This window comes from Octopus bimaculoides, chromosome 2 (assembly GCF_046866305.1).
Source record: "Octopus bimaculoides isolate indiv1 chromosome 2, ASM4686630v1, whole genome shotgun sequence".
In the NCBI taxonomy this organism is placed as follows: Eukaryota; Metazoa; Mollusca; class Cephalopoda; order Octopoda; family Octopodidae; genus Octopus; species Octopus bimaculoides.
Window position 1 is genome coordinate 194,059,680 of NC_142929.1, and position 72,089 is coordinate 194,131,768.

General features: G+C 40.0%; 1 protein-coding gene and 1 long non-coding RNA gene across 3 annotated transcripts; both read right to left on the minus strand.

Moving 5' to 3' along the window:
• Positions 1-11,568: 11,568 nt before the first annotated feature.
• On the minus strand, positions 11,569-18,425 carry LOC106881462 (dynein light chain Tctex-type protein 2B). The gene is made up of 2 exons (XM_014931856.3): positions 18,044-18,425; positions 11,569-14,019 (listed from the first exon to the last, which is right to left on the minus strand). Exons 1-2 carry the CDS (start codon positions 18,083-18,085, stop codon positions 13,453-13,455), a joined length of 609 nt encoding a protein of 202 aa, XP_014787342.1. The 5' UTR covers positions 18,086-18,425; the 3' UTR covers positions 11,569-13,452.
• Positions 18,426-18,563: 138 nt separating this feature from the next.
• Positions 18,564-45,599, minus strand: LOC149137334 (uncharacterized). Of its 2 annotated transcripts, none has more exons than XR_016240869.1 (2): positions 42,286-45,599; positions 18,564-18,972 (listed from the first exon to the last, which is right to left on the minus strand). It is a non-coding gene; the product is annotated as an uncharacterized LOC149137334 (long non-coding RNA). Both variants share the same exon structure in this region.
• Between the last annotated feature and the right edge of the window lie 26,490 nt (positions 45,600-72,089).

A 72,089-nucleotide genomic window follows, 5' to 3' on the forward strand; every position in this document is an offset into this window, starting at 1 on the left:
GAAGAAAATGGACACCAAGACCAGAAAAATGTTGGCAGTGCACGGAGCCTTCCACTCTAAGAGTGACACCAAAGAAGAAAGGGTGGGATGGGCTTAATCAGCTTTCAGGGTTGTATCGAGGCAGAGGAAAACAGCTTAGGGTGGTATGTAAAGAAATACTGTGGAACCATTGTTGAAATATGTGAAGGAGGCCGGCGTTATTAAAACTGATAATTGTATAAAGAAAGAAAAGCTTAAAGAGGAAAAGAAGACACACACACACACACACACACACACAAAGAAGCAGCATGGAAGGAGAAAAAATGTACGGTCAGTTTGCAAGAGATACCAACGCCATGACAGGTACAGAAGACCGATGGCTATGGACCGAGTGACCTGAAGATAGAGATGGAAGCACTTATATGCGCAAATCAAGAACAAGCGTTCACTAAGTGAAGTGCAGAATCGACAACACCACCAATAGCAACAAGTGCAGAATGTGTGGTGAGAGGGGTGAAACGGTGTGGCACATCGTTAGCGAATGCCCGAAATTGGCGCAACGCGAATACAAAAGACGCCATGACAATGTGGCAAGAATGATCCATTGGGAGCTCTGTGGAAATCACAGCCTACAAAGAGCAAAGACGTGGTATGAACAAACCCCAGAAGGAGTCACCGACAATGAGAATTGCAAAATCCTGTGGGATATAATGATTCAGTGTGATCAGACACCATAAACCGGACATTGTTGTGATTGGAAAAAAAAGAAAGAACATGCATGATAATCGAGATAGGATGTCCCGGTGACAACAAAATAAAAGAAAAAGAAGAAAAACTGAACAACTTGACGATTTGAAGTTGGAAATACGAGGGTTGTGGTCAATGAGGAGAGTAGACTTAGTACCAATAGTAATTGGTGCACTTGGAAGTAGCAGAACCCAACTAGCATCATGGCTCAAAAAGATTGGTACAAATGCAAAGGTAGAACACCTTAGAACTGCAAGAATTCTTCGCAGGGTCCTTGAAGCATGACCAGTAACCAAGTGTCATCTTAGTCTGTTGGCTGTGGAGAAGCTGACACTTTCCATCGTGTCCAGCAAAATAAGCTATGAGTTTGCATCAAATACTAATGATAATAGTTCGATATAGTGCTGGAATCCACAAGTGGACAGAGGATGAGCTAAAGGAGATAGACAGGAAGACAAGAAAGCTCCTAACGATGAGTAGAGCCCATCATCCACGTGTAGACACTGATTGCCAATACATGAAGAAAGCAAATGAAGGAAGGGAACTGAAATGTGTGTATGTATGGAAATTATTCAGCTTTATTTCAAGAGATTTCTCGCCAAAACAGAAAGAGCCATTTTCTTACCTAGATCCAAGGCCCCTTCATTGGAATTTCAACATCAACAACAGGGTAATTTTGTATGTATGTATGTATGTATGTATGTCATTGTTCAGTTTTATTTCAAGATTTCTTGCCAATAAAGAAAGAGCCGGTTTCTAACCTAGATCCAAGTCTCCTTCATTGCAATTTCAGCATCAACAACAGGATATTTTTGTTTGTTTGTATGTAAGTATGGGTACAGAGTTGTATGTTTTGCTTTATGTATGTATTCTCATGTATATAGCTACATATCTAGACATGCTCATATATATCTAAATGATAAACTTCTGGAAAGTTTCACAGATTTTTACATTTCCAGTGGTAGAATGTATCTGTAGTCTTCGAATTAGCTTTCTCCTTTCTGCTTTTGAGAAGCCTAATTGCTCAAGATTGGTATTTAGGGCCACGATAATTACAGGTATAAACCTGAACTTGTAATCTGGATAGAGTAACTGCAGATTTCTCAATAGTTCCGCGTATGTATTCTCTTTTTCATTGATCTTCAGCTTTATGTTAACATCCGCTGGGCAGATAATTTCCACAACCGTGCACAGTTTCTCATCTCTATCCCAAATCATTATTTCAGATCTTTTGAGCTTACATTCTATTAGGTCTTCACTGGGACATTCCACCAGTACTCCTTTTCATTATGACTGGCTATGGTTTCTACCATACTGTGGGTTGTTATGCCTTTGTCCTCGTGGTTATCCTTCCAACAGATTTCATTATAGGGTGTCCTAGCTACCCTCATCGGTAGATAATACCGTGATGACATTTTCGGACAACTGCTTATGATGTGGGTGATATCTTCGGTGTTAACTCTACAAAGCCTGCATCGGTTGAAACATTTTACGGCTTTTCCTGCATCTCTATCTCCTTTGTGCATCAGGTATTTGACTGATATTTCCTGTTCCAGGATTGCAAACGCATACCCTTCAAAGTGGGAGGTAGTAATCCAGCAACTGGTTCATGATAGACTGCTTTGATGATCAATGTTGCTATCATCTCGAAGCGTTCTACTAACATGTCCATGCATAGTCTTCTGCTCATATATATAGGCTTATCCTTTCATCTGACGATACGTTGCGGTAGAGTCGTGCGACTTCTTTAGGCATGTATTTAAGGTTATCAGACAAGGAATGCTGCTCAAGGAGTTGCCTTCCAAGTCTTATGATGCTATTAGCCTCATGTATGCAAACTTGATCAAGGGATGCACTTCGACCCTTGGTGATTAAAAGATGTTGCTGAAGGGATATGATACGACGTTCAAAGGCATTTTGGATCGATGTTAAAGCCTCTGCTGCCTCGTTTTCGTTTTAGGTAGAGGTGGTCTACGTCACCGTTTATGGGAAAATTATGTGTGCTTGTTAATATTTTTCAGGTTTTCACATCAATGGCTCAGATCTCATCAAACGTCCAATCCAGCAGCCCAAATGTTGGTATGAGCACTGATACTGTATACACATTGTGGGCCACTGTTTTATTGAATGCAGTGAGTTCTGAGGTCCAAATTTTCTTTATTCGGCTGTAATATCCTTTTGTTACAGGTGCCATTGTAGGATGTGTTTTCATCTACCCCTAGATACCTTTAACATTCCTCGTCAGATATAGGGGGAAAAGTCAAATCATTGATGAAGATGTTACTAGTCTGGTTTATAGTCTTCCCCCTTTTCACAACCATATAACAACATATATCCTAACGAAACTCCAACCCTACACCCTTTGAGAATGTTGTAACCAGGTCAGGGCTCTTTTCATCTCAAGCATATTCTTTGCATATAAAGTGTTAAGTCATCCACAAAGAAACAGTGAGATATTCTTCAGACTTCCTTAACATGAATGACAAGGGGTTTACAGAAAGTATAAATAACATCACAGAGAGGCTACCTCCTTGGAATATGCCTTTGCGATATTGTATTCTATCGGTAATAATACAGTCACTCTTGGTGTGTAATTTCAAGATGGTGGTCCACGATGAAGTCATGTTAGCTATGGCTTTGATTATGCTCACTGGAACTTTAGCAAGTTGAAGAGCTTTTAGCATCCATGAGTGGGTAACAGAGTCAAAGGCTTTCTTGTAATCTAGCCTTATTGAAACTAGGTTCCTCCTATGTCTCGCACCTCTTACATCACAGTTTTGTTGATTAATAATTGCTTGGTACATTCCCAGACTCCGTTCTTCCCAGCTGCTTGTTCTGCTGTGCTTATGTTATTGTTTTCACAATTGTCTTTGGAGGAAGAGGTTTAAGCATCCTGCATATATCTTATACATTAAGTTCTGGCATGCAATTGGCCGTTTTTTTTTGTTTTTTGTTTTTTTCTATGTGGGTGGTTCTGCATTTGGGGATCAATTTTGTCTCTGCCAGAGCTAACCAGTTTGGTATGCTACTGTTCCCATTGAGGGGCTGCTGGTACAGGTAGATAAGATATGGTCGGTAGAATGTTAGCTTCTTATACCAATACCTAACAATCAAGTCTCTTCCAGGTGCTTTTCCATCCTGGAGTTTCTGGATCCCAGTTGCAAGAGTTTCACCATCAATGTTTGTATGTCTTGGATGTATCGCAGGAACAATGATTTTGGCGGATTTCTTTCAGCCACAGAGCATCTTGGTTAAATTCCTTCTCTTCACTACAGATTTTCTTCCAGAAGGATTCTATGTCTTCTCTCATGTCTCTGAATACTGCTGCCTGGTTGCAGTTAATTTTTTTGTTTATTGTTCTTCTCTCGGTTATTCTTTTCTGATGTCGGAGTTTCTCACCGACAGCTTTTAGCTCCTGCTTTAAGGTAATCAGTTTGCAAGTGAGTGTCCTCTTTTTGCTGTCTCCAAACACCATTTCTATCTCCTTCTTTACTTCCTGATGGTGGGACATATAGTGATTTACTTGTCTGCATGCAATAAGCATCATTACATGGCTGATTGTCTTCCGTAAACCAGTTGTCTTTTTCTCTGTCTTCAAAACCCATCAGGGTACATTCTTTGTTATTCCGGTTTTGTTTACTTTTTTTAATATCATTCATCTACTGTTTTCCAGTTGTAGCCAGAGCATACAGACAGACATTAATCTGCCAGAACGTGGGTTCATCACACTGTTGTAAATACTCATCACCAATTTCGTTATGTATGTATGTATGTATGAAAACACATGGCTCAGTGGTTGGTGCGTCAGGCCAACCACAATCATGAGGCAGTGAATTCGATTCCCAGACCAGAGTGTGTGTTGTGTTCTTGAGCAAGACACTTTATTTCACGTTACTTTAGTTCACTCATCTGTAGGAATGAGTTGCAACGTCACTTGTGCCAAGTTGTGTCGGCCCCTTTGCCTTTCTCTTGGATAATATTGGCGGTGTGGGGAGGAGAGGGGAGGGACCGGAAGCTGGTATGCATGGGCAACTGTTGGTCTTCCATAAACAACCTTGCCCGGACTTGTGCCTCGGAGGGGAACTTTCTAGGTGCAAGCCCATGGCCATTCATGACCGAATAAGGTCTTCACCCTTTTTATGTATACAAATCACTTTTGCGTTTGCTGTGTCTTGTTTCAATGTTATTCTCACCACAGAGACAGGATGTATAGAGTTTTAGCCAATTCTGTTTGGAATGGACAGATGTAGACATAACGTTTTTATGGATAATATCTTTGTGGATAGAAAAAAAGAGAGGAATCAACAAGACTAGTTTCAGTCCTGTATTGGGATTTCATCAGAAACTAAGTAGCCTCTTTAACTGTCAATGGAGACACCACTAATAGACTGGGGGGGGGGGATTAAATAAATCGGATATAGCGATTTGTAGTATAAATTCATGTTAGTGTGTATGTGTGTTCCGGTGTGAATCAGTGAAAATATTTTGTTGTTTTTAAGTCTGTGGGAGGTACATAACTCAAATATTAGTTAAGTTATCGAAATTTCGATAAAATGAATGTCTTGAAGTTGTAGCTGCAGTAAGGCCGTAATCCAGTGACTGAAACCATGCAAAAGAGTAAATATTGAAAGGAAGCAATTTATGCAAAAATATTAATTTCATGTTTTGGCACAAGGCCAGCAATTTCGAGGTAGAGGGTAAATTGATCCCATTGCTCCTCAGTGTATAACTGGTACTTATTTTATCGACCCTGAAAGAATTAAAGGCAAAGTCGTCCTGGGAAGAATTTGAACTCAGAACGTAAAGACGGACAAAATGCCGCTAAGCATTTTCGTCCGGCGTGCCAATGACTCTGCCGGTCCGCCGCTTTACAGGTTATATTAAAAGATTAGCTTTATGATAGTCTAAGTGTACCTGAGTGAACGGTGTGAAGATGAGGGAGACAAGGTAGAGAACGAGGGAGGAACAATGATTAGAATGGGTTTAGATAGGCTTTGGATATCTTTGTCGTTCATGTTAGAGACGGGGGGGAGAGGGGGAGGAGAAATGGGGGGGGGAGACAAATTGAACGGTTTGGTGGCGGTGAAGGCGAAGGTCAGCTATGTCTTATAATTGGTTAATTCTTTGAAAAGATCATTTCCGACAGTGCCAACTTAATCTTCATGACCATTGTCTAAGGATATCTTGGCAGACAACTATTGTAGCAGACATTACTGACAGCTGCTGTAGGTTTTCATTAACAAAGCAGAAAAATAATTAAGTAAATAAGCAGAAAGATGATCAAGACGATAACAAATTTGTTATTTAGTTTTTTTTTATGTTTTCGTTTTGTTTTATTTTTTACATTCATTGACGCCATCTTTTATGTATTTTATCGAATCTTTTGTGTGTTTCTGTTGATTTTTCTTAATTTCCTTGATCGTTCATTAATTTCTCGATTCTTTATTAAAGCTTCTCTCTCTTCCACAAGCCTGACTTCTTACCTCTCGACCTTCTTCACTCGTAAAACTTCTTGTTTTGTATCCGCAGAGCCTTCGTCGTTGTTATTGTCCCGTCTGTTTGCTTGGCTCCGTTCCTTTGGCTGGACGCCATTGTCAACACCTGGACACACATTAAACTGCCGTCGTGTAGAGACATGCGCCTTTCACCGGCCCAGCCACCGCAATGATTGATACACACACACACACACACACACACATTCACACTTACACACACACACACACACACACACACATTCACACTTACACACACACACACACACACGCACGCACACGCACACGCACACACACGCACACACACGCACACACACGCACACACACGCACTCATACTTTCAGAAACATACACGCGCACTCACACTTACAGAAATATACACGCTCTCAGAATTACACACACACACACACATACACTCTCTCTCTCTCACGCGCGCGCGCGCGCTTAAATAGCTTCTTGCTGCTTTTCTTTAACATTTTTCAAGTGAAGGCTGTGAGCTGGCAGAATCGTTAGCGTGCCGGGCGAAATGCTTAGCGGTATTTCGTCTGCCGTTACGTCCTGAGTTCAAATTCCGCCGAGGTCGACTTTGCCTTTCATCCTTTCGGGGTCGATTAAATAAGTACCAGTTACGCACTGAGGTCGATATAATCGACTTAATCCCTTTGTCTGTCCTTGTTTGTCCCTTCTATGTTTAGCCCCTTGAGGGCAGTAAAGAAATAAGAATCGTAAGCATGCCGAACAAAACAGATAGCGGTATTTCGTCTTCTTTTACGTGCTGTCCAGGGGTCGATGATGTGTAGGATTTTGACAATACTAGAAATATATAGAACTGATTATACGTATTGAACACAAGGAGTCGCTTCGGTCGCCTATTATCCTTCATTATAAATTGATAACTTCATGTCATACAAAAGAAATCATTTTTATCATTAAAAAACACTTTGAAACAACACGGATTTAGGATCACAATTCCGTTGTAGAGATTGTTTAGTTTTTCTCCTTTTTGTGCTTTTAAAAAATAGTCAAATTCCTGAGGTGGTTGAAAATATAACTGAATAAACCTCTCCTTCCCCATAATCCGTAGAATTGTCTTTAATTTAGAATTAATTAAAGTAATTAGGACATGAAATGATAGAATTGGTTGATTACCCGGAAAAACGACTTCCAGGCCGGATTCCAAAAGTAGCAGGAACGCTGGGACCGGTGCATTGCTGCGTAAAGTGACTATTTCGAAGGAGATTATATTAAAACTTGGATAAATAATTTATTTTTTATTAAACATAACAAGTCCAGGCACCTTTTGATACCACCTCGTACATCAAAGAAACAGGATCAAAACTAAGCAGGTTTGTGGAAGTGCACAAACAGCAAATTAAAGATTCTTCTCTTAACAATGTCCTATGTAGTAAAAATATTGACATTTGTGCAAATGGAAAATTCAAAATATTCCCTCTTTGCAAAATAAAGGAAGAAAATGATCAACTACGAAATGCAAAATAAGAATACTTTATAAGAATTCGAAATTCGAAACTAAACCAGAAATAGACTACACCATGACTAAAAATAACTTCCTCTATACGGATTTGAAAAGCTGAACAACGAAAACGCTTTTCACATAAAATACACACTAACGAAAACATCTTTCCCAAAGATTCGTGGCAATCTGTTTTGCGAAAATGAAGAAGAAAAAAAATTAAATGGTTAATAACTTTTAAGGGAATATTTCTTTATATGACAATATCAAGTGTTTCACAAAAGCTTTTAAATATGGTGGTGCCTAATCGCTAGATATTCGGTTAGGCACCTCGAGCGAACCACCAGAGTTTCATAGGATTGATATATAAACTGACCAACCAGCTGTGGCATGATATGGCTAGCTCAGATGTTCTAAAACTTAACACCTTTTCACCTTATAAAAACCAGTTGTCGCCCAACGCATCGCAGTGTTGAGAGCGACTGACTGATTCACACACCTCACCTCTTACCAAACAGACGACCTCCGGCATTCAGGCAGATGACTTTGCACATTGCGCAGGCGATTTCGGATTCTCGATTCTGAACATTCACATGATGTCTTATAAGTAGATTTTACGGACGCTGCGGGGTTTTTTTCTCTCCTCCCATTCAGCAATAATATTGTTAATATTTTTCATTGTAAATAGCCAACACCAAATATCTTGTCCGGCAATAAATATGAAAGTTGCAGGTTCGTGAGTTTGTGTCATCTATTATTCACGCAGCCAACGACATTTCACACGTTCTAGTGAGTGTGGAGGCACGTGGCTTAGCGGTTAGGGGATTCGGTTCAAGAACATAAGGTCGTGAGGTCATTTCCTGGGGGCGCGTTGCGTCATTGAGCAAGACTACTACTCAACTGGCAAATATGAGTTGTACATTTATTTCAAAGGGCCAGCCTTGTAACATTCTGTGTCTTACCGAATCTCCCTCAGAACTACGTTAAGGGCACGTGTGTCCGTGGAGTGCTCAGCCACTTGCACGTTAATTTCACGTTAATTTCACGAGCAAGCTGTTCCGTTAATCGGATCGCTTGCAACATTCATTGACGTAACCGATGGAGAACCAGTTTAAATGAGTGTGTTTTTAGTGAATTCTGGAAAAAACTTTCTGTAGTTATTAGTGGTGGTCATGGTGGAGCTATGATTGAGGCGCACAGCTGCTAGTTGTTGTTGTTAGGGTGGTGTTAGGGGCAGAGGGTTAGGGTTGTAAGATTTGTGCAAGGATTAATGTGGTTAATAGCCTGGTGGTATTTACAGTAGAGGGTAACGGAGACATGGTGATAAAGGAACGGTGGTGTAACAATGCCTTTTCAATGGGAAGAGTAAAAGTCTGTCAGGTGTTCGATATTAGCTGAAGGTTTAGTTTTCATTAAACAATCAATAATGACATCCGTTCGATCCGTTCAATAACAAAGAGAGATAAATCAAAGCGAAAACAATAATCATTCCGTTCACCTGAATCTGTTGGGGTGGGGGGATCAGCACGTGCATACGAGGGGTGGGGGTGCCTACAATTTGTATATGTCTTTGTGTTACGTACGTGGTGCGCATGTCTTGTATGTGTATACGTTGTATACAAAAGCGTGTTGTATGTGTCACGTGCGTATATTGTACATACGCTATTATGTCTATGTCTATCGCATTTGCATTTGTGTTGTGTATGCCTGTTTGCAGGAATGTGTAAGTTTAAACGGACTATCGTGTATGCACGTATGTGTACGTACGTGTTTGTATGTACTGTGTGTATGTGTGTGTCATGATATGTGTGAATATTGTGTGTATATATCTATGTGTCTTATTTGCCTATGTTGCATGTGTGTGTATGTGTGCATGTGTGTGTATGTGTGCATGTGTTTGTTGTATTATATATGTGAGTGATAACGAATGTTTCCTAAGAAACATCTCCTACACCCCAACCCCATCACATCACAAGATTTCTCCATATCCCCAATTAATGAATTTTCAATAATTATTTTTTCCTCAAACAATGATATCCAAGAGGTTTTCTTTTGCAACCCATTAAAATTTGCTTCACTATTCAAATATTTTCAAAAATGTCTTCTTTTATATCGTGCGACGATCGGAAGCGAGAAACTCGGAATAAACATTTATAAGGTTTCAGCTTTATGTATGTATGTTTGTGTGTTTGTGTGTTTGTGTGTATGTATTATGTATGCTTATACACACACATACAGTAATGCCTCGATATGCGATTTAATTTGTTCCTGGAGACTTCTGGTAAAGTGAAAACTTGTAAAGCAGAGCAATAATTTCCCGTAGTAGCAATGTTATAAATCGTAATTCATTCCCAGAAAAATATTTTACCTATAAAATCTATAATACTTGTAAATAAATGGCAATAAAACAAAAGTAGAATATAAAGAATATTTTATGTTAAGTAAAAAGAATGTCAAAATCATTTATAATGAAAAATGTTATTATTATTATTATCGTTTTTTGAATCACTTTCACTCGGATTAGACTTGTGCACACCCTCACTTGTAGATGTGATCGCCAATTCACCAGCACTCGTAGACGGACTTGTAGATTTCTTTAAAAACAAAAGTCTAGAGTTATTTGCTTAGAAGCTTTTTTTTTTGCCTCTATAAATGTTTCGGTAACACTCACAGGCATTTGTTATGGTAGTGTCGCCACATGTTGCGACATTGCCATACACACACAAAATGGCTGTTTAACTTTTTTATATTTATTATAAAATAACCTCGTAAACCTGGGGTTTTGTAAAGCGAGTCCTCGTAAAGTGAGGTATTACCAAATTTGCGTTGGGGCTTCTGCAGTGTGTGAATGGATAATTGAATGAACTTGCCGTGAGGAGTGGAATATCCAACGTTTCAGATGTAATCCTTCGTTGGGGGGTACAAATACACACATACAACGAAATGATAGCATCATAATAGAGGAATCTGATATGATATCGGCTATTGATGAAATGAGCTCAAACCATGATCGATTCCCATCAATCCTCCGAAAGAAATGTAAAAGAGCTCTAGCAAGGTCACTTCAGAATGGCTTTCGCTCAGGCAGAAGCTGCTTTACACAGCTTTTGCAACACTATGACTGAATATTGAAACAACTAATGAATTGCTCAAACGTGGATGTGATATATTTTGACTTTGCAAAGGCCTTTGATAAGGTCGATCATGGGATGATATGTCACAAGCTACCGAGACTTGGCATAACTGGGAAACTCAGAGTGGTTGCATGACTTCTTAAAAGGCAGAAGCCAGGCTGTAGCAGTCAACGGAGCCCACTCCAAGGAGACAGTAATAGAGAGTAGACTGCCTCAGGGAACTGTATTGGGGCCATTGCTGTTCATGGTTGCTCTTTCAGACATGCCATCAGTCACACAGATAGTCACACTTACTATCTATGCCAATGACACAAAAGTACTACATGCAGCCCAAAAACCTTCTGATGCTAATCTTCTACAGAAAGAACTAGATGCCGTATATAAATTGGAGCAGGACCGCAAATTACCAATCCCCAACGTTTACCAATCACCAACGACTGTTTTACGCGTGTATATATATATATATATATCTTTGCAAATTAATTTTTCGTGAATTATTTGGCCCTGTATGGAGATTATATATGTGTGTGTGTGTGTGTGTGTGTGTGTGTGTGTGTGTAGTAGTAGTAGTAGTAGTAGTAGTAGTAGTAGTAGTAGTAGTAGAGTACAGTATAATGCTCGTCCAACTTTAAATTTCACCCTGTGCTATCCAGTAGGAGTGTTATACGCATTTCCAGGTTTGCGTTTTGGCAGCTGTTGAGTGTGAAGAGACAATTGAAAAAAATGAAGTCAACAAGAAGGAAGACGGTTGGACATTTATTTTTTAATCCCCACAATTGTTTCCACGCAACGTGGTTCTCCAGTGGTGTAGGTACTTGATTATGCAACTGCATTATGAGATCTAGTTGTGTTTCCTCGGGCAATATGTAAATATTGTCCCCGTAAGTTCACATTCTTAATTATATACATAAATTTCCAGACTATGGACATGGGTTAGAATAAGAACAGTAATAAACGAGTGAAGAACGAATATATAGTGCGTGTGTTTATTTGGCAAAAAAAAAAATATATATATGAAGGGCACAAGCCCTTATATACACACATAAGCACGCATGCGAAACACACACGTGTACGCACATGCACGCACACACGCACACACACACACGCACACGCACACGCACATACACACACGCACACACACACACACAAAGGCATATAAGGATATACACATATATATATATATATATATATATATATATATATATGGGTACAGGACATCAAAAAAACGTGAACAAAATAAAAAAACGAGAACATAAAAAAAACAAAAATATGGAAAAAGACCTTTTTTTCGAACAACGAAATAAATAAATAGAGAAATGAGACAGGCAACATAAAGAACAATCCCTTCATCAGTTGTCCCCTGTTTTATCTACTCTGCATTTCGAACGTAGGAATGGCCATTTTTCTTTTCTTTTTTTTTTTGCCAAATAAACACACGCAATATATATTGGTTCTTCACTCGCTCCTTATTGATGTCCATTGTCCGCAAGTCTTTCGTTACACATCTTCAGCGACCGTCCTTGGGTCCTGCTCTGCTTAGTCTATTCTGTTCTTCCATGCTGTGTATCCTTATATGCCTTTGTGTGTGTGTGTGTGCGTGTGTGTATGTGCGTGTGCGTGTGTGTGCGTGTTCGTGTGTGTGTGTGCGTGCGTGCGTGCATGTGCGTACACGTGTGTGTTTCGCATGCGTGCTTATGTGTGTATATAAGGGCTTGTGCCCTTCATAGTGTTGCTATCGTTATCATCGTTGTTCTTACTGGTACTTCGACCTTCCCCTCAACTACGTCTTCTCTTCTGTCGTTGCTGCTCTTCACCTTTACTTTTGATTTTGTTCTTCTATCTTTCTGTGTTTGTGTGTTCGTTCCTGTTGTTGTTATCGTGGTTGTTGTTGTTGTTGTTGGTATATATATATATATATATATATATATATATATATATATGATCTGGACGTTGTTGGTATTAGTTAAATTGTTAAATATTGAGACACGTAACTGTATATAGTTTATTGTGTATTTGTTTATCTTAATTTATAAAGTCTTTTAGAAGATGGTCGATATTTTAGAGAAGAATTTTACGCAAAAAGTCACTTTCGCCTGTAAAACGCGACGTCTTTACATAAGTCAGATTTTTTAATAAGAAATTTTTAATTCCAGCCAAAAACAGTTGTCTTTTTCTGTGGCTGTTTCCGAGCAGGTTCGGGAATAATATTCTCGAAAATCACTTTCTATAAGTGTATATATATACACATACAGATGCATTCATATACACACACACACACACACACACACACGTCCCAAGCACCGTATACCGCATCTGATGAACTTTTTTTTTTTTCAAAATATTTTTAAAAATTCATCTCGGGTCCTGTATGCGAAGTTGAGCCTTCTACGAGCGCACAAAATGTTTCTTTTTAGAAAATACTATTTCTATTATTTCAAATTTTTCCTTTCTTATCTCTCCTGCTCCCCCCCACATCTCCCCTCTCTCTCTCTCTCTCTCTCTCTCTCTCTCTCTCTATATATATATATATATATATATATATATATATATATATATATATCCGCTTGCCTTGATAATCATTTCATGTAAAGTTACCCGTTTCTAATGCACACCATGAGAATAATGTGTCAATCGTAATAAATGGCATAGACACAAACCACAGCTGACAGCGAATCATTGGAGAAGACAACGGTAACAGATCGATCCCGATCCGGATCACTGAGACACCGGCTGCCAAAGATCAAATCATTGTTAGCCCCTTTAGGATTGATCAATATTTCAACAATGATTTTATATCGAAGAAAACCGAGAGATTTAATTTGGTTCCGTAGTTGGTCCCCAATATCTCTTGTCTTTAGTTTCCAATCTTTGTCGTCGTATTCAACATTGGTCAGTTCTTCACACAGATATTCATAAACGGCGTTCTTTACCTTAGATTCGACGAATTTACTGTCTGGGTGTGGGTCGATTCGATACGTATTCTGTTGCCGGATCTTCGGCAAACATTCTATATCACTGCTGGTCGCCATACTCAAACGATGAAAGTTGGACAAAGCCAATTGTTTGAACTGGAAAGATGAACGTCGACGATGAGCGTTCGGGAAAACAGATGGTCGACGTTTCTGATTGGTTGCATTGCTCCCGTCTGTTGTGCCATCAGTGACGTCAGACTTGACACTGGGACAAATCCGGACCTGACAAACAAAACGCAAAGACAACGAATTGAAAAGCATAAAAAGAAAAACTTGAGTCAGAAGTTGGTACTAATTAGTGTGTTAATTAATAGAGCGGTACTAATCAGTTGTGTTAATTAATTGAGCTGTACTAATCGGTTGTTAATTAATATAGCCATACTAATTAGTTACGTTAATTAATAGATTTGTTTTACAGCGCTATTTTATTCCATCGCTGACCGACTGACCAACTGAGGCCCATGGAGTTACAAGCAGAGACTTGTGCACAAGCAGTTATTGCATCGCGGTTTATTTACGAACCAACGAGGGAACCTCTACCGGGCTGCATGACCTGTTAGAAATAGAAGCCAAATCTTTCTCAAATTACACCAAATCGTCCTAAGCAAGAATGGATATATTAATAGTCTTAGATACGGAATAATCATGATTGAAACGCCATTGATGATAAATCTTGTCTGCCAAGCATGTCCTGGGGTTAAACGACAATAACAGCAGCACGTTCCTTTACAGATCCCTGCATCAAGAACGACATTAATGCATTGGCTGCCATTGACCTCCCAGTTCGACAAGAACCGAGGAATATTCCAGATTTGGGTCTCCCTTCCATCTAAGTCCAACCATTCATAGACGCTAAACTATAAACTTCCACTTTGCATATAAACTGGGTACATTAAAGGACAAAGTATTTTGAATGAAATTAATATCCAAACATTGAGAATGAATGTGCAACTGAATAATTAAATAGATAATTAAATATAATTAAACATATAATTAACGAATTTTCTGGAACATACCACGTTTTTATTAAATTATTTTTAAATGTGTAGCTAGAGTGCCTGTGGAATTAAACTAAGAAATCTAATAATAAAAGCTCAACACTTTTCTTAAACGCAACTTTTTGTGTTTATGCTTGCGGTGGCATTCGCCCCGGGGTGGACTGAGCCAGCTCCGACCAATGGAGTTCACCATGTCATTCACGAATGCTGACCACATCCAACGGTCGGCACTAATGTTTCAGAGCAGGTAAAGTAATGCTTCTGCCTTCGACCCAAAAATCCATCTTGCAAATTTGACAAATGTGCCACAAAGAGAGCAAGCGTCGACATTCGTTGTTGAAGGGCAGAGTTCATGTTTGGAGTTTCAGTGGGAATACATGAAAACGCAACTTCATATGTTACACACTGACATCTGACATCATAATAAGTGGTTTAAAAAAAAATTTTTGTAATAATTTGAATTTAATAGGAACTTGTTTTCGAGTAGTTTCTTTGACAAAGGAAAGATTAAAGAAGGCATCCTTGTGAATTCGGTATTGAGTTGACACGAACATAAATGTTCACATTCAAAGGCTTGCCAGTCCACTTCATGGTTCCAGCGGACAAAATGGAAAAGGCGTTGCCATGTGTCTAATGCAGCCATATTACAGATGGGAGACCAAGTGTTTTAGGCTAAAGAGCTGGATAAATCCGCAAGGCACAATAACTGTTACTAATACTAGTAATAAAATATTGAAAACCTACTAAAATATCAGTTTCTTAGCCTCCTTCCCTCGCATGCGTAACCTACATTTATTATGTGTGTTACATTATTTAATGGCTGGGTTGCATCTAAGGAACCTTTTTTTTAATTATCTAGAAAAATTATTTTAGAAAGATTAAAGGAACGTTAAACTTTCATCCTCCTATTAGCTATTTCAGCTATTTGCAAACAAGTGGATGACAACAAAACCATAGCGGTGGTGAGCTAATCTGGTGAGCCACCCTGGTGGTCAATGATGCTGACACAAAAATTCATATTGAAATATACGAGTTTTACATCTTGTATGGGAATTATCTTGACCGAAAAATAAACAAATATACAACTGAGCTAAAAAAAAAAAATGATAAAATTGATGTGTGGTACTCCCATCACATTGTTAATTTACAATAAATTTATGGTTTTACACTTTATTTCAGTAAACTGTCACAGCATTGTAATTACATGCATCGAATCGTACATTTTCCTCTGCAAACCACTTTAAATACCCTTCAATAAGACTATGATAAAACATACTAAAATTGTTTTTTCCACAAACTATACTTGCTAAAAAGGGGTGCGTCTTATGCAAGGACGCTTCTTATACTCAGGTAAATATGGTAAATTTAAAATTAAGTCGATAATTAAATCTATAATTAAATAGATAATTATATATATATATATATATATGTGCGTACTGCAATCACTTTTGAAATCCGTGTTGCTTATTATTTGATTTTAATCACCCATCCTTTTGGGATGTGAAATTCGGGTGCCTTCGCATAAGTACCATATTCAAGCCTTGAATCTATATATATATATATATATATATATATATATATATATATATATATATATATATATATATATATATATATATATATATATATATATATATATATATAGTGAGAATTTACAAAAAAAAAAAGACGAAGACGGGTGTGTAAACAACAAGCAGATGTATTAGTGTAATGCTCGGGAAGTGAGAAAGTCTTTTACGTTTCGAGCCTACGCTCTTCGACAGAAAGGAACACAGAAATAAGCAGAGAGAGAAAATAAAAAAGGTTTAGTGGCTACAAGTGCGGACTGAGAGAAACGACAATAGGAAAAAGCAGATATATATATATATATATATATATATATATATATATATATATATATATATATATATATATAATAGTTAATTAAATTTATAAATAAATATACAATTAATAGATAAATAAGATAGGTAAAAAGATCATTAAATTTATAATTAATAGTTCAATTAAGTATATATAAATAATTAACTAGATATATAAATAAATAGATAATGATATATAATTAAATAGTTAATTAAATATATAAATAAACATTAATTTGAATATTTATTAGGTTGGATAAGAAGACTTGTTGCATTTCAAGAGGAAAAAGAAGCAAACGCCTCTTTGAATGTTGGTATATTTAATCAACGTGATATTTCAATTCATTAAGATAGCATCATCCCAGCTCGTTGACAAATTGTCAATTCGTTAAACATAAAATTCTTCAGGTTTTGAAACAAAGAAACAATATCGTTTTTAATCTCTTCACAATAAACTGTTTTCTCTCTAAATAAAGCTGCAATGATTTGAGATGATAGTTAGATGTAGCAAGGTGAGAACAGTAAGGAAGATCAGGTAAAACTTTCATATTTAGTGCTATAATCTTTTCCTCAGTGGCTTGAGGAATATAAAATCTTGCATTATTGTGTCACAGAATCACCTCTTTATGACTGACCAATGAAGAGTGATTCTTCAGTAAATTTTCTCGAGTTCTGGTTTGTGGAGAGATTCTCTCTTTTCATTGGGTGCCAAGAATATCGTTTTCATTGGATATGGTTACAGAGAACCCACTTTTCATCACTTGTGCTGATTTTACCCAGGGAAAGTTCGATAGTAAGTCTCCTCATCAATGACGAGCAGATGGCAACTCTTTGATTAAGCTGAGAAGCATTGAGATGATGAGGAATCCATTGACCAAGTTTAGACACTTTTCTTAGTTCCTGAATATGTCTCATGATCAAAGTGTTATCTGATATGAATTGTTTTGCTAATTCTCGAGCGGTTTGCTTTGGATTTTCTTCAACAACGATTTTCAGAAGCTCACTATTGACAGAACTTAATTGTTTATATCGAAGAGGATCTGCGAGAGAAAAATTTTCTGAGCATAAGTGGCCAAATCATCGCTGGCATGTCCAAACACTGAAACCATCGGTTCTATAGACAGAACGAATATTTCTGGCCACTTCTGTTGCTGAAGTTTCCCTTGTGAATTTATAGAGCATGCTATGTCTGATATGGGTCGAAAATAAACTTATTTCAAGAGAAAGTAATCGGCAGAGAAAGGATAAAGCATTCTTTTACTGTTAAGTATTGAAAAAGTACTCTCCAAGAGATCATGTCAAAAATGTGACAGGACTTTCTTTTCAACCTAATAAATCTATATAATTTAATCATTCATTAAATTGTTAATTAATTAAAATGTTACTTACTTGCTTCGTATTATTGGAAGGTGCAGCTTCTAAAGAGGACATGATTAATTTTAATTGATATACAACGATTGTCTTAGTTAATAATAATTATTGTATGACTGTTATATAACCGTCGTATAACTGTCATATGATCGTTCTATGAATGTTCTATGACTGTTCTATGACCGTTTTACGACCAATATTTTACTGTTACATGTTTTCAGGACAGTTCAGTTAAAATGTAGATGTTTTGAGAGATCTCTCTCTCCCTCTCTCCCTCGCTCTCTCTCGCTCTCTCTCCCGCTCTCTCTCTCTCTCTCTCTCTCTCTCTCTCTCTCTCTCTCTCTCTCTCTCAAGATCCTTCTATGATTTTCTCTTATTCTTATATATTCATATATATATATACATAATATATGTATCTATGTATATATATATATATATATATATATATATATATATATATATATATATGTTATATACACATATATGTATGTATATATATATAAGGTGTGTGTGCGCGCGTGTGTGTGAAGTTATCCTATTTTCTTTTTGATCTGTCTTTAATATGTTTTCTACTAATTAACCTTTCAACTCGCTTTTCATTTTCTTCTTCTTCTTCTTCTTCTTTTATTCAATTCTAATTGATGCCTGTTTATTCCTTGCAATCTTTTCTGCGACTATTCACTTCGCCTTCGATTCCCGTGATTCTACTTGTCACTTGTTATCTGTTATTCTTTGTGTTCTTCGTCGTTTTGGAAATAAATTCTTCATAATTGAAGCGATCCTCCCTACCCACATCACTGCAAAGAATTGCCTCAGAATCTTTGTTCCACTCGACGTTTCTTGGTTTTACCATTAAACACCATTGTTTAACGTCTTTGGCAGTTATTCTTTATAATTCCACAAATTTTGGTTGTCTCTCATGAAATTAACTTAATCAGCATTTTATCCTAGAAAGAAAAATAAAACATAATAAAATTAAATAACAAGAATCATATTAAACATTTAAAGTTTCATAATTGCAATCAAGGACAAATAATAATTACTTTCGTCATTAATTACATTATTGGTGAAGTCGGCGAGCTGACAGGATGATTAGCAAGCTTTTATGTTCTGAATTCAAATGTCGCTGAGGTCGACTTGATCTTTAATCCATTCAGAGTCGATAAAAATTAGTACCAGTCATGTACTGGGGCGGAGGGGGTCGATGTAACTGACTCATCCCTGCCCCCGAAATTGCTCACCTTGTAACAAAATTTGAAACTATTATTACATTAAGGGTGGAGTGACTTCAACCTTTAGAGCGTCGAACTAAATGGCTTGCGCTATTTGTTCTGGCTCTTAAAATTCTAAGTTCAAAACCCGTCGAAGTCAACTTCGCCTTTCATGTCTCAGAGGTTTAGAAAATAAAGTACCAGTTAACAACTAGGGTCGATGGCACCAACCCTTTCTCACCAAAATTTCAGATCTTGTCTTTGTTAGAAACAGTGATGGCGTCTGAAGAGTGGAACCCTTCACCATTTTTATTGGAACTTCGACACTGGTAAGAGACGTGTGTGTGTGTGTGTGTGTGTGTGTGTGTGTGTGTGTGTGTTCATCCGTCGTTTGCTTGTTCGAAAATGGAGATGACCACGTTGTCAAAACGAATTTCTGTTCATGAGGGCAGCAACGGAATATCTCACTATTTAAGTTTAGGAAAACACCCGGATCTTGTGAATAAAATATTTGTAAAAAGCAATGACAAAAAAAGAAAAAATAATGAAAAAATAATGACAAAAAAATAAAAAATAAAGTGCTTAACAGTACAGGTGACTCATCACACTCAAATGGCTGGAGATGAAACGAATGGCCACTCTATGACCGGCCATAACTTTTGACTTTCTAAGAAATATATTACTGCTCCTTTATGAAAAGAAACTACAAGTGTCGATGCTCTCAAACTGTATTCAGAATAACATAATCAAACCTTTGCCTATTCCAGTTTTTATTCAAAATATGAATAGGAATACATTTTACGAAAGAAAGACAAAGAAAAAAAAAGGAGAAACAAAAGAAGGAAAAATATATGAATGCAGCACCAAGTGCTTCAATTGGTCGCACACCACAAGGTTCAACGGTACCCATTGAAGCAAGCCAACACGATTGCAATATTACGACGGGCGAGGTTAAGGCGTTGGAACAGCTAAGCAATCTCACGGACATCAAGTAAGACCTCAGTGAAGCGAGCTGCCAGCGATGACAAGAACGTCGCGGTTAATAGCCCAGTCTCTCCAAACGTCTCAGACGTCACAGGTTGGAAGAGAGAGTTCACTGCCAGGTCCCAATGCTTTAGGATTCTGTTCCGTTCGGCTACGGAAGCAGTGACCTTCCCATTTACCGCAGCCTCCAGGGTGTGGGAGGGAGCAAAAGAGTCACAGTCAGTGGCGTCCGTGATGAAGCACCTACCCCTTACCCAGGGACAGAGGCTAAAACCATCTGGTCTCTTCCAATCACTTCAGGATAATCCCCCCACCCGGCTCCAGAACTGAGGGGATATTAATCCGAGCCAGGGCCCGCTTAATAAGTTTAGCTCGGTGTGACGTGCGAAATGACCAGCATTTCAACGGCAAGGCAAACCGTGAAGACGTGTGAGATTGAGGGGCCTACCAAAGCGACAAGTCAGTCCCCTACAGAGGCCAGCTTCCAGTCGGAGTGCGATGGAGATGCAGAAATCATCAAGACTGAGTAGACCTCCAATATTGGCCACACACAGGGCATCAATCCAATCCCCAGAAAGTAGGCGACGCCTTGAAAATTAATTAGATTGATCAAGGAGAGAGTTGAAAGTGGCACCTGAGCGCAGATTGTCCCATACTCTCTGCTTCCGTCTATCCTCAACTGTAACAGGAACTGACAAACCCATTTTCTCTCCACTGTGACAGAGCTTCGTCCATTTCCCTACTGGAACTAGACCATGTTGGAAGCGAGATGTTGCCTACTAAAGGGGAGCAAGCGTGGATGGAGGAAAGAAAACAGACCTCCAAACTAGACTGGTCGCGAGACTCTGAGGAGAGTCTGATATTGACCAAGCATTCGAGTTTCCTGACGATTAGGTCGTCAAAGCATTGGAGAGATGACGGGAATCTACAAGAGAGACTAACTCTGAGAAAATACAATAACTTAGAAATCGACAAGTAATTCTTAAGTATCAAAATAACTTGGTAGGACTCAATGACCTCAAGATTTTTTTAAAGCTGTTCAAAGTTAGTGATTTTGAAACGAAAGATGGACTCGAAAGCTCGGTTAGTAATTAAGGCAGCAAGAGAGCACCACGTTGATGGAGGAACCTCGACAGAGACGAAAGAATCTGTAAACAGGTTTACAGTCTGTTCATGTGAAGCTGGATGGTCGAGAAACCAGAGCTGGCATTTGAAACTGTTAACGATAAGGCCCTATATATATATATTTCTCCTTGTTTCTCTGCTTATTTCTTTCTGTGTTCCTTTCAGTTGAAGAGCGTAGCTCGAAACGTCAAAGATTTTCTCTATTCCCGAGCGTTATACTAATATATCCATTTGTTGTTTACACCACCTGTCTTCGTCTGTTGTCTTTTTCGTAAATTCTCCTATATATATATATATTATATTATTTATTATTTATTATTTATTTTATATATATATAATTATATATATACACGAGTGTGCGTGCGCGCAGGTGTGTGCGTGCGTGAGTGTGTGGGGGTTGTAAGATACTGGAGGGGCTGGTACCAAACTTCGGAATTGAGAATAATACCAGGCCTCGAATTGTGCGTCACTGCACTGTTCCAAATGTCCCAGCTGTCCCACCTAAGGTGAGGATCATGTATTGCAATAATTTGGGATTCAAGGGCTCACAGCTATTTAGCGCCTTACCAAAACATCTGATGGATCTCCAAGGGGTGGGGGTAGATGTTTTCAAGAAACAACTTGACCACTTGCTGTCCAAGATCCCAGATGAACCAATATCCAGGCAGGAAACTCAAAAAAGGGCAGCAGTGTCGAACTCCCTCCTTCACCAAAAACCAATCACATAGAATCGGCCAATTAAAGGGTGAATGCACTGGCCGTGCCCCAGCATGGCCATAGCCTTAGGGCTCAAACATATAACAGAATAACAGAATAACAGAATAACAGAATATATATATATATATATATATATATATATATATATATATATAAAGTGAAGTATATTTGCCACTTAAATGTGGCTGACTCCTAAGGGTGGATGCTACCCCCTTAGGGGTCAGCCACATTTAAGTGGAAAATATACTTCACTTTATCGTGCAGTTACTGTTAATACCTCGTTCAGAGATTTAACATTGCATATATATATATATATATATATATATATATATATATTGCATTTTTTGAAATTATTGTCGTAATGTGTAATTCCGTAACATGAAACACAAATGAAAATAGTTTTACGTCAGAAGGTTCCACTTCACAGAAACATTTTCAGAAACAACTCTTCTGTCTGTTACACTGGAATGTCTGTACACGCTCGCGCGCGCACCTACCCACCCATCCACACATACACACATCTGTAAATCTATATCAGTGACTCGAGGTCCGAGAACTTCGTGCTCATCAAAACTTTCTGCTTACGGTCAGCCACCACTCTCCCCCGCTGACCCCCTCAACCACTCCACCGCTTCAAACATGGCTATAAACCTTGTTAATGCCTGACTCAAGATAAAATAGTCACCCTCCATCTTATATATTTTGCTATTCAAATCATTGTTTCTATTTCTGTTTGGGAAAATCCGGTGAACTAACTTGTTGCTCCTTAACAACCGATGCAGTCAATGTTGCTCTTTGGTTTTGTCTCTGCTGATTACATAGAAATCAATTAATCGATTGGGAATGCCCGGCCATTAATAACCTTTCTATTGGTGGAAGCTAAAATTATCTTAGGATCGATGAAAATATTTTCTAAAATGGTGTTCGAGTTAAAGCCAAAGAAACCAAAGAATTGGCAGACAACAAAATAAATATGGTGATCGGAATTTTCTGTATTCAATAGATCAATATACTTCAATATAGATCAATATTGGTCGTAATATGTCAGATATTTCAGGCGGTAAGATGGCAGAATCGTTAGCATGCGTAGCAAAATGCTTAGCGGCATTTCGTCCGTTTTTGCGTCTCGAGTTCAAATACCACCGAGATCGATTTTGCTTTTCGGGGTCGGTAAATTAAGTACCAGCTGAGCATTGGTGTCGATGTAATCGATCTTCACCCTACCACGAAATTACTGGCGTTGTGCTAAAATTTGAAACCTATATGTAGGATATTCGATTGAGCGTTTGAGGAAATCCACCGGAATGAAAGAAAATCAAGACAAGCGAGGTTATGTCCCTTGACGTTAGAGGAGGGAAACAAATGACCGAAATAAAGAGCAACTTTACATCCAGGTCTGTGGTCATTGTTATTTGATATTTGTTGTCTGTAATGGAATGTATATCGACCGGGCCACCAGATGCTGTTAGACATCGCTGGTCACAATGCGCTTCCATTCTTTTCCATTTTGACCGAAATTGCTTAACTAAATCGTTTTCCGATCGTCATGGAAACCTTCCAAGTTGTCTTTTCAGATCTATTGGATGACACCCGGCAACGGCACCAAAATCTCACAGAAATCCTATTTCTGTTATGTGTAGTAACTCCGTGCATTATTATTGCATTTCACTCCTCCACCAAAAGCTCAATCCTGATCGATCAGACGGAGACGAACGCGAAACGGAGCTGATGCTTTCAAAATAGAAAAAAAAAGATTGATTTGGTTGCCCGAAGTTGTCAAAAGAAAAAAGACAGAAAGAAAAGAATTTGAGTTTCAAAGACAACAATATCTGAGATGAAAAACTGAGCAGTCATCAAATTAACAAATCTTCTCTCTCTCTCTCTCTCTCACCCACACACACACGCACGTGTGGATTACAGTGTAGTGATTTAAGAGATATAAAATGTAACTCCAGTAATCTCTCATCTAACAGTGATTATATCTTCGTTTATCAAGTGACATAATAGCAGAACTGTCAATGCTCTGTCTTCTCAGGAACCATTCCAAGCAACAGAACCGGGGCTATCTCTAGGATTACAGTTACAAAATCCGTCAAACCCTTCCATAAAAGAATATGGGAGTAATTTACTTTGATGAGGCTCAGTTGTTCGGTTTAGGGTCTTGTTCAGTTGTGCGCCGAGTGTCAAAGAAAATATTAGTGAAGCCCCGCGCAGAGGCGGGATGTACGTGTAGAGTTAGCAGTAAGTGGACAGTGAATGAATGGTCGATGCAACGCTGAGGCCGCAGTCTAGCAAGCAGAGGGATTGTCCAACAATGGCAACAACAACGGAGGGACACACACAACGGAGGGTTCCTTTAACACTAGGCTAAATAATCACAGTTCCACTTTTAGAAATCAAAAGAGGTGCAATGTTACAATATTAGCCAATTCTATATGGCGATTAAGAAGGAATGCCATACAAGATCTACTGGGAACTGCTGGAACAGCCTGGGGCACATGTGAATGTAGGTAGGTAATGTAAATTTCGATTAATCATGAAGGGAATAGTTCAAAAAATTCCACACGATTCAACTGCCTTCCCGAACTCGAAAAGCGAGATATTTGGTCGCTGCCCACACAATAAAAAATTCGTTTTGACAACATGCTTGTCTCCCTTTTCGAGTAAGTGGCTGGAAACTCTTCTTTTCGCCCCAGAAAATGTTATAACCTGTCATTACCTTTTTCTTTCCACTTTTTATCTCCACCAAGTGAGTCTGGACAGCGAAAAAGAGGCTGCGTGCTTCCAGTCAGGATGTCTGAAGAGTTGTGAATTTCTTCAAGTGAAATAGTCTGTACGATGCCATCGCTATTATTCTGACCCATTTATATGGCATAACCAAGAATATAGTATTCGATAATATAAAGTATAACCGCTCAATTTCTTTTTTAGAATGTGCTTTTTATCTCTGACTTACGGACAACCTGTGTGTGTGTGTGTGTGTGTGTGTGTGTGTGTGTGTGTGTGTGTGTGTGTGTGTGTGTGTGCGTGCGAGAGAGAGAGAGAGAGAGAGAGAGAGAGAGAGAGAGAGAGAGAGGGAGAGAGTGAGTGAATCTTGGTGAATTAACTTATAAGCCCCTCTGCTTCTTTTTGGTTAGACAGATTATTTCCTGCCAAAAAGGAGAGAAAACTGAAATCCGAGTATTTCAACTGATCAAATTAGCAAAAGTGTGATTAACAGAGTTAAACAGTTGTTCACTTGGTGCCCGAGGATTCTACAAATCCGTGTTTGTATCAAAGGAGTTATTGTTACAATTTCTGCGGTGTGATATTTAGCAAACAAAATAAGGCGGCAAAAGCTGCTAGAATCGTTAGTGCGTCGGACAAAATGCTTTGTGACATTTTGTTCGTCTTTACGTTCTGAGTTCAAATTCCGCCGGGGTTAGTTTTGCCTGTCATCCTTTCGGGGTCGATTAAATAAGTACCAGTTGAACACTGGGATCGATGCAATTGTCTTACTCACTCACCCGAAATTGCCAGCCTTGCGCCAAAAATTGAAATCAATATTGAGCAAACAAGAATAGAACAAACGTCGAGTTCAGAGTATCGCCTCTACGCGCGTTTCAGTGGCGCCGTTTATTAGAAGAAATCAAGCTTTTGGAGTGATACCTTGAAATAGCCATTCGTTTTATTTTTGCTTACAACACACACACACGCACACACACTAACTGAGTATCTCGTTGTTACTCGGTAATTTTCACATTAGAATGCCTTGGTGGACTTTTGGAACAGCACACCCACATAAGTCGAATTTTTTCCGACGGGAACTTTTCAATTTTTTTTTCCACCACACGCTTGCAAATGATAGATACACACACATACACACAAACACACACACACACACACACACACACAAACACACACACAAACACAAGCACGCACAGTACCGAAGTCCCGGACACCGACGGTTCGGAACCTCTTCTAATCCACTTTAATTTACACAAATGTACAGGTAAGTATGCTTCATTTAATTAAGCAAATTTGATGTTTGTTTAATTTAAGGGGTGTTGAGCACATTCCCTTCCCCTCCCGGTTCAGAAAAATCAGTATCACGGAAAGGGTTTTGAACTAAAGGCTCCGGAAAATCGATGTGTTACCTGTATATATACAGACATATGTAAGACAATAATATTAAAAGTCTGCAACTGGATAAACTCGATATAACTTACCTTTCGTTCACAGCAGTCGAAGTCGGGACTTGTCGGTTCCACCACAATAAATCCGTCGATTGTCTGCTTGAGAGTGTGTGTGTGTGTGTGTGCGTGTGCGTGTGCGTGTGCGTGTGCGTGTGCGTGTGCGTGTGTGTGTGTGTGTGTGTGTCTGTTTGTGTGACAGTTTGAAACTTGCTTGTTCCTGTCCATTGCTTCCCACACGCGAATGCAAATTCTCTCTCTCTCTCTCTCTCTCTCTCTCTCTCCTCTCTCTCTCTCCTCTTTCTCTCTCCTCTCTCTCTCCCTCTCCCTCTCCCTCTCTCTTTTCGCTCTCTCTTTCTCTATCTATTTGTCTACTTGTTTACCTGCCTCTGTCAATCTAGCAAACGTTCTATTTCACACACACACACACACACACACACACACACACACACACACACACACACACATGCACGCGCGCGTGCGCAAGCACACGCAAACATACATATGCGTTTGTGTGCGAGTGTGTGTGTATGTTATATTACATTGTATGCATAAACATATGTATACGTGTATATATATGTGTTTGTGTGTGTGTGCGTGTGTGTGTGTGTGTGTGTGTGTGTGTGTGTAAGTATATATGTATGTATTACCTTTTCTTTAACCTTTTAACTTGTTTCATTCATTAGACTGTGGCCATGCTGGGGCACCTCCTCAAGAATTTTAATTGAATGAGTCAACGCCAAGACTCGTTTTTTTTTAAGCCTGGTATTTATTCTATTGGTCTCTTTTGTTGAACCTCTAAGTTACAGGGGCATAAACACAACAACCCGGGTTGTCAAGCAGTGGTGGGGGACAAACACAAAACACAAAGACACACGCATGCAAAAATATATTTAGGGCTTCTTTCAGTTTCTATCTGCCAAGTTCCTTCCTAAGACTTTGGTCAGCCCATGGCTATAGTAGAAAACACTTGCTCAAGGTGCCACACAGTGGGACTGAACCCTGAACCCTGAACTATGCAGTTGGGAAGCAAACTTAACCACACAACCATATCTTGTCTTCTATCTTTTATTTGGTTTTGTCATTGAACTGTGGCCATGCTGGGGCACTTGCTTGACAGTTTTAGTCAAGCAAATCAACCCCAGAACTCATTCTTAAGACTAGTACTTATCTTAGTCTTTTTTGCTGAATCGTTAAATTACTGGGATGTCAACAAACCAACACCAGTTATCAAGTGATGCTGAGGTCAAATACAAGCACTTTGAATCAGATATCACCAGAGAAGGGACAAGAGGGAGAGCTGTACAGAAAGCCAGAGCCCCTCTGAGAAGGGACTCTGCTACTATAAGCCTCTTTTGTAACCAGGGATTTCATGCCAAAATTTCTCCAAATTAGCCTAATAATGTGTGTGTGTGTATATATATGTGTGTGTGTGTGTATATATATGTGTGTGTGTGTGTATATGTGTGTGTGTGTGTGTGTGTAGATAGATAGATAGATAGATAGATAGATAGATAGATAGATAGATAGATAGAGATATATAGCTATACATCATCATCATCATCATCAACATCATTGTCATTGTCATCATTTAACGTCCATTTTTCATGCTGGCAAGTGTTTAGACAGACTGATTAGAATTGGCAAGGCCAGTGGCAGCACCAGTTCCATTCGTCTCTTTTGGCTTGGTTTCTACAGCTGGATGCCCCTTTTTAATGCCAGCCAATTTACAAAATGTATTGGGTGCTTTTTATGTGGCACCTACTCCCACACCAATGCTTTTTATGTGACACTTTGGTTTTAGGATTTCAATTCTGTTGTGGTGGGCAGATCTTCTTGCGTACAGCAATGCGCCACATGGCTCACTCCTCTCTTGTCTCCTTTATAAGGCTCTTCCACAACTTCCCTCCAAATTAAGTGATTGACACTTCTTTATGCAACTGTCCTCATCCATCTGCATCACATGACCAAACCAGCACAGTCTCCCTTTCTTCCACACTGCATCGAATTCCTCTTATGCCTAACTTTCCCCTCAATACATCAGTGTTCTGTTGTACATTTTCGTTTACATTGCACATCCAGTGGAGCATACCAGCTTCATTTCTCTCAAGTTTTTGCATGTCCCCTGTATTCAGGGCCCATGTCTGACTATCCTGCACCATCACAACCTTCTCTTTACTTGCAAAGAAATACCTTTGGTTGCCAGTAAAGGTAAACCTTTTGATAAATAAGTCATGTCTCACTTCCAAACAGCAATGAGGGTAGAACACACACACACACACACACACACACACACACACACACACACACACACACACACACACACACACACGTATATGTATTCTTATATTCTTTTACTTGCTTCAGTCATTTGATTGTGGCCATGCTGCAGCACCACCTTAAAGGGTTTTCATTGAAGAAATCGACCCCAGAATTTATTCTTTGTAAACCTAGTACTTATTCTATCGGTCTCTTTTGCTGAACTGCTAAGTTACAGGGACATAAACACACCAGCATCGGTTGCCAAGCAATGGCAGGTGAGGGGACAAATATAGACACATACATAAATACACACACACACACACAAATATATATATATATATATATATATATATATATGCGAGTAAAAATAAATACAAAAAAGGTGGGGATTTTTGTATGTATGATTGTGTATAGAGGAATATATTATTTTGCTTAAAAGAGTTCCAACACTGTCTGTTTTTTATGTTTTATTTATATTCCTGCAGGACTAATGTGGGGTATAGAATATGGAATATACAATATATAATATAGTATACAATATATAATATAAAATAAAATAAAATAAAAATGGATGGCACCATGAAAGAAAGTATTGAATGTAGATGAAATATTGAGTGTTCAATATAAAGGATCAAATATATAAATATATAAATATAAATATATATATATAAAGGCGACTCGAGTTTCAGGGCTATTTCCCTTCGTCATGGCCGGTATGACAGACTTTAATACAATGGGTTTCTTTCAGTTTCTGCCTAACAAATCCACTCACAAGGCATTGGTCAGCCCAAAGCTATAGTAGAAAACACTTGCCCAAGTTGCAATGCAGTGGGACTGAACCTGGAACCATGTGGTTGGGAAGCAAGCTTCTTATCACACAGCCGTGCCTGTGCCTAACTTCTTCCCACGTAGCCCCCCCCAACCCACACACACACACAAACATATACTAGCACTCTGTAATGTAAGTGTACATGTTTGATATGTATTGAGAAAGGTTGGGGGGGGGTTGTATATTAAATTAGTTAAAAAGAATTTCCATTTTTTTTTTTTTTTGTTATATAAACACTCACGCACCTGGTACCACATAAAAAGAACTGATGCTGGTGTCACGTTTAAAGCATCCAGTACACTGTGTAAAGTGGTTGGGATTAGGAAGGGCATCCAGCCATAGAAACAAAGCCAAAACATGCAATTGCTGGCTGATACAGCTCTCTGACCTCGCCAGATCCTGTCAATCTGTCCAACCCATGCCGGCATGGAAAATGGACATTAAATGATGATGATGATGATGATGATATATAATATGTGAATACATAATTGATGTAAAAACATCAAAGAATTAATCCACTTTAATTAAAAGCTCAATGAATGACAAGATGTTCAACTTCAACACTTTTCTGTAAATCTCAGTGGGTCCACCTTGCATGTATATACACACCTGGTTAAAACAATCTTTAAGAACAAAATATTTAGAACAAGAGCACTCAGAGAGCACACACCTCCGCCAAGCAACACCAATGTCCTCTCAACGATTAGCTAGAGACGATTTTTAAAATGAGAATATCTGAAATAAACTTGATTGCTCTCACAAACGAGAATACTAAAAATGAACCTGGTTGCTCTCAAAAATTAAGTAAAAAAACAGGAAAGATAATCCAGAATCCTTGTCCGGTACCAGATCGATCCCAAAATCTAATCAGTTTGTGCCAGACACAAGGTCAAACTTCCCTGAAAGTTTCATCTGAATCCATCCAGCAGTTCTTGAGATATCTTGTCCATGGACAAACAAATAAACAAACACAACTGAAAACAATACCTCTGCCTTCGCTAAGCTGGAGGTAATAAAAGAGAAAAGACATGAGTTTCCCTTAAAGTTCATAGTTTAAACTATGAACTATACATGTGAAATTTATGCTTTTCTAGTTTTAGTCTATACATACAAAGATACACACATACATACACACATATAAGAAAAGGCATAAACGAGGGGTTTTGCGTATTTCTATGTTTGTGCATCTTACAGCAAACTGAAGATGGTAGTATTTGTTAAGGTCGTTCAATTTTCTCAATTGATCAATCGATTGAGTAAACAGGACCATCAACACACCTATAAAGTATGTCAGAAACAGCTGTAAGTCTACAATGCACAAATAAAGAAATATGTAAAGCCCATTGTTTATGCCTTTTCTTGTAAACATCACTCTGTGAAAACATATTATCTGAAGAATGCAATCATGGCTTTATGAAGATGGCTTCGAGATTGGATCTTAGGATTACCCGGAGTTCTGATATGAATGAGAAAATCTTTTGTTAGCCTGGTGTATTTGTATTAACAAATCAGGGCAAGTAATTTGTCTGGATTGATAATTCTTTATTAATAACTATATAGACATGTGTGTGTATGTGTGTGTGTGTGTGTGTGTGTGTGTGTGTGTGTGTGTGTGTGTGTGTGTATGTGTGTGTGTGTGCGTGCTTGTGTGCATGTGTTTGTGTGTGTGTGTTGTATGCCCACATGTATATACCTGTATGTTTCTATCCATACACAGAGACACCAAAGTAGACATCACTATGTTGTTGACAATGATTAAATGTCTTCGTTCCCACCTTGTCGTCTGGTTGTCATAGTTTAACACGCTTTAACAACTGAAGAGGCAGACCTTGCTCTTTATTTGCTTGGATCCTCTCAGAGCAGAAGGAGGAGACCTTGTCAAATTACTTATCTCTCTCTCTCTCTCTCTCTCTCTCTCTATCTCTCTCTCTCTCTCCTTTGCTCTCCCCCCCGCTCCTTTTCCAATGTTGATATCATGTCTAGTCTTGTATTATTTCTCTCCTCACCCAACAACCTTGCTTAGTAACCAATTCTATTTGGTGGAGACTTTTGTGCTTTATTAAATTAATCACAGCACCTATCGTTAGTGGACTCCCTAACGTTGACTCTTCCTCTCACCAATTGCTTGACTCTCACAACCCTTCTTTGACTTCATGTCCAAGGATTCCAATTTCTCCCTGTTCATAGAATTGCCAATGGCAGGGATCTCATTATGTGACCCCACCATACAATGGTTTCGGGATTATCTTCTGTACAGTGGCGGCTCATAGATAAAATTAGTGGGGAGGAGGGGTGCTGCTTCAGAAAACTTTTAGCCATTGTTTTAATATTGTGTAAAAGGAAACAAACATATAAAAAGAAAATTTATACATAAACTTGATTGGTTTGTTTTTTTAGTCATTGCCAGGCAGTGTGTTTAATTTGTTCACTGAACACCGGTGTGAATTCCCCCTTGTTTTTCAAAAATACCCTTTAAATCACAAAACAAGGGGGAAAAATCTGCCCTATTTTTCAAATGCTGGCACCAACACTGAAGCTGGAAGCAGGATAATAATCCAATTCTACACTTTATCACATTCAAGAATATAAATACGTTTTTAAGCACAACACATACGGAGTCAAAAAGAAACACTACCTTTCACCAGCACACCAGGGTCGGCACTGCGTGATCCACAGTGCTCTCTCTCCCTAGTGTGCAGCCTCCTATCTTGGACATGTGAGCATGCACACAACAACCAAACACTGCGTCACTGGAACTGTGCCCTTGCCAGCCATTCCACTGATTCCTCCAACCCCAGCATCCCCATCAAGTCCTCAGTCCTCCTCTTATCAAACAGCCTCACACCACACATTCCTCTCACCATTGCTCTCTCAGTCCTTCTCAAAATCGCCATCTCTCTCTCTCTCTCCCTCAGATACCATATTTCACTCCCATACAGTATTGCATCTCTCACACAACTCCTACAGACCTTTTCTTTTGACTTAAATGAGAACCTTTTCTCACATCCCCTGAACTTCACCCGGCCAAGTCTCGCTCTTGCTGTCACAGATGCTTCACATCCACCACTTACACCCACCCCATCTCCCAAATAACAAAACCCTAACCCCACCATCCCCACCTCAAACTGTTAAGCTGGGGAGTTGCATCAGGTTCCAATCCAATGTGGCAAGGTTTTTACGGCTCGACACCCTTCCTAGCACCAACCACTCCAAGAGTGTAGAAGGTGCTTTTTACGTGCCACTGGCATGAGTGCCATTGACCTGACACCAGCATCAGCCATGACCATACTTCCACTTGGCTTGACAGGTGAAGCATGGTATATCCCCAAAGCTCTTGGTCACTTGTCACTTCCTCCGTGAGGCCCAACACTCAAATGGTGCTTTTTACGTGCCACCAGCTGTAGAAACTCTGCCAGATCAGATTGGAGCCTGGTGCAGCCTTCTGGCTTGCCAGTCCACAGTCAAACCGTCCAACCCATGCCAGCATGGAAAGCGGACATTAAACGATGATGATGATATGTGTGTGTGTGTGTGTGTGTGTGTGTGTGTGTATATATGTATATATATATGTATGTATATATATATATATATATATATATATATATATATATATATATATATATATATATATATATATATATATAAAAACAAATAATAAATGAGTATATGCATATATATGTACAGGTATGTGCATACCAACATCTACCTGTATATATAGGTCCATATCTGGGTGCACCTATATATACAGGTAGACGTAGGTATACACATACCTGTACGTATATATGTATATACTCATTTATTATTTGTTTTTACATGACCGAATGCCAGCGTGATCACTGTTGTAAGTATATATATATATCATCATCATCATCGTTTAACGTCCGCTTTCCATGCTAGCATGGGTTGGACGATTTGACTGAGGACTGGTGAAACCGGATGGCAACACCAGGCTCCAGTCTGATTTGGCAGAGTTTCTACAGCTGGATGCCCTTCCTAACGCCAACCACTCAGAGAGTGTAGTGGGTGCTTTTACGTGTCACCCGCACGAAAACGGCCACGCTCGAAATGGTGTCTTTTATGTGCCACCCGCACAAGCCAGTCCAGGGGCACTGGCAACGATCTCGCTCGAAAATCCTACAGGAGCCAGTCAGGCGGTACTGGCAACGGCCACGCTCAAAATGGTGCATCTCATGTGCCACCCGCACAAGAACCAGTCCAGGGGCACTGGCAACGATCTTACTTGGCTTGCCGGGTCTTCTCACGCACAGCACATTTCCAAAGGTCTCGGTCCGTAGTCATCGCCTCGGTGAGGCCCAATATATATATATATATATATATATATATAGTGAGATTGTTGCCAGTGCCAATGGACTGGCTCCTGTGCAGGTGTCACGTAAAATACACCATTTCGAGTGTGGCCGTTGCCAGTACCCACCTGACTGGCCCTCGTGCCGGTGGCACGTAAAAGCACCCACTACACTCTCTGAGTGGTTGGCGTTCGGAAGGGCATCCAGCTGTAGAAACTCTGCCAGATCGAATTGGGGCCTGGTGTCGCCTCCTGGCCCACCAAACCTCAGTCAAATCGTCCAACCCATGCCGGCATAGAAAGCGGACGTTAATCGACGACGATGATGATGATGATGATATATAAAAATATATATATATATATATCTATATATATATACACACATACACACACGTATATACATACATATACACATATATACATGCACACATATGTGTGTGCATATCTGTCTATAATGAATCTGTCTGTTTGTGTGGGTGTGTATGTATACATATGACTAGGTCTGTGCGTCTGTGGGTTGGTCTCCGTTTCCATCTATTTTGCTTTTTTCTCTGTGTGCATGTAATGTGTAGATGTGTAAATATGTATATCATACATATGTATATATGTGTATGTGTGTGTGTGTGTGTGTGACTCTGTGTGACTCTGTGTGTGTGTGTGTGACTCTGTGTGTGTGTGTGTGTGTGTGTGTGTGTGTGGCTGTGTGTGTGGCTGTGTGTCAGTGTGAGTTCTTTAAAGTTCCTCCACAGTCAGAGATGGTCACTTCCTCACACAGCTGTCTTCATCCATATGCATCACATGACCCCACTAGTGCAGTTGTCTCTCTTGCACACCACATCTGATTCTTCTTATGTCCAACTTTTTCTCTCAAGATGCTTACACTCTGTCATATGTCCACACTGCCATTGCACATCCAGCGGAGCATACTGGCTTCATTTCTTTCAAGACTTCACATATCCTCTGCAGTCACAGCCCATGTTTCACTGCTGTGTAGGATAACTGTTCACACACAGGTATCATACAATCTGCCTTTCACTCTGAGCAAGAGGCCCCTTGTTACCAACAAAGGCAGAAGCTCTCTGAACTTTGCTCAGCCTATTCTTTTTCTAGCAGCTACTCTCTCGGGGCAACAACCTCAGTTACTGACTTAAACACCAAAATAACGAGGAAATCCATCAACTGCTTCTAGGTTTCCCCTGGTATTTCATGGAGTCTATTTTCTGTATTTTTCTCATGTTTATTGCACCTGTACATCTACCACGCGCAAAGATTATTTTCCCTGTTAACTTTCCTCTGATATTGATATATATATATATGTGCATGTGTGTGCATGTGTGTGTATGTATGTAGGTTGGTAGGTAGGTAGGTAAGTACGCATATATGTATGCATGTATGCTTATATGTATATACATATATATAAACACTCACACACACATAATTATATCATCATCATCATCGTTACATACATATACATGTACATGCCTGCGTGGGTGCGCGTGCGCGTGTGCGTGCATGTGTGTGTGTGTGTGTGTGTAAAGTATGTCGATGTATTAGTTTTCAGAACAGGTATTTCCCAATCTAGAAACAAAGATAAGATTTCCCAGCGTTTCAGGATTTAAAAAAATATATGAACAATGGAACAGGAAAAATATTTCCATTTACTGGTTCCACACCACCACCACCACCATCGCCGCCGCCCCCACCTCCACTCCCCCACCCCAATAATGACAGTTGGAGTGGTTTGTGTTGTAAGAAGTGAAACATGTTTCTACCAACAAGTCTAGTTGATGCGTGACTTGGACAAGTAATTAATTTTGTTTACCTGACAACATTGGAGGTCTTGATTACAGAAACCATCTATCAAGCACACACACACACACGTACACATACACACACACACGTACACATACACACACACACACAATAAGGTAGGGTGTGATAGATTGGTACTTACAAAGATATATAGATATGTATATAGGTAGACATGCATCTAGGTAGGTGGGTTGGTAGGCAGGTAAGAAAGTAGTTCAACAATCTGACAATCATATGTCTACACGCACACACACACACACACACACACACACACACACACACACACACACACACACACACACAGTGCAGGCATGGCTATGTGGTAAGAAGTTTGCTTCCCATTGCATGGCATTTTGAGCAAGTGTCTCCTACTGTTGTTTCGGGCTGACCAAAGCCTTGTGAGTGGATTTCATAGATGCAAACTGAAAGAAGCCTGTCATATATATATATATATATATATATATATATACGTATGTATGTATGTATGTATGTATGTATGTATCCTTCCCATGAATAGTGGTCAAATGCCAGATCAAATCTTTTACGGTCAGCTTGTAAATTCATGATTTAATGTAGGTCAGTCACTTCTACAGTATAATGACAAATTGAAAGATATTTTGAAATGCCTGAGTATTTGGAACTCCTGGGAGGGACTCTATGCTGATAGCATTGTTCTTATAGTTGAATCACTACCTGAACTAGAGAAGAAATTTCAGGCATGGAAGCATGGTTAACAATCAAAGGGCCTCAGAGTTAATCTAGCAAAAACTGAAGCCTTAGTAAGTAGGAGAGCAGACAAATCACAAATCCCTTCAAGTAGATGGCCTTACTTAATCTGTAGAAAAGGCATAGGTAGAAAGTCCATAAATGTACTCAGTGTAAGCTATGGACACATAAGAGGTGCAGCAATATTAGAGGAAGGTTAACAGGGAAAATAGTCTTTGTGTTCATGGCAGACGTCCAGGTACAATTAATTCTAAACACTTACAGAAAATAGACTCCATCAAATGCCAGGCAGGTAAGCTAGAAGCAGTTGATACCTTCCGTTACCTAGGTGACCAAGTCAGTAGCAGAGGTGGATGCCCTGAGAATGTAGCTGCTAGAACAAGGATAGGTTGGGCAAAGATCAGAGAGCTCCGACCTCTGTTGATAATAAAGAGTGTCTCTCTCTCAGAGTAAAAGACAGATTGTATGATACCTGTGTGCAAACAGCCATGCTACACAGCAGTGAAACATGGGCTGTGACTGCAGAGGACATGTGTAGGCTTGAAAGAAATGAAGCCAGTATGCTTTGCTGGATGTGTAATGTCAGTGTGCATGTTTGGCAGAGTGTATGCATGTTGAGAGAAAAGTTGGGCATAAGAGGCATCAGATGTTGTGTGCAAGAGAGACAACTGTGCTGGTATGGTGAAGTGATTCATATGGACAAGAACAGATGTGTAAAGAAGTGCTGATCTCTAACTGTGGAGGGAACCAGTGGTAGAGATAGACCCAGGAAGACATGTGGCAAGACAGGGATGCATGATCTTTGAATGCTGGGCCTCATGGAGGCAATGACAGGTGACTGAGACCTTCGGCAATATACTGTGCTTGAGAAGACCTATCATGCCAAGTGAGATTGTAGTCGTGGCCAATGCTGGTGTTTCATAACTGGCACATAAAAATCACCCACTACACTCTCAGAGTGGTTGGCATTAGGAAGGACATCCAGCTGTAGAAACCTTACCAAACCAGATTGGAACCTGGTGCAGCTCCCCAGCTTATCAGTTTTCAGTCCATCCCATCTCAGCATGGAAAAACGGATGTTAAATGATGATGATGATGATGATGATGATGATGATGATGATGATGGTGATGATGATGATATATATATAAGAAATTTAAAAAAGGAAAATACATACACTTTACATAGTTTTAATATAATTTTTATTGATCCCTACAATCGTTTTGACCCATCAGGCATCAATCCGTTGTGGGTGGGATACTGCATAACTAGTTTAGGTGTATCCCTTAGTATAGATGTGTCTCCTCAGGTGATGTTCAAGAGGTATCTCATTAAAATAAACTCTGTTCCACACAACTTATTACATACTGTATGTTTTTTTCTTGGTCTTTGTAGACAGAAATGGCAAATTAACATTACATTATATATATATATATATATATATATATATATATATATATATATATATATATATATATATATATATATATATATATATATAAATACATATGCACAAAGTATACTGTTCCGTAATGGTAAGACCAACAAAAAAAAAGTGCTCCATCTGGTGAGAGATAAATACATTATTTAACAAACACAATATATGCTTTTATGTGCTATTTTTAGGTTCATGCAATGAAAGAATACCAAACAGTATTTTTTAACATGTCTGATGCTCTGGCACAATCCTCGGGCAACTGCCCACAATGCATAACAAGTATGAAACTAATACTAGCACATAGAAACATATATGGCGTTCCTTGCAGGTGGGATGCTGTACAACTGGTTGTTGTGCATCCCTCAGTGTAGATGCATCTCCTCAGGTGATGTTATAAAGGGTATCTTGATAAATAAACTCGGTTTTGGTACAGCATGCAGTTAGTGATGGTAAGTTTAAGCCATTGGACAGGAATGGTAAGGGATGGATTCCATAAACAAAGATGGGAAGTAATTAAGAAAAATAAGATGAAAATGAGAAATAAAAATAAAGCAGACAATAAAGTAAAATATTATTTGAGTTAGAACCCCCCCCCCCCGTACAGATACCTCCTTACCCATACTAGCTGTTCTGTGTACACACACACACCCTCCCATGTGAAGGGTTAATTAGATGTTATTAAACTCTTTGATAAATGTCTTCATATTCTTGCATCACGCTGCAACCCAAGGTTCTGGGTGACTTGGTCAAGAGCTTTTCTTGGTTGTAAATCTTTTAGTGGCTATTGTGCTCACATACATATATCACAACATACACTTATGAGTATGTGAATATACACATATATACACACACACACGTGCACATACATACACCCACACCCACATATATCTGTAAATAAAGATAATAATATTTTACAAGCTTAAAGCTTTTAAGTGATCACCATGTATTGACTAAAGAAAATAGGCTAATATTGGGGCATATAAACCCTCAATGGAAAAAAAGTGGGTTTTCTGTATGCATGGGACTTGAACTCACACCTCTATGTTTCACGACAAGTGTGCTACCATTACATCAACGCAGACAACGCACATGCTTGTTTATAAAAACAGCACTATGAAATTATAGTTCTTAAATCTAATGGTGAAGAGGCGAGTGGGTACATAGAGGTGTGGTTCAAGTCCCTTGCATATGGAAAACCCACTTTTTACTGTAAGGGGCTTATATGCCCCAATATTAGACTATTTTATTTAGTCAATGCACGGTGATTGCTTAAAAGCTTTAAGGATATAAAATATCATTATTATTATTTACAGAATTGTAAAACTCAGCAACGCTTATCAAATCATCACAACATATATATAGATATCATCATCATCATCATCATCGTTTAACGTCCACTTTCCAGGCTAGCATGGGTTGGACGATTTGACTGAGGACTGGTGCAACCGGATGGCAACACCAGGCTCCAGTCTAATTTGGCAGAGTTTCTACAGCTGGATGCCCTTCCTAACGCCAACCACTCAGAGAGTGTAGTGGGTGCTTTTACGTGTCACCCGCACGAAAACGGCCACGCTCGAAATGATGTCTTTTATGTGCCACCCGCACAAGAGCCAGTCCAGGGGCACTGGCAACGATCTCGCTCGAAAATCCTACAGGAGCCAGTCAGGCGGTACTGGCAACGGCCACGCTCAAAATGGTGCATCTCGTGCCACCCGCACAAGAACCAGTCCAGGGGCACTGGCAACGATCTTACTTGGCTTGCCGGGTCTTCTCACGCACAGCACATTTCCAAAGGTCTCGGTCAGTAGTCATCGCCTCGGTGAGGCCCAATGTACGAAGGTCTTGCCTCACCACCTCAGCCCAGGTCTTCCTGGGCCTACCTCTTCCACGGGTTCCCTCAACTGTTAGGGTGTGGCACTTTTTCACGCAGCTATCCTCATCCATTCTCACCACATGTCCATACCAGCGCAATCGTCTCTCTTGCACACCACAACTGACGCTTCTTATGTTCAGCTTTTCTCTCAAGATACTTACACTCTGACGGGTATTCACATTGACATTACACATCCAACGGAGCATACTGGCTTCATTCCTTGCAAGCTTACGTATGTCCTCAGCAGTTACAGCCCATGTTTCACTGCCATGTAGCATGGCTGTTCGTACGCATGCGTCATACAGTCTGCCTTTTACTCTGAGTGAGAGTCCCTTTGTCGCCAGCATGGGTAAGAGCTCTCTAAACTTTGCCCAGGCTATTCTTATTCTAGCAGCTACACTTTCAGCGCACCCACCCCCACTACTAACTTGGTCGCCCAGATAGCAGAAGCTATCGACTACCTCTAGTTTTTCACCCTGGAATGAGATAGAAGTTGTTTCCTGTTTGTTTACAGTCTTTATTGCATCTGAACATCTGCCACAAACAAAAACTAACTTGCTAGTTAACCTGCCTTTGATGTTGCTGCACCTCTTATGTGTCCATAGCTTGCACCGGGTACATCTTATAGAGTTACTACCTACTCCTTTTCTACATACTGAGCAGGGCCATCTACCTGAAGGGGTTTGTGTTTTATCTACCTTCCTACTTATTAGGATTTTGGTTTTAGCTAGGTTGACTCTAAGGCCCTTCAATTCTAGACCTTGCTTCCACACCTGAAACTTCTCCTCTAGTTCTGATAGTGACTCCGCAATTAGGGCAAGGTCATCAGCATAGAGGAGCTCCCAGGGGCAACCTGTCTTGAACTCCTCTGTGATTGCCTGGAGGACTATGATAAATAAGAGGGGGCTGAGGACGGAACCTTGGTGGACCCCTACCTCTACCCGGAATTCATTGCTGTACTCATTTCCAACCCTCACCTTACTGGCAGCATCTCTGTACATGGCTCGCACAGCTCTCATATATATATATATAGATAGACAGATAGATATAGACATACACATGTATAAACACACATGTATACACACACACATACACACACACACGCACACACACACACACACACACATATTCTAGAATTAGGTTTAATGATGGCAAAAATGTCTCATTTAAGATTGAGACAATGTCAAGTTGTAGCTTTGTTTAGAGCAGAGGTTCTCAAACTTTTTGGGCCCCACCCTCATAGGCACATAATGTCCCCCCACCCCTATTTTTATGTGTAAATAAATATTTTATATTTTACTAATTTATATAAACTATGAATCATTTGATATTTAATATAATATTATAGTAAATTCATAGCGTCCCCAATCCACTGCCTTCCTCCCAATGCCTCCTTTTTCTCTACCACCCCCACCCCTTAGACACCAGCGTCCACCTGAACCCTCTCAACGTCCACCGGAGAGCGGTAGCGCCCGCTTTGAGAACCTATGGTTTACAGGAAGAGTTGCTTTACCAACATGTGGAATCTCAAAACCCTGTGCTTCATAATAAGAAAAGTCGTGCCTTCCTCAGTATTGCATACGGCACAACATTTGTGTGTGTATCATTAGCAATATCATGGCAGAATGATAAACATGTCAGACAAAATACTAAGCGACATTTTGTCTGTCTGTATGCTCTGGGTTCAAATTCTGCCGAGGTCAACTTTGCCTTTCATCTTTTCGAGGGTTGATAAATTAAGTACCAGTTATGCACTGGGGATCAATGTAATCGATACATCCCCTCCCCCAAAATTTCCCGGCCTTGTGCCAAGATTTGAAACTATTATTATTATTATTATTATTATTATTATTATTATTAAGGTAGCGAACTAGCAGAATTGTTAGGACATCAGGCAAAATGCTTTACAGTATTTCGTCGGTCTTTATGCTCTGAATTCAAATTCTGCTGAGGTCGACTTTGCTTTTCATCCTTTTAGCGTCGATAAAGTAAGTACCAGTTGAACACTGGGGCCAATGTAATTGATTAACTCCCTCCTCTAAAAATTTCAGGCCTTGTACCTTTAGTAGAAAGGATTATTATTATTATTATTATTATTATTATTATTATTATTATTATTATTAATGCTGATCTGTTTATAATTAGTGTTTATAATCTGTCCTGTTTGCGCCTGTTATAACAACATGCCATCTGTCTGTTTTTTAAATTCCTTTTCACTCGGCCATCAAGTATTATCTAAGAAATATGAAACAAACCAATCACGTCCAACATTCCAAATATTTTCAAAGCACCAATCGCATTTTTACGAATTACTTTTCTCTGAACTTTCATCCATGACCACCCCATCATATTATATATATGACGTCAGATCCGTCGTTCTTGTTTTGACGTGGTAGGTCGTAAGTTGAGAGAGATTTAGCTGCTATTTCTAACAGCTTTAGTGACCACATAAGGGACTCTTTTGACGAGTTCTATTTCCAAGGGAAGTGACTCTGTGCATATAATAAGAGTTAACTCCCTTGAAATATTTATAACTCCAGAAATCCCTTACTTTACAGACATTCCTGAACATCTGCGTAACGCGAAATCTCATTATGCAAGATTCGTTATCCGATTGATTTTCATGTTGTTAAGTGATATTACGTTCCTATCGACTTTTTCGAAGAAAACAAAAGAGAGCAAGACGATCACTTTTATACACGAAAATAACAATTCCTAAACATAAACGGTGCAATTTAGATGCATAAAAACACAAAAAACCTCAGGGAATTAATAAGAATCGAGATATCGTAAGAGATCGTTCTTACCACAAAAGATGTTGGCAACTGAGTGAGGAGGAGGAGGAGGAGGAAGACGGACAATCTTTATTATTTTATAGTTCATTATCACAAACATTAGTTTGAGGGATGAAGAACTTATCCAGAGTTGTTTGTTGTTTATGATGTTCCATTGCTTTCTGCAGCTCCGTAGAGGAACTGAGCTCATTGTAAACTCCTTTTGTTATTTCTATGTTAGGTTCATGATTAGGGTCCTTATCAACAAAAACCTTCAGACCTTCCTCGATAACTGCCATTTATCGAGCAATAACTTTATAGTCAATTTAAGGTGGTGTAGGTGAAACTTCCATTGTCTCATCTGTATTCTCAGCTTGTACTTTTTCTAAAAGCATCAGCTCCTTGTTAGATAAACTTTCTCTCTGGGACGCTAGCATCTCAATCACATTGTCCTTTATGACTTCTTCAAAGTCTACATCCTTTGCAAGTGTCACAATATCTTTCTGAATTTGATGTAGATTTTCCGATTGTGGAAAACTTGTGATGTCATGGATATAGTCTGGCCATATTACTTTTCCAAGCACCATTCGAAGTTGAAGGTTTCAGTTCATCCTATGACTCAGTTATATTATCAACAGCATCTGTTATGTTGAATTTCTTCCAAAAATCTCTGACTGTAGGTTTTTCCTCCCTGTCAGTTACTTTCACAAGTCGTTTGAGAGTTCTCATATAATATGCTTTGAAGTTAGCCATTGGTTAGCACTGATAACAGCTCCAACAACAATGATTATAGCACAACCAATGATGTCCCCCCATGCCAGCATTAATGGCACCAACACCAACAATATCAGCACCAACAACAATGGAAGCAACAGCATCAACATCAACAGAAACAGTGTCACCAAAACCCACACATCAGATGTTCCGAAAACACATTGAAGCAGTGCCTCTCCAACCACAGATCCTCTTTCAGAATCCCAGAGAGGAGATATACTACGTCGTTAGCCAGTCATGTATGGTGGCTGAAAGACAAAGGAACTCCTCCAAGCATAATATCATGGAAGATTCTAGAAAACCCAGGCACCTACATAAATGGAACCAAGTGTTGTAAGCTGTGCATAGTCAAGCAGATGAGGATATTAAAGGATTCCCTCAACCTGAGAAACATCCTTAACTGCAGAACACAAGTTTTCAGACCCTGCTTGCACTTCAGGAAAATACCTGCTGACGTCCTGGGACCCACAAGCCAACAGGGTCAATTTTGGATAGCATTTTAAAGGGAGACACTCCCTTGTTGTTGACAAAAAGTAGTGAAGTCTTTTTCTCCTCCATTTTCTAGAGAGGCCATTAGCCAACGAGTTTAGGGATGTGAAAAGCAGGATAACCCCATAAACTGGCCATATCTATTTTTATCTACACACACACACACACACATTTATGTATCATCATCATCGTCATCATCATCATTTAATGTCCATTTTCCATGCTGGTATGGGTTGGACAGTTTGACGGGAGCTGGCCAGGCTGGAAAACTGTCCAGCATCCAGTTGTATGCTGCGGCATGGTTTCTATGGCTGGACTTCACAGAGTGTGCTAGGTGCTTCTTACATATCACTGGCACGTGTGCATTCTCATAGCACTGGCACAAGTGCATTGTACATGGCACCTGCACCTGCAAAGGATGCATTTATATTATGGATCTGAGCTCAGTTAATTAGGAAGAGAGTTAGCATAGATGAGGTGCAGTTTGGATTTTGCCAGGTAGAAGCACCACCGATTCTTCCTGGTGAAGCAATAGGAGAAGTATCTGGCTTTTGTTAACATGGGGAAAGCCTCTTACAGGGTCCCCTACTCCCTTATCTGATGGGCAATGTGGAAACTAGGGATAGGTGAGTGGTTAGTGAGAGCTGTACAAGCCATGTACAGGGATGCGGTCAGTGAGATGAAAGTATAGCAAGGAATTTAATGTACAAGTAGGAGTCCACTAGGGATCAGTTCTTAACCCCCTCTTGTTTATCACAGTCCTCCAAGCTATAACTGAGGTATTTAAGACTAGCTGCCCTTGGGAGCTCCTCTATGTCAATGACCTTCTTATTGCTGAATCACTAGCAGAAATTTCAGTTATGGAAGCAAGAACTGGAATCAAAGGGCTTTAGAATTAATTAAGCCAAGACCAAAGTCTTGGTAAGTAGGAAAACAGACAAATCACAGATCCCTTCAGGAAGATAGCCCTGCTCAATATGGAGAAAAGGTGTCAGGAGAAACTCCATGTGGTGTAATGAATGCAAGCTGTGGATACATGAGAGGTGCAGCAGTGTCACTGGAAGACTAACAGAGAAAACAGTCGTTACATGTGACTGATGTGCAGGGACATTAAACCCCAGGAGTTTACAAAAAATAGACTCCCTCAAATGTCAGGGGGAGATCCTTAGACGCAGTAGACAGTTTCTGTTACCAAGTTAATAGTGGAGGTGGTTGTTCTGAAAGCATAGCTTCTAGAATAAGAATAGGTTGGGTGAGATTCAGAGAGCTACTACACTTTTTTTGTAACAAAGGGCCTCTCCGCCAGAGTGAAAGGCAGATTGTATGATGCCTGTGTGTGAACAGCCATGTTGCATAGTGGTGAGACATGGCTGTGACTACTGAGGATATGTGAAGGCTTGAAAGAAATGAAGCCAGTGTACTCCACTGGATGGGTAATGTCAGTGTGCATACAGGCCAGGGTGTAAGCGATTTGAGAGAAAAACTGGGTACAAGAGGCATCAAAAGTAGTGTGCAAGAGAGAAGACTGCGTTGGTATGGTCATGTAATGCATATGAATGAGGAGAGTTGCATCAGGGGGTGCCATTCTCTAATTGTGGAGGGAAAAAGGGGAAAGGGGTAGACCCAAGAAGGTGTGGATGAAGTGGTGAGAAAGGATCTTCAGACATTGGACCTTCCAGAGGGGACAACAGGGGACTGAGACTCCTGGTGGTTTGCTGTGCTTGAGAAGACCCTTCAAGCTAAGTAAAATCATGGTTGTGTGCTGCTTGCATACAGGGGCATGTGCCCTGCATTCCTCTTCTGCTGGGTGTTCTGAACCTTGCAGGCTTGTGGGTGCTGGTGCCACATAAAAAGCACCCGTGCCAGTGCCACGTAAAAGCATCCATGCTGTGTAAAAGCATTTGGTACACTCTGTAAAGTGGTTGGTATTAGAGAAGGGCATCCGGCCATAGAAACCTTGCCAAAACAGACAAATGGGGCTGAGGCAGCAGCTCTTCAGCTGGTCAGCTCCTGTCTGACCACTCAGTCCATCAATCCATCTCAGCATGGAGAACAGACGTTAAATTATGATGACGATGATGGTGATGTGCATGCGTGTGTTTATATGTATGTATGTATGTGTATGTATATATATATATATATATATATATATATATATATATATATATATATATATATATATATATATATACACATATACCAGCATAGAAAATGGACATCAGATGCTGATTTATATACACTACATCTGGTCTATATGTAACCTATATGGTGTCTATAACTAACCTATATACAATGTTTATCTAATATAGTTACAGTGTGTATGTGTGTGTACATATATATATATATATATATATATATATATAGAGAGAGAGAGAGAGAGAGAGATGATATATATATAGACTATATTTCGTGAATATTGTATAATGAAAAGGTGTTTATCCTTTCAGAAGAATCTATTCTTCCTTCTGTTTTTCTCAGCATAAAATATTTGAGATAAACTCCACGGCCATTTTGCATATAGTTAATAAAAATCCTTTTAACGAACTTAAATGAAATTCAATCTGTGCACTTTCTATAATGTATGAAACGAGTCATTCCCTCTCGTTTATGGATCTCCAAAATCACACAAAGTGTCTTAGGTTGAAGCTTCAGAGTTGCCTTTCAACTGACATCAGAAATAGCAGCTGAATCTCCCTCGAACAACAGCTGTGTTGGGAAATGAGAGTTCTTGTTGATTATTATAGTCCTACACTTCTAGATACACAGGACGGTCATGGGGGGAGTGGTGCTGATCACAGAACTCCTCCATGATGTAAAGCTACACGACAACAACAATAACAACAGCAACAACATACAACAAAAACTACAAGAATAAAACAACAGTCGCAAAACAACAAAACCAATGAAAGTCACAACAACAATTTTGTTGGATGATATCAAAGGAAATAAAACTAGGAAAGTAGCAAGGAAAAGGTAGAGGTGATTAGATGGCTTTCATGCATGACTAGAGAAGGGGTGCGAATCTCCCGAGGTAGGAGAGACGAGAAGGAAGTAGAGGGAAGAGGTTAAATTCACTCAAATATTTGAAGCAAAGCCACAATCTGTTCAGCGCAGTAAAATACAGTGAAGTCGGAATTCCCTTGAACTAATGGGGACATAACTCTGTATGGCTTTACTGTTTCTGGAGTTTCTTCCCATCTACAACAAAAATTATGACTTGCTCGAGAACATCCCCGTTGGGTTTTAAGCATAACTTTGTAACATTCACTGGTGTGGCCATGCTGGGGCTCTGCTTCGAAAAGTTTCGTCCTATCTTTTAAAAAAAAGTCTAGGGTGACACTGCATAATACCAAAGATCCTGTCTTCTTCATTTCAGACAGGTCCCAGTATTTCAGCAGCTTGGGTCTCAGGGGACAACAACTTCTTAATATCTTGCCAAACAACCTCAGAGATTTGAGAAGTGTAGATGTGGAGGCCTTCAGAAAACACCTGGACCAATTTCTGAAATCCCAGACGAGCCCACATCTGCACAGGAAGCACAAACAAGAGCAGCTCCATCTAACTCACTTCTTCACCAAAAACTGTACAGAAAAGAAACCCCAAAACACTGAAAGGCGGTGCTCCAGTATGGCCCCAGCCTCTAGCTGAAACCAATAAAAGAATGCCTATTTTTACAAGCTAATTTTGTGAAACTACTTAATCATGAGGATGTAAACAAACCAACACTGGTTGTCAAGTGGTATGTATATATATATATATATATATATATATATATATAAATATATGTATGTATGTATGTATGTATATACATACACACACATTACTAATTTACCGAAAAAAATAAATAACTAAATGAGTGGAAATCGAACTGGTGAGTTTGTTAATTAATTAGGCATTAAAACAGAATGACTCTCCCAAGACACAATAAAATATGCTTTAACACACGAATTCACATAAAGAATCTTGCATCTTGCAAACCTAATATAAAAGCAAAATATATATACATATATATATATATAGGCACAGGAGTGGCTGTGTGCTAAGAAGCTTGCTTACCAACCACATGGTTCTGGGTTCAGTCCTACTGCATGCCACCTTAGGTAACTGTCTTCTACTATAGCCTCGGGCCAACTAAAGCCTTGTGGGTGGATTTGGTAGACAGAAACTGAAAGAAGCCCTTTATATATATATATATATATATATATATATATATATATATATATATATGTGTGATGAGTCAAATGACTGGAACAGGTCAAAGGATAAAAAAATAAAAGAATAAACATATTATATATGTAGGTGTAAGTGTGACTGTGTGGCAATAAGCTTACTGCCCAACCACATGGTTCCTGGTTCAGTCCCACTGCATGGCACCTTGGACAGTCTTGGGCCAACCAATAATTTGTGAGTAGATTTGATAGAAAGAAACTGAAAGAAGCCTGTCTTATGTGTGTGCGTGTGTGTGTGTGTGTGTGTGTGTGCCACATCTCAGTCCTGCCAATTGTTTACAAACAAGCCTGCAAATGTACAAGGGTTACGGGTCAGTGCAGATAGTACATTTGCAGCTGCTTTTCTCCTTTGCCTTTCACCCCAAACCTGTTAAAACTGGTTAAAACGTGTTTCTTATACCATTATGGCAAGATGATCTCCATTTCATTTGCTCAAATCTATTGTGAGCTATCTTGACCGCTAAGAGGTCACTCTTCAGCCTGTCCTTATATCTAAGTTATGGTCGACCAACATTCGTTTTGGCAATATGACAAGCCCAATGCAATTGCAACTGCATAAGGGAGCACTTGATTCCACCAATTGTCTTTAAGGGAATAACTGTAGATTGTCCTGAGACAGCCTTTGTGGAAGACACCAAGTTGGTTAGGGCCTCTCTTTCAGAACAAAACACAGATTGCATGATGCCTGTGTGCAAACAGCCATGCTACACAGCAGTGAAACATGGGCTGTGACTGCAGGGATCATGTGAAAGCTCGAAAGAAATGCAGCCAATAAACTTCGCTAGATATGCAGCAGCAGTGTGCATGTACAACAAAGTGCAAGGTGCAAGTGTCTTTAGAGAAAAACTGGATATAAGAGGCATCAGATGTAGTGTGCAAGAGAGAAAACTGTGATGGTTTGGTCATGTAATGCATATGGATGAGGACAGCTGCATAAAGAAGTGCTGATCACTGAAAGTGGATGGGACTCGTGGTAGAGGTAAACTCAGGAAGACATGGGATGAGGTGGTGAAGCATGATCTACGGATGTCAAGTCTCACGGAAGTGATGACAATTGATCGAGACTGTAGTGAAACCTCTCTCTCGAGCATTCAATCATAAATGATAACGAAGCGGCTAACATCTAGCCTTCAGCTGCTTTGGACCCTTCTGTTCACCACCCTGATTGGTTCTTATTTGCGCGGCAACTGTCCCCAGTTCTGCTTCGCGCCAGGATTCATACCGTCCAATAGTGGCCTTCTAATAAGGTCACATGAGAGAGTGATTTTTGCCTGTTCCCTGGAGCCCCCTGTACATCTATAAATAAGCCTGTTTGAACCCACCAGTCGTCTTCGATTCCAGATCTCTCACAGGTCTGGTTGCTGACCACACATACAGAACACAGCTACAGCCATTTCCAGCACCGACATCTTCACCACCTATGTACTGACTACCACAATGTCGTCGCCAGCAACACCACTACCAGAATACACACCAATATCAACAAACGCGGTTTTATCTTGACACTGTATGAGTGGATTAGAACCAACCTGCGAGACTATTCTATACCAGGTAACTGGTCACAGCATCGACACTCAACACACACATATTGTGATACCACAGCTCTGCTCTTTGGCCACAACTTCCTGCGTATGAACATTCTATCTCCTTGTGTAACTCTTATACGAACTGGTTTTTCTCTATCTCAGTGTTTAAGACTTTTTGTAGTCTATGTTACAGACACTCTTTCTATGTTCTGTGTTCCTCTCACTCACACACACACTTGTACTCTCACATATTGTGCACACAATCTTGCTTATATGGCAGTCCATCATTTCATATTTGTTGTATACATACTCTTGTACACGAAGGCCTGACTTATCTACTGTGTTATTTATATATGCCGCATGCATGCACACACAGACACAAGCAGTTTCACTATGTTAATAAACTTACTCTTTTTATATATATATATATCGGTTGTCTGTCCTACTCTCTTCTTTTACTGGCACTTGGCTCGTATCTCTCATGACGAGCCTTCTTATATTATGTTTTTTATGTTCGACCGTGTGACGCGTGAAAAGGAGCCTTTTCCGTCTCATCGCCATTCTCCTTTGGTTCGCACGGTCGTTCTATTACAAGACCTTTGGCAATTTGCTGTGCTTGAGAAGACAAATTAAGCAAAGTGAAATCATAAAAGGCACCCCCACCGGTGACATGTAAAAGGTATCTGTGCTGGTGACACATAAAAGAACTGCTTGGGGAATAGAGCTGAGGTGATCCAAACATTTTACTTTGATTTCCATAGAAACAAGCAGATGAGATTTGAAGACATCTTTCATTATTGGCAGAATGTCAGAATAAGAGAAAAAATAAGAAATAGTTTAGTGCTCTAGTATTTAAAATGGCCATATCCAACCCAAATATTTTGTACCTGTTTTATGTTCAACCCGTCAGATCTGACTTCTCACACTTACCCTACAATGTCATTCTAAAAATAAACAATCACATCACTGAAATCTCAAAGCTACCAGATAACACATGATTAATTGAAAATAATGTGAATAAACAAGCCATATATTTGAGAAATATATGCTAAAGAGTTAAGTTTCAAGTCTCCAGTGACTGTTGCTCACAATGACAAAGTAGGACAACATTTTATTGTTTTATACCCTGGCTCATTTCTTTCTTCTCCTTTTAGCCAGGAATCACATGTTTAAGCTAGATTTCTGAATATTTACAGATCTCTTTAAAAGCCCTCAACTCAGTTGCAAGTTGCAATGCAGTTTGGCTGTCAACACTCACTGACGTGGAGATCCAAGTGGGTCTTTTTTTAAAAATATTTCCAGCCACTCCTGAGACTTTCTCACCTTGCTCTGCTTTCAACTCTTTGAATTAATTTAACACCTTTTGCTAAAGCAACAGCCTGTGGAACCAGTGACAACTCAGCCGCTTTCAATTTCTTCCCCATTTTTAATGATCTTATTTTAAGTCCATCTCCAGCCTTTTCTTACCATATTTCTCTTGAACAATACATTCTTTATTTCAATTAATTTTGAAAATAATAAAGAATTCACTGAAATATCCTGGTCATTACTAAGCTGCTAATTGGGACATAAATTAACATGGAATTTCAATGGGAAATTTTAATTTTGATTATTTTTATTTAAAGTGTTTATATCTAGAAGTAGGGGTTAAATAAGAAATGTTATGCTTGCTCAAATGTTACATGGCAAATTTTTATTTTGTCAAATTGCTTCTTTAGGATTCTTAAAGTTGATAATTCAAGTCAAAATGATTCCACATTTTTTCCTCGTCTTTTTTTGTTCTTTTCTATTTTTAAATGATTTTGGCTGTTATTTAGTACAATATTGTGTTTCCTTATAATTTTGTTCATTAGGGGAATATAAACATTATGTATGTATATATGTATCTATGGGATGTATGTATGTATGTATGTATGAGATGTAGTTAACCCAGACAAATTCACATTTGAAACTTGAGAAAAGTCTTGCATATTTTTATTGTTCCACTCACAGATTGCACTTGTAATGTACGAATCATCTGGTCGATTTGTCTTTCTGAAAATCCCAGTTTATCCAGATTCTCCTTTAAGTACTTACTAACAAAACCTAGTGCTCCAGTTATTATTGGTATGAAGCTGGAGGTTTCGAAGCAGTTGTCCATAGATGTCCTTTTCTTTGACGTATGTATGTATGCATGTATGCATGAGAGAAAGAAAGAGAGAAAGAAAGAAAGAGAGAAACAAAGAAAGAGAGAAACAAAGAAAGAGAGAATGTCTTAGCTGGTACTAACGATGTTTCTGTTGCCATCAGAAGCCATCAGTAGACCCTCAACCTACAAGAAATGGCAGCCACATTGTTATTAAACCACATTTTACTGTCTTGTGTGTGTTTTTAGTAGGTTAGTGAGAGTGAGTAGGATGCTGTGCCTGGTGCTTGATAGGGTGGTAGTTCCCTGTCCGTAGAATGGAGCCCAGTTTTGTCTCAGAAGAGGATGTGCGGTGTTAAACAGGGGGACATTCTACAACAGGAATTTTTTCCTTTCTTCCTCCTCCTCTACATCCCCCCCTCCAACTCCCGTGATTTTTGTTACCCCAAGACAAGGACATGTGACCAGCGGACCACGGAGCTGTGAAGTGAACTTCTTAACCAAGCAGCAATACACCAGCTCATGTATACAAACAGATGGGATGGTCATGACTGGAATGTGCGATTTATAAATAAAATCTGATACAGGTCTTGACAGCAGGATAAGACATGATACTAAAGACTGTAAACACGTGTGTGTGTGTGTGTGATAGAGAGACAGATAGACAGACAGAGAGTGTGTGTGTGTGTGTGTGTGTGTGTGTGTGTGTGTGTGTGTGTGTGTGTGTGACACCAACTAATAAATATGATTGCTTTAAACATTCTTCATCTTATTCCCCAGGTTGTTGACATCTGGGATGGGTGGATGTGTGTGTGTATGCATGTGTGTCAGAGACAAATAAATTATTTCTGACATTCTTTGCTCAATAACAAGTTGTTGACACCTGTGGTGTGTTTGTGTGTGTGTGCGTGTGCATGTGTGTATGTGTGTGCGTGTGTGTGTGTGAAGAGCACGTGGCCTAGTGGTTAAGGTACTGCACTCACGATTGTTAGATCATTGGTTTAATTACCAGATCGGGCAGCATGTTATCTCCTTGAGCAAATCACTTCATTTCATGCTGCTCTGCAATCACTCTGACATCTGAATGAGTGGCACACTTGTGCACCTTTTCAAGCAATGTCGCTATGACGGAGAGAGCGAGCACAGCACAAACATCGGATCACAAATCATTTGTTGCGGATCATCCAGGAGAAGAAACTCAACACTTATATGTCATCATCGATGGGAAATTTCATCATACTTATATATATATATATATATATATATATATATATATATATATATATATATATATATATATATATATATATATATTTTGATGTTGATATTGCTGCAACTCTTATGTGCAAGCTATGGACACATAAGAGGTGCAGCAATATCAAAGGCAGATTAACTACAAAGTTAGTCTTTGTATGTGGCAGATGTTCAGGTGCAATAAAGATTGCAAACAAACAGGAAACAACTTCTATCTCATTCCAGGGTGAAAAACTAGAGGTAGTTGATAGCTTCCGCTATCTGGGTGACCAAGTTAGTAGTGGGGGTGGGTGCGCTGAAAGTATAACCGCTAGAATAAGAATAGCCTGGGCCAAGTTTAGAGAGCTCTTACCTCTGCTGGCGACAAAGGGACTCTCACTCAGGGTAAAAGGCAGACTGTATGACGCATGTGTACGAACAGCCATGCTACATGGCAGTGAAACATGGGCTGTGACTGCTGAGGACATGCGTAAGCTCGCAAGGAATGAAGCCAGTATGCTCCGCTGGATCATCATCATCATCATCATCGTTTAACGTCCGCTTTCCATGCTAGCATGGGTTGGACGATTTGACTGAGGACTGGTGAAACCGGATGGCAACACCAGGCTCCAGTCTGATTTGGCAGAGTTTCTACAGCTGGATGCCCTTCCTAACGCCAACCACTCAGAGAGTGTAGTGGGTGCTTTTACGTGTCACCCGCACGAAAACGGCCACGCTCGAAATGGTGTCTTTTATGTGCCACCCGCACAAGCCAGTCCAGGGGCACTGGCAACGATCTCGCTCGAAAATCCTACAGGAGCCAGTCAGGCGGTACTGGCAACGGCCACGCTCAAAATGGTGCATCTCATGTGCCACCCGCACAAGAACCAGTCCAGGGGCACTGGCAACGATCTTACTTGGCTTGCCGGGTCTTCTCACGCACAGCCCATTTCCAAAGGTCTCGGTCCGTAGTCATCGCCTCGGTGAGGCCCAATGTACGAAGGTCTTGCCTCACCACCTCAGCCCAGGTCTTCCTGGGCCTACCTCTTCCACGGGTTCCCTCAACTGTTAGGGTGTGGCACTTTTTCACGCAGCTATCCTCCTCCATTCTCACCACATGTCCATACCAGCGCAATCGTCTCTCTTGCACGCCACAACTGATGCTTCTAATGTTCAGCTTTTCTCTCAAGATACTTACACTCTGACGGGTATTCACATTGACATTACACATCCAACGGAGCATACTGGCTTCATTCCTTGCGAGCTTACGTATGTCCTCAGCAGTTACAGCCCATGTTTCACTGCCATGTAGCATGGTTGTTCGTACGCATGCGTCTTACAGTCTGCCTTTTACTCTGAGTGAGAGTCCCTTTGTCGCCAGCAGGGGTAAGAGCTCTCTAAACTTTGCCCAGGCTATTCTTATTCTAGCAGCTACACTTTCAGCGCACCCACCCCCACTACTAACTTGGTCGCCCAGATAGCGGAAGCTATCGACTACCTCTAGTTTTTCACCCTGGAATGAGATAGAAGTTGTTTCCTGTTTGTTTGCAGTCTTTATTGCACCTGAACATCTGCCACAAACAAAAACTAACTTGCTAGTTAACCTGCCTTTGATGCTGCTGCACCTCTTATGTGTCCATAGCTTGCACCGGGTACATCTTATAGAGTTACTACCTACTCCTTTTCTACATACTGAGCAGGGCCATCTGCCTGAAGGGGTTTGTGTTTTATCTACCTTCCTACTTATTAGGATTTTGGTTTTAGCTAGGTTGACTCTAAGGCCCTTCAGTTCTAGACCTTGCTTCCACACCTGAAACTTCTCCTCTAGTTCTGATAGTGACTCCGCAATTAGGGCAAGGTCATCAGCATAGAGGAGCTCCCAGGGGCAACCTGTCTTGAACTCCTCTGTGATTGCCTGGAGGACTATGGTAAATAATAGGGGGCTGAGGACGGAACCTTGGTGGACCCCTACCTCTACCCGGAATTCATTGCTGTACTCATTTCCAACCCTCACCTTACTGGCCGCATCTCTGTACATGGCTCGCACAGCTCTCACTAGCCATTCTTCTATCCCAAGTTTCCTCATTGACCACCAGATAAGGGATCGGGGGACCCTGTCAAAGGCTTTCTCCATGTCAACGAAAGCCAGGTACAGAGGTTTATCCTTGGCTAGGTATTTCTCTTGCAACTGTCTCACTAGAAATAAGGCATCAGTAGTGCTTTTACCTGGCACGAACCCAAACTGCATCTCATCTAAATTGATTCGCTCCCTAATTAGTTGGGCTATGACCCTCTCTGTAACTTTCATAACCTGATCTAACAGCTTGATGCCTCTGTAATTATTTGTATCTAAAGTGCATACCCGTCAGAGTGTAAGTATCTTGAGAGAAAAGCTGAACATAAGAAGCGTCAGTAGTGGTGTGCAAGAGAGACGATTGCGCTGGTTTGGACATGTGGTGAGAATGAATGAGGATAGCTGCTTGAAAAAGTGCCACTCCCTAACAGTTGAGGGAACCCGTGGAAGAGGTAGGCCCAGGAAGACCTGGGCTGAGGTGGTGAGGCAAGACCTTCGAACATTGGGCCTCACCAAGGCGATGACTACTGACCGAGACCTTTGGAAATGTGCTGTGCATGAGAAGACCCGGCAAGCCAAGTGAGATCGTTGCCAGTGCCCCTGGACTGGCTCTTGTGCGGGTGGCACATAAGATGTACCATCCTGAGCGTGAGCGTTGCCAGTACCGCCTGACTGGCATTGTAGGGTTTTCAAGCGAGATCGTTGCCAGTGCCCCTGGACTGGCTCTTGTGCGGGTGGCACATAAAAGACACCATTTCGAGCATGGCCGTTTTCGTGCGGGTGACACGTAAAAGCACCCACTACACTCTCTGAGTGGTTGGCATTAGGAAGGGCATCCAGCTGTAGAAACTCTGCCAAATTAGATTGGAGCCTGGTGTAGCCATCCGGTTGCACCAGTCCTCAGTCAAATCGTCCAACCCATGCTAGCATGGAAAGCGGACGTTAAACGATGATGATGATGATGATGATATATCATCATCATCATCGTTTAACGTCTGCTTTCCATGCTGGCATGGGTTGGACGGTTTGACTGAGGACTGGCAGGCCAGATGGCTGCACCAGGCTCCAATCTGATTTGGCAGAGTTTCTACAGCTGGATGCCCTTCCTAATGCCAACCACTCTGAGAGTGTAGTGGGTGCTTACGAAGACAGGTGTATGAACACGCTCTTCAACAGAAAGGAATAATAGAAAATTTAAAAAAAAAGAGAATGAAAGAAACTTGTAGATTTAGCAGTCAAGCATGGCGAAGAATGTGTGTGTGTGTGTGTGTGTGTGTGTGTGTGTGTGTGTGTGTGTGTGTGTGCGTGTGAGTGTGTGTGTGTGTATATATATATATATATATTAAGATTAATGTAATATAAAGCTGAAGCAAATTAACACCAAATATACAGTGTGTGTGTTTTTATTGGCTAAACTGGCAATATGACCATCCCCAAGTACAACAACGTATGTATGTAGTATGTATGTAGTATGTATGTAGTATGTATGTATGTATATATGTATATAAAACACACACACACACACATACATACATACATACACACATACATACATACATATACTGTGTACAGTTGTAGAAATCAGCTGCCCACCAGGTGTTAATATAAAGCTGAAGGTCAGTGAAAAAGAGAACATTTATGCTGAACTATTGAGAAATCTGTAGTTACTCTATCCAGATTGAAAGTTCAGGTTTATACCTGTAATTATTGCGGCCCTGGGATTTGTAACACACTGCCTAAATACCAACCTTGAGAAGTTAGGCCTCTCAAAACCAGAAAGGAGAAAGCTAATTCAAAGACTACAGATCCAATCCATCACTGGAACTGTAAAAATCTGTAATACTTTCCAGAAGTTTATCACTTAAGTGTATATAAGCATGTCTAGATATGTAGCTTTATGCACGAGAATACATACATAAAGCAAAACATACAAATCTGCCCATATACAAACATACAAACAAAAATACCCTGTTGTTGATGTTGAAATTCCAATGAAGGAGCTTTGGATCAAGGTTAGAAACCGGTTCTTTCGCTATTGGCAAGGAATCTTGAAATAAAACTGAAAATTGACATAAACACACACACACACACGCACACACACACACACACACATACGCACACACACACGCACACACACACACACACAGAGTCTGCTAAAATGAATTCACAAACACACATATAGCATCCAAAGGTACATCTTTTTTTCTTCTGATGATGTTATGTCCGCATAAATGTAAATTTAATGTTTATTGAGTATTAATAGAAACGGTTGGAAGTGAAGATGACCAATTTGCTGTTAATAATATACAATTATTAACTTCCCAATCTCCATTTTCTTCTTTTAAATGAATATAAACTAAATGTTTTTATTGTTTCTGGGGAGAGTCATTCTCTTTTGGTGCCTCAGTTTTATTCCAAGACTTCTTGCCAATATAAACAGAGTGGTTGGCGTTAGGAAGGGCATCCAGCTGTAGAAACTCTGCCAGATCAGACTGGAGCCTGGTGCAGCCTCCTGGCTTCCCAGACCCCAGTCGAACCGTCCAACCCATGCCAGCATGGAAAGCAGACATTAAACGGTGATGATGATGATGTTATATATCATATACATATATATATATATGTATATATATACACATACCGGAGTAAGCACATGAAATGTGCAACAAGGTGGAAAAAAGAGTACTCAAATACCAGAGGTAGAGTAATATGCTTTATTTAAAAGCAGCAGAAATATAAAGAGTAACGGTTTTTTTGTTATATTTCTGCTGCTTTTAAATAAAGTATATATACACATATATATATATCACGGTATCAATCAGAATAGCGATGATACATTGCTGGTCACAGTGTGCTTTGCATTGTTTTAGCTTTCGAATGATGCCACCTCGCTGGCAAGGCAGGCAGGCCAGCATCCCTCCTGATTGGAAGGCTACTCCATTGTAGGGTTATCTATTTACAGCTGAGTGGACTGGGGCAACGTGAAATGAAGAACACAACACACAGCCTGGTCCAGAAATTGAAACCACAATCTCACAATCATCAGTGTAACACACCTAATCACTAGGCCTTCACACACGCACACACACAGACACACACACACACACACACACAAGCTGTGTTTTGCGGGACAAACTTTGGGAATGACTTATATTCCCCATGTGTGTGTGTGTGTGTGTGTGTGTGTGTGTGTGTGTGTGTGTGTGCGTGTGTTGCTAGGCAACTGTGGAGTTTTTATGTGTTGCTAATAAATTCGCATTGAAACTTACTGGTTGCAGGTTCGATTTCATTGTATTGCAGCATCCTGGGACAGGTGGCCTTCACTACAACTTCAGTTGAACCAAAGAGAAATTTGGTTGGTGGAATCTTTGAGATCCGTAGATGTGTGGTAGAGTTTAATCAGGTAAACACTACTGCCTTCAGCTTCCTGTCAGTACCTTTTATAGGGTCCACTCTGTTGCAACGGTTTAAGTTGGGTCTTCTATCCATAAATAACTTTCCCCTATAGATGGCTGTCTTTGGAAGCTCCCGATTCCTCTACGAGGATAACAGGGTGCGTCACCCCCACTTAACTTGTGTTAGTACGCGACCTAAATACTTTCCTCTGCGTACTTTTAAAACATCTTCCTTTAATTATTCTTTATTTTTATTCCGCTCTCTTTCTTCTGAGTCGTTTCTGTTTCACAAGTTTCTACACATTTTCTAAAGCCTGCCTTACGTACTGTACAATGGGATTAACCCTCCCTCCACTCCCTTTGTACGTAACCTGTTGCCCCAACCCTAACCTCTTTGCAAACACTAGTTGAATGTTTTGCATTTTGCATGCATGAATAAATTGTACGAAATTACCCTCAGAGGCTAAACAAAAGAGTTTGTTCGGATGAAGCTCCAGCCATGCTGGGACAATACTCTGATTTTGGAGTGCTGCTGAAATCCAATGCACCACACATCATTATTACACACTGTGTTCTGCACAGGCATGCGTCGGTAACAAAAACCTTGCCTCCAAAACTGACAGAAGTATCAAAATTGTTGTTGAATGTGTGAACTATATTCGAAATAGTGCTATTGAGCAGTGCATCTTCAAAGAGCTGTGTAATGAAATGGGCTCTGAATTTGAGGTACTTGTGTGCCATTCTAACGTTTGGTGGTTATCCGGGGAAAAGTGTTGAATCGTGTTTTTGTCATGCATGTGGAATTAGCCCTGTTTTCGTAAGAGTACCAACGTTGTCATGCAGATTGCTTTGAAAATGCTGAGTTCATTCTCATTTTGGCATACATGACCAATATTTTTGGTGCTCTCAATCATCTCAATCGACAGATGCAGAGCGGCGGAGTTAACATCATCAAAGCGGAAGAAAACCTGAAGGCATTTAAAAAAAAGCTACCTTTATGAAAATGACGAACAAAGAATAACTTTACAAACTTTCCCCCTGCTGGATGACTGTGTAAGTAAGATCGAAGACGTGTCTGGAATTGGAGATATTTCTGTACCTGGGGAACCGAAGCAAGCAATTTCCATGCACTTAGATGAACTTACAGTCTCTCAATGGATACTTCTCCACCAGAGAGTCATATCTAGCGTGGGTGAGACAGCCATTCATGTTTAGTGTTATATGGACTGTTAGATATGTAATTCGTCTGACGTTCCGTGTGTCACAGTGGTTCGTCTGAGTTCATTGTTTCATTGTTGTTGTCTTGTGTGACTGTCGTAGTAAAAGGTCATTGATATATGTATGGCGGACATGACTTTTGTTTATTCATAACGAACATTGGGTGAGTGCGTTCTTTGTATGTAATTGAATAATAAATGTAATAACTAAATTTGTATAACTCGTTGTGTTATCTCTGCGAGTCTTCCGAAGGAAATACAACAGAGTTTATTAGCGTCGCCGATAGGATCGATAGGGCCGATAGGATACATGCTTACTTTACCGTAAAATTATTCATCGTAATAACAATGGCTGAAAAACAGACAGTAGAACTTATTAAATTGTTTAGGGAACAAATGGACAAGCAAATGCAACAACATCAGAGAGATATGGACGCTCTGTTAAAACTGTTTGGTGCTCGACAAGTTGAAGGCGATTCTAGTGGCTATTTTTCAGCTGCTTCGACAGCAGTGTCGATTCCACCGTTTGCTGCATTTGATTCAACGACAGAACTATGGCCTGATTACTGGTCAAGATTCCGTACGTTTGTGGCTGCTAATGCTGTACCTGAACAACGCATAGCACAAGTGTTCCTGACCAATCAGACCGCTACTGTTTACAAGCAACTTGCTAATCTGGCTACCCAACAAAATCCGCCTAAAGATATCAACAACTTGATAATGGACGAAATCGTTGACTTCATGAAGGAACAGTTCGACCCTAAACTTTTCATTGTGAGAGAGCGTTTTAAGTTTTGGAGTGATATGCAGCGGAAGCCAGGCGAAACTCTCCAGGAGCTGGCAGCACGTATACGCCAGGATGCAGCTACCTGTGATTTTCCAGCGATCACCAACCCACAGGATGAAGCTCTGAGACAGAGATTCATATGTTCAGTTAACAATGAAGCGGTTCTGAAGGCGCTTTTTAAGATAAAAGACTCAGAACTAGATTTTTCCCGTGCTGTCCAAGTTGTCATTGAGACTGAAGACGCAGCAAAGGTTGCGAAAGAAACTGTCTACGGTTCCAAAACCAAGCCGGTGTACAAGGTCCAACAGAACAAGAACAAGAGTCCTCAAAAGAAACATCAGCAGTCTTATTCCACAAACCAGGAGAAATGCTATCGATGTGGAAAGGCCCACAAAGCGACAGACTGTCCTTTCAGGGAAACCAAATGTCATTTTTGTGACAAAAAGGGTCATTTGCAAGTGGTGTGTAGGAAAAAACAACATCAGCAATGCAATGGCCATTCACAAACTCCCGTGAAAAGAATCACAAAAGATGAGCTAGTCAAGGCGATCCTAGGCGAAGTTTCCCAAGACACTCACAGTTTAATTGTGCCAGTAACAATCCAGAACAGACTGTTCACAATGGAACTGGACACTGCTACTACAGGCAATTTTGTTTCCTTGTCAGTCTGGAAACAACTTGGAAGACCAAAACTGCAAGATGTCAAGCATCGCTATGAATCTGCCAGCAAGCACAACCTGCCTGTTCTGGGAACTTTCATGGGCCAAACCAAGGATCCGACAACTGGTAAACAGGATCTTATACCTTACATAGTCACCAAGATCTCTGATCTTAATTTGCTGGGTCGGAATGCTATCCAGACTCTGGGAATTTCCGAGGACACTGCTCTAGGTTTGAAAAGCATAGACAGCCAAGCCAAGAGGGAAGGGGCTGAAGTGATGTATCCAAAGACTTCAAGTGAGCCCTATGTTTCCCTGCAGCAAGATTGTCACAACATGTGTGATGAATTTCCAGATCTTTTCAAGCAAGAATTGGGATGTCTCAAGAACTTTGAACTGGAAGTGAAGTTCAAATCGGACGCAACACCAGTCTTTCACAAGGCACGTCCGGTCCCGTTTGCTCTTCGTGATGACCTGGCCAAAGGTTACGAAGAAGGCATCGCCAAGGGAATCTGGAAGCCTGTTCAGTTCAATGAATACGGAACGCCAGTGGTACCGATTCGTAAAGCACACGCTTCAAGCAACCTGAAGCCCAAACTACGGATTTGTGGTGACTACTCTGTGGGAATTAATGACCAACTTGCTGATCACCGTCATCCAATGCCACTCCCTGCTGAACTGATGCAGAAACTCGGAGGTGGATTCAGATATACAAAGATAGACCTTGCTGATGCCTATAATCAGATCAAGCTGGCTCCAGAGAGTCAACGCAGACTCGCACTCAGCACTCACCGTGGAGTACTCCTGCAACAACGACTCCCTTTCGGAATCAAGTCAGCACCTGGTTACTTTCAGGAGATCATGGAAAACCTGACCCATGATCTACCTGGAGTGGCCGTCTTCCAGGATGACATGCTCGTCAGTGGGAAAGATGCAAACAGTCACTTAAACAACCTAAAGTGTCTGCTCACATGTCTAAGCGACAATGGACTCAGATGTCGCCGTGAAAAGTGCCAGTTTGCACTACCCAGTGTAGAATACCTTGGACACATTTTGTCGGCTGAAGGGATCACTAAGGGATCCAAAGTCGAAGCAGTCTTAAAGATGCCACGTCCAACGAACGAATCAAGCTTGAAATCTTTCCTAGGTTCAGTTCAGTTTTATGGAAAGTTTATCCCAAACCTAGCCAGTATAGCAGAGTCACTCTATTGCCTTACGAAAAAGTCAACTATTTGGAAGTGGGGAGATGAGGAACAGTCCGTTTTTGATCACTTGAAAAATGTACTTTCATCAAGTCAAGTTCTGATACACTTCGATCCAAACAAAACTTTGGGACTGGCTTGTGACGCATCAAACGTTGGTATTGGAGCAGTCCTGTTTCACCGCTATCCTGATGGAAGTGAACGCCCAATAGCCAATATGTCCAAGACTCTCACTTCCGCACAGCGTAACTACAGCCAAATTCAAAAGGAAGCCCTGGCTATCATATTTGGCTTGCAGAAGTTTTACCAGTATTTGTACGGTCGTAAATTCGTACTCGTGACTGACCACAAGCCACTGACATCACTATTCAGTCCGAGGAAAGGGACGCCACTTCTCGCTGCTAACAGACTAGCACGATGGGCCCTGTGGCTGAACCAGTTTGACTACACCATTGAATATCGGAAATCAGCAGATCATGGCAATGCTGATGCCCTCAGTCGCTTGCCATTCGGTGATGACAACGACTTTGATAGAAAGGAAAATGGTGAAGACATAGACATGGTGTGTGCCATCAAAGCTCTTAGTATTCAAGTCCAACCTGTGGATGCTAATCTCCTCCGTTAAGAGTCAGGAAAAGATCCAGTGATATCTACAGTGATGCGCTACGTCCGTGAAGGCTGGCCACCAAAGAACATGGAGATCAATGACGAAGTCAGCAAGTTCCGTAAGTTATCAAACTCACTTAGTATCTGTCATGGATGCCTTATACATGGATCTAGAGTTGTGATTCCACATAGCTTGCAGCCAAAGATCCTCAATCTTCTGCATCTTGGACACTTTGGCATGGAACGCATGTGTAGTAACGCCTGCGCATGCGTAGTCTTACGCATGCGTAGAATTAAACAAGCAAGCGTTTCCCGCTCAATTCATTTTCTTTCTCGCTGGCCAGCGATTGAGCATGGACGTGTGTTTAAAAGCTGTCTCTACATCTTTCGGTCTTATACTCGACAGCTCGTTATTCTCACCTCTAAAGATGTATAACTAAAGATTTGTATGTTTTACCACCTAAATAAATGTTGCTTAAGTTGTTTAGTCTGGAGTTCAGCGTTCCGTCTATTTCTTTAATTTTATAGTAGAAAGTCAGGTATACAATCTAAAGATGTATAACCCACTTTCTACTAAACATGAAACAACTAGCAAGAACTGCTGTTTATTGGCCTGGTATCGATGCTGCTATAGAGATAGCCAGTCGACGATGTGATTCGTGTAACGAACATCAAAGGCAGCCATCTAAGCCTCCAGTTCACCCATGGATGTTACCAGAAAAGCCGTGGGGTCGCTTACACCTAGACCACGCAATAAATTTTATGGGTAGAGATTGGCTGGTGATCACAGATGCTTATTCCAAGTACCCATGCATTCATCCTACTTCTTCCACGTCTTCCAAAGCCACTTTAAATCTGCTTGAGGAAGACTTTGCGCACTTCGGATTTCCTCACACACTGGTCACCGATAATGCACCAACTTTTACGTCTGAGGAGTTCCAGAGCTGGTGCAAAGAACGCGGGATCACACACCTGACAGGGGCACCTTACCACCCAGCTACCAACAGAGCAGCGGAACGTTTGGTGCAGACCTTCAAACAAGCTCTGAGGAAGTCTTCTCTTCCGCCGACACGAGCACTTCAAGAGTTTTTGATGCAGTACCGGAGAACACCGACATCCTGTGGATTCTCTCCAAGTGAACTTTTGAATCACCGGCAGATACGAACAAGGATTGATTCTCTGCTGCCATCGCCAGCACACATTGCTCAAGGCAAACAGTCTAAGGAAGAACATAAGTCTCAGGTGACTCCAAGCTCGGCTGTTGTCGCTAAAGTTACCAGGCAGTACAAGGCCGGAGATCCTGTGTATGCACTATGGACCTCGCCGAGACAAAGATCCTCGATGGGTACCAGCAACCATTAAGAAGTCATTGGGTACTCGCTGCTTTAACGTGAAGGTCATACTTCATGGCCCGATGTGGAGACGACACTGGAAACAGCTGCGACCTGGTGATGCAGAAAACACTGTATTTCAATTTGCAACAGATCACCCGATGGAGATCTCGGAAACTGTGCCACTAACTCAAAGACAAACCAGACCCAAGACCATGTTACCCGTTCCAGAGTATGGACCAGACAACCCAAGACGGTCCAAGAGAACCTGTAAAACCCAAGAGAGACTTTGCTGTTGATACTTCTTGTGTAGCATCAATTTCAGTGGGGAGGTGCTATATGGACTGTTAGATACGTAATTCGTCTGACGTTCCGTGTGTCACTGTGGTTCGTCTGAGTTCATTGTTTCATTGTTGTTGTCTTGTGTGACTGTCGTAGTAAAATGTCATTGATATATGTATGGCGGACATGACTTTTGTTTATTCATAACGAACATTGGGTGAGTGCGTTCTTTGTATGTAATTGAATAATAAATGTAATAACTAAATTTGTATAACTCGTTGTGTCATCTCTGCGAGTCTTCCGAGGGAAATACAACATTTAGTGTTGCAACATGAGATGTCAACAATGAATACCTCAACAAAATCATTGAACTTCAGCAGAGCCAGCTTCAATAGCAACTCTTCAGAACAACAATGCTCTCAACGTTTTGGTGTCACCAAATCGTACCATACCCTCTTATTGCTAGGAAAACCCTTGAGATACTCACACTGTTTGTTATAAAGTTTCGTTGCGAGCAATCCTTTACAAGGATGGTAGACATGAAAACTAAGAAAAGGAACAGACTTTGTTGTGAAAACGATATGAGAGTGGCACTTGCCAAGGTGAAGCCATGCATTTCTGAACTTGTAACTGAAAGGCAACAGCAAAAGTCACATTTATTTGCAGTAAATATTCATTAAGTTATGTTTTTGTGTGAAACTCATGTTTCGTTGGTTTTGTTCTTTAAATGCAGTGATTTTGTGTGCAACTGATGCATGGTTCATTTTGTGCACTAATAAAATATATATCTATGCTTTGAAGAAATCATATTTTATTTTCCCAATTACGAAGGGTTCGGTGAATCCACTGATGAAACTTGCAGAGTTCAGTACCTCCAATCTTCTAGACAGTCTTCATTAGTTACTGTATCAGTATTCTCTGGTACTCTGCAGTTTCCATCTGTTTCATGTTCTTCATCTCTTACCCCTTCATTACCACTTTCTGCTGTTTCATTCTCCTTCTGCTTTTTTTTTTTTTCATTATGTTTCTCTGAATTTCTTCAATCTCTATTGCCGTAATCCAGTTGTTCTAACGATTGCTCTTGCTTGATTTATCAGCTGCTGGGCAGCCGCTTCAAAACCTCCTTTTTCATCCCATATTCTCTTCATTCGATTCATTTGATTCTCTGTTATTTGGCTCACTTCTCAACCAGCATCCTTCTACTATTTGGTTTACTTCTTTTTCCCATTTCATTCTTTTTTCTTTTGCACTCTTTTGTCTGTGGTTTTGGTCCTAATCAATGGCTTGATGATGACCTGCCGGATCTTGATCAGATACTCTCTGCCTGCCGTGCACAACACCTTCACTGTTAATAGAACCAGTCCCATTAGCGCAGTTGTGGTTATTATTTCATTTTGACATCATTCATTTAGAACTAGTATTTGTAAGGTTCACCAAGATTTTTATCGTGACACCATCACCAGGTGGGTTGCTAGCCAAGGCTCTGAGAGTCCACACCTACCCCCATGTACACTATTTTTAGTGCCAGTCTTGTTCAATCCATTGATTTATATCTTTGTATTTTGACATTGTCACTCCTGAGAATTTGGTGCTGAGGTGGCACAACTATTAGTGTTTTAATTGAGTCACCTACTCTAGAGGCGTTGCTAACCAAGGCTTAAGGGATCTCTCCTCTCACGAGACAGGCTTAACCCCACCAGATGTCAACCTGGTATTTCTAGGTATCAGGATACTATTATTATTATTATTATTATTATTATTATTATTATTACCTCCGCCAAGGAAGGAGGTTATGTTTTCATCAGCGTTGGTTTGTCCATCTGTGTGTAAAATAACTCAAAAGTGTGAACGGTATTTGATGAAACTTGCAGGAAGAGTTGGTAATGACACAAGGAATAGATGATGAAATTTTGGTAGTGATCCGGGAATTTTTATGGATTCTTGAAGGATTTTTCATTTGTTATATTTACTATACATGAAGTATTACAATGTTACATTCTTTGATTATCTCCCTTGAAAACACGTTCACCGTTTCCACGTAACCTATGGTGGCGTTGCTGTTTCTAAAGTTTATTTTCGTTTCTCTATTAGTAATTTTAATCGTGTATCTATCTTAAAATGAGCTGCTTGGCAGAGGTCTGCGGAGGATGACATGACAAGCCTTGACTACTGGGATCAACTCAGAAAGCTCAGGCTTTGCTCCCTCCATCGCCGCTGTGAAACTAGCTTGCCGCTGTGAAACTAGCTTGCCGCTGTCATCGAGATGATTCCTTGTTTTAAAGAGTTTTTTTTTAAAGAATCATATGGTTGTGTTATTTTTTTTAACCCCACCAAGGAGGTTATGTTTTTGCTGGCGTTGGTTTGGGAAATTGGGCGATTTTCAGCATGCGTGGAAATGGGTGGAAATGAGCTGCTTGGCGGAGGTCTGCGCTCTCCCAGTGCTTTTCTAGTTGTTGTTATTATTATTATTATTATTATTATTATTATTATTATTATTATTATTATTATTATTATTATTATCATTATTATTCATATATGCATAAATGATGAGACTGTTAGAAAAGAAAAAATCCTAACATAAGGCTACAAGAACTAAACTTAGATGCCAAGAACCCTCCTAGGTATCCTAGCTGTCCCTAATAACACTGTTTTCTGGAACTGTACTAAACAGGGTTTTATGCCTATTTCCTCTATCCATCTGTTCAAATCTTTAGGGATAATTCCTAATGCCCCTATAACTACTCGGATATATTTTACCCACACTTTCCATGGTCTCTGTAATTCATTTGCTAGGTCCTAGTACTTTGCTATTTTTTCTATACCTCTAATATTATTTTTTCATCATTTAGGACTGTAAAGTCAATTATCTGGCACTTTCTATTCTCTTTATCTACTACTACTACTACTACTACTACTACTACTACTACTACTACTACTACTACCACCACCAAATCAGGCCTTCTAGCTTCTATTACTTTGTCAATGTGAATGTTAAAGTCTCATATCATATACTTCTTACTTTCTAGTACTTTACTAGGTTCATGTTCCTACCATTTATCAGTATGTTCAAATCCTAGCTTTCTATATAACTCCCAGTAGATTACTCTCCCTAGATTGTCATGTCTTTTCTTGTACTCTTTCTGTGCCAGCATGCTACATTCACTTACTATATGAATAACACTTTCCTCTTTTGATTTGGATAACCTACATTGGGAATCTACTTGGTTTTTGTCTATCTTGGCTTTTATCCAACTAGTCCTTAATGCTTGATCTTGTCCTGCTACTAACAAACGTTCTGTTTCCCTTTTCAGCTTTCAACATCACCATCCTTGTAAGAAGAGAATGGAAAAGTAAATAATGTCTAAACACATTCACATAAAAATCCAACTGGAGAAAATTAAAAGCAACATGACCTACAACAATACTAATACCGTCTCCGCCATGACAACCATCACCAGAGACACAAACACTACAACAAATACAAACACAACCAAATTCACACTCACACCAACTACAACAAAAACAACAACAACAAAAGTTAACTGAACATAAGAAAAATATATGGCTGTAGACACAAGCAACGAAGGAATAATTGAATTCATCCACCGTAATCAGTACCAAAATACTAGGAACTTTAGACTGTGTTCGAGGACTTTTATGCCTCCTACACTTGCCACCAGACACCCAGCATACAGCAGAGACACTTGGTGAAATCGCTCCAGCTTTTCCAGTTCTATAGTAAGTAAACCAGATCTCATGTATATAGCAATGAAATAAAACATTATTATTGTTTAACTTCAACTTTGTCTCAACTGGAATTCCATGCTGAGACCATAAACATCAATACAATATAAGGTAACGAGCTGGCAGTCATTAACACAAATATTTAATAGATTTTTCTTTCACCTCAGGTTGTAGCTTAATTTCTGCATTGTTTTAAAGCATTCATCATCATTGTTTAATGTCCGTTTTCCATGCTGGCATGGGTTAGATGGTTTGACTGAGGACTGGCGAGCCAGAAGGCTGCACCAGGCTCAATTTGATCTGACAAAGTTTCTACAGCTGGATGCCCTTCCTAACGCCAACCACTCCGAGAGTGTAGTGGGTGCTTTTATGTGCCACCAGCACGAGAACCAGTCAGGCAGTATTGGCAACAGTCACACTCAAATGGTGTTTTTTATGTGCCACCTGCACAGGACCCAATCCAGCAGCACTGGCAACAACCTCGCTCGAACATTTTTTCACGTGCCAGTGAAGCAACGCTGGTAATGATCACGCACGAATGGTGCTTTTTACGTGCCACCGGCACGGAAGCCAGTCAGCAGCCCTGGTAATGATCATGCTCGGATAGTGCTCTTAGCACTCCACAAGCACGGATGCCAGTCATTGAATTTGATTTCGATTTTGATTTCACTTGCCTCAACAGGTCTTCACAAGCAGCGTTTAGTGTCCAATGAAGGAAAGATACAAATAAGTGGGCTGGTTACATCCCTAGCATAGGCCACGGGTTATGGTCTCACTTGGCTTGCCGGGTTTTCTCAAGGACAGCATATTTCCAAAGCCTCGGTCACTAGTCATTGCCTCGGTGAGGCCTAAAGTTCGATGGTCGTGCTTCACCACCTCATCCCAGGTCTTCCTGGGCCTACCTCTTCCACAGGTTCCCTCAACTGCTAGGGTGTGGCACTTTTTCACACAGCTATCCTCATCCATTCTTGCCATATTCGATGACTGGCACCTGTGCCAGTGGAGCACTAACAGCACCGTCCGAGCGTGATCATTGCCAGAGCAGCTGTCTGGCTTGCGTGCTAGTGACACGTAAATAGCACCATTTGAGTGTGATCGTTACCAGTGTCGCTTTACTGGCACTTGTGCTGGTGGCACGTGTAAAAACATTCGAGTGGGGTCGTTGCCAGTACCGCTGGACTGGCTCCTGTGCAGGTGGCACATAAAAAACGCCATGCTGAGCGTGGCCATTGCCAGTACCGCGTGACTGGCCCTCGTGCCAGTGGCACATAAAAGCAACCATAACACTCTCGGAGTGGTTGACGTTAGGAAGGGCATCCAGCTGTAGAAACTCTGCAAGATCAGATTGGAGCCTGGTGTAGCCATCTGGTTCACCAGTCCTCAGTCAAATCGTCCAACCCATGCTAGAATGGAAAGCAGACGTTAAACGATGATGATGATGATGATGATTCAATAATATAAAAAATATGGATCATCTTGTTTAAATGTACAAAATTCAATGGTGTTAGAAGTGATGACATTATCGAATCTTTACTCAGTATGACCGAACCTTTGATGACAAAAGACACCCCTTCTATTGACCGAACCTTTTAGACATTAGACGCCCCTCCTTCACTCTAACATTTTGAACTCTATACCCAAACTATATCTAAAGAAGACCTCAAAGGAAAATCTCCAGACATGTTCTTGAATCCCAGACAGAAGATAAACTGTTTTTACCTCAAATTTTTATAACTTTTTACTGATATTTAATGAGATACATTGAAACCCGTAATATTTTCTTTATATAATTCTTTATTAAATTCCCTCTTAAATTGAAATGTCTTACACTTCTCTGCTATTTCCAACTCCATCTTTCATATATAAAAATTTGTTTTGTACAGATCTTTTTCACCCTATAACTAATATTTTACTCTTGTCTCGGTTATTCTGAGCACTTCTCCTTGCAGCCCTGTATAAAATCTATTAGTTTCCTAATAAGAAACTATTAATATTATGTATACACACACACACACACACATATATATATATAAGGACTTTTCTATATCCTGGGGTCCGTGGGAAAACTAATTTGAATAAATGGGGTCCTTGGTAGTGAAATTGTCGGGAACTACGTTTAAAGACGTAAGTGAAATCAAGACAGTTATTGTTAACCAACCGGAATATATTTAACTAAATAAACAAAACACTGAGTCGTAATAAAAAAAAAAGGTGATTAGGAGGCAATCTGTTGTGTCTGGGGACATTTGCATCTGTTTTAGTCACGTGGACCGTTTCAGATGGAGTTTGAACCTTATCAATTTGGAGAGACAGCAACAATACTGGTCTAGTGTTCAATGGTAAGTTATTGTACAAAGAGAACAAAACTGAATAATCTTTATCATCAGTTTATTTCCTTTATTTTCCACGTTCGACTCCAAAAGGTCGACCACCTCTAATTTCGTAGTCACAACAGTTGAAAAGAAACATTACGGGAGACAAGACATTCTAACTTGGACAGGAAGGAACATTTACAGAAAACATAACATTTAATAAGACCAACATTTATATAAAATATATTATAAGCAGTTGTATATAGACATGTTAGCGTATATAAAGTCAGTTGTGTATAGTGAATGTATTGTAGAGTGTTGTAGACAGATGTTGGTGGATTCTAAACTGTTTCTTCTTTGCATCCATTTGTTGGACCAAAGAATGTTGCAGGGGAAATTAGAAAATGATGGATGTGGGTGAATCGACGGCAAATTGACTTGATTTTATTCAGTTTAATCATCTAAAAGTAGAGAAAATACGAGTAAATCAATGACCGTTTCAGTTCTTTGAGTTGTTTTTGCTATTGGAAACAATAACTACCAGTTGTTATTGAGTCTAAAAGAGGACAAACCCAGGAATTTAAAGCATTGGGTCTCAACCATTTTTCATCTTTGCATCTCTTTGATTATTATTTTATTCTGATGGACCCCGAAGCCATTCCATGTTTAAAAAAACTAATTTCATTGATACTTCTTTCAAAATTCCTATTTTATTCTCCGCACTTCAGCTTGCAGAAGTTGAATTATTTAAAACAACGTTAGAGAAAGAAATGTCGCTGTTTCTTGCAATAGATAAATCTAAAAGCAACATTTTTTCGTGGACCCTTAAAATACTTCTGTGGTTTCCTAATTTCCTATTTTGACCCTAGGGGTCATAATGGACCCCAGTTGAGAACCACTGAATTAGAGGATGAAATGAGTGAAACCGCTTCGATTTAGACATAATAATAACGACCGCCGGAATATTTGCCATGCGACTGTAAAAAACATGTGAAACTACGAAAAGGACAGATTGTGTATGAGGGAACCATTTATACAAGAAATATTCAGTAATGGAGATATTTGAGAAGAACCCCTCAAGAAAACAAGCCAAGGTGTCTCTCTCTACACGGTCACTTGACCTACAAGAAATGGCAGTTAAATCTCTTTCATATCATACCTCAAGAAAAGAACGTTAAATAATGTAGTCGTATGGGATGGTCACGGTTGGAACACTTTTCACTGAAAGCCTGCTTAATAAGGCTTCGCTAAATAACAAATTAAATCTTCCAGTTTGATTCACAGGTAACAAAGCGGCGATTGTCTTTTGTGTTGGTCAAGCAAAAAGACCGAAACATTTTGCCGACATTTCCAAATAAAAACTTACAAACACACCCTTAACATTCACAGATATTTAAAGAGATGCATGGAATTTGGACATATTTACTTCAACAAAGGTTTCCTGTAATTCTGCAAAACTATTGTCTGACTGTATCATAAAATAATTTCTGTTATAGCATTTTTGCGTTTGGTTCGCGAATATTCGTGTGGAAACCCCTTGTGTCTCGGGAGGGTCATTATGTCAACTAGAAATTAAATCGATAATATTTAAGTCCAGTTTATTTTAATCGATTTCTACCTCTCCCACCACAAGGTCAGTCTTGGTCTTCTGTTATAGTTCCATTTACATCTCGGATGATTTATAGGAATATTAAATCAACCTGTGTACCTGACTTCTACTTATATGAAACAATTTGGGAGCCTCTGCGAAATCTTAGTTTTCTATTTTAATTCCATTCACATTTAGGATGTTTTAAATCACTCCATTATTTTACTGGTTCATTATTTTATTGACTTCGAATGAATGAAAAGTAAA

Coding starts and splice junctions, on each gene's coding strand:
- LOC106881462 (XM_014931856.3), bottom strand. CDS start 18,085: ATGTCCTCTTTAGAAGCTGCACCTTCCAATAATACGAAGCAA. Junction 14,020..18,043: donor CTTCCAATAATACGAAGCAA/GTAAGTAACATT, acceptor TTTGTTTGTCAG/GTCCGGATTTGTCCCAGTGT.